The following is a 72,089-nucleotide window of genomic DNA, read 5'->3' as shown; positions in this document are numbered from 1 at the left end:
AACCGGAAAAACAAAAAGAAAAAAGAACCCAAAAATATGAAGATAGTGTAAGGAGCCTCTGGGACAACTTCAAGTGTACCAACACCCGAATTATGGGGGTACCAGAAGAAGAGAGAGAGCAAGATATTGAAAACCTATTTGAAGAATAATGACAGAAAACTTCCCCTACCTGGGGAAAGAAATAGACTTACAAGTCCAGGAAGACCAGAGAACCCCAAACAAAAGGAATCCAAAGAGGACCACACCAAGACACATCATAATTAAAATGCCAAAAGCAAAAGACAAAGAGAGACTCTTAAAAGCAGCAAGAGAAAAAAAGTCAGTTACCTACAAAGGAGTACCCATGTGACTGTCAGCTGATTTCTCAACAGAAACCATGCAGGCCAGAAGAGAGTGGCAAGAAATATTCAAAGTGATGAATAGCAAGAACCTACAACCTAGATTACTTTCCCCAGCAAAGCTATCATTCAGAATTGAAGGTCAGATAAAGAGCTTCACAGATAAGAAAAAGCTAAAGGAGTTCATCACCACCAAACAAGTATTATATGAAACTAGAGGCCCAGTGCACAAAAATTTGTGCACTCAGAGGGGAGGGGGCGTCCCTCAGCCCAGCCTGTGCCCTCTCGCAGTCTGGGACCCCTCGGGAGATAACGACCTGCTGGCTTAGGCCTGCTCCCAGGTGGCAGAGGGCAGGCCCAATCCCTAGGTGCAGCCCCTGGTCGGGCTCAGAGCAGGGCCAATTGGGGAGTTGGGGGGCCGCCCCCTGTCATACACAGAGCAGGGCAGATTGGAAGGTTGTGATGCCACCCTCAGTCACGCTCAGGGTAGGGCCGATCAGGGGGTTGGGGCACTGCCCCCTGTCACACTCAAGGCAGGGTCGATGGGGAGGTTGCGGCACCACCCCCTGTCACGCACAGAGCAGGGCCCATTAGGGGGTTGGGGAGCTCCCCCCTGTCACTCACAGAGTAGGGCCAATAGGGGAGTTGGGGCACCGGCCCCTGTCACACACAGAGCAGGGCGGATCAGGGGGTTGGGGCACCGCCACTGTCACACTCAGGGCAGGGCAGATGGGGAGGTTATGGCTTTACCCCATCACACACAGAGCAGGGCCCGTGGGGTAGGGGGTGGGGCGCCGCCCTCTATCACCCACAGAACAGGGCCGATCAGGGGGTTGGGGCGCCGCCACTCTCACACTCAGGGCAGGGCCGATGGAGAGGTTATGGCTCTACCCTGTCACACACAGAGCCGCAGGGCGATCAGGGGGTTGGGGAGCTCCACCCTATCAGGCACAGAGCAGGGCTGATCAGGGGGTTGGGGCGCCTTCCCCAGTCACGAACAGAGCAGGGCCAATAGGGAGGTTGTGGCCCCGCCCCCTGTCACACACAGAGCCACAGGGCGATCAGGGGGTTTGGGCGTTGCCCCCTGTCACACTGATCCTGGTGCTGGGAGGCCTCGCAGTTCCGCTGATCCTGGTGCTGGGAGGCATATTATCCTTTTACTATATAGGATAGAGGCCTGGTGCATGGGTGGGTGCCAGCTGGTTTGCCCTGAAGGGTGTCCTGGATTAGGGTGGGGGTCCCCACTGGGGTGCCTGGCCAGCCTGGGGGGGTGGGGATGATGGCTGTTTGCAGCTGGTCACACACCCTTCAGGGTGGGGGTCCCAATGGGGTGCCTGGCCAGTCTGGGTGAGGGGCTGAGGGCTGTTTTCAGGCTGGGGGGTGACTGAAGCTCCCAACCGCTCCTTTTTTTCTTTTTTTCTTTTTTATTCTGGGCCAGCTTTAGCTTTGAGGCTTGGCTCCAGCTCTTAGGCCTCTGCTGCTGAAAGCAGGTTTCTGGCCTTTGTTTACCTTCTGTATTTGAAACAATGTTGCGATCCTGCTGGCTGAAGCCCGGTGGACTAAAACAGGTTTCTGGGATTTTGTTTAGCTTCTATATTTGTAACATAGTTGCTTAGAGTTGCAGCTCAGAGGCCGGCAGCAGCAGGCGGGGAATGTTGGAGTCCTCCATCACTGAATCAAGCAAGCCTCATGTTAGTTTCAAGCTGCCTGGCTGCCGGCCGCCATCTTGGCTGGCAGTTAATTTGCATATTGCCCTGATTAGCCAATGGGAAGGGTAGCGGTCATACGCTAATTACCATGTTTCTCTTTTATTAGATAGGATGCTGAAAGGTATCCTTTAAGAAGAGGAAGAAGAAGAAAAAGGTAAAGATACAAATTATGAACAACAAATACACATCTATCAACAAGTGAATCTAAAAATCAAGTGAATAAATAATCTGATGAACAGAATAAACTGGTGAATATAATAGAATCAGGGGCATAGAAAGGGAGTGGACTGACTGTTCTCGGGGGGGAAAGGGGTGTCGGGGGTGCAGGAAGAGACTGGACAAAAATTGTACAGCTATGGATGAGGACAGTGGGGGGGGGGGGGCAGGTAAAGGTATAGGGTGGAGTGTGAACCGGGTGGAGGGGAGCTAAGGTGGGGGGGGGGGGAGAGGAACAACTGTAATAATCTGAACAATAAAGATTTACTTAAAAAAAAATAAAAATAAATCAATGAAAATATCCTTAGGTGAGGATTTTAAAAAAAAGAAAGAAAGAAAAGAAAGGGAACCTAAAACAAATGTAAACAATAATTGTTTACAAAAATACAACATTTTTTGTTTATATGAATGGTTTACATCTCACTGCATTTCTGTTCATATTATGTTTTGTACCTTTAAAAAGGTACAATTTTGGGAGTAACTATCAAAATGATACAGGCAGAAAAAATAATGTGAAATAAGAAAACTCAAGGTACAATAAGATTAAATATTATATCTGTAACAATGTATCTGAACTCAGGCCATCTGCCTTGCAGTTTCTTATCTTATTTACTATAGATTTGTGATGACATCAGCACTACATTGTTGTGCCTAGTTTATGTACCTTCCTGATTAAAGTAAAATCATTAATTTTGAACGCTTTGCCTTAGAAAAATGATACCATATGGATCATGCAAAAATGATTAATGTTTAGTTTTAAAGCCAGAAATTAAGTAATCATTAACTGTGATAATTCTAATTCAAGATGTAATATTTATTCCAATTCAAATCTCTTAAGGGATTTCTCTTAGAGTTAAATGGGCAAGTCACATCATATCTTCAGACTGTGTTATTGAAATCAAGATTGAGAAGTAAAATTATACATTTTCTACCTCTATAAAGAAGGCTTTATCTGATGTTAAACAGTGTACTTTATTGGGAAACTTCTCATTTTATTACCCATCTGATAATCTAAATTAGTCATCATTGAGCTGTAAACAGAACTACATATTTTATAACTTTGTTCATTTCTTTCATGTGTTTAAAGTATTTCTAATTATAGTAGTAGTCTAGAATTAAAAATGAGCAAATGTATGCATATAACTAATTGCATAATAAACTTTTATGGTCATCTATTTAATTATTTCCTTTTCCTATTTGAAACTTATTATCTGTAGTTACATGTTCCAAACGTTGATTAGGGAAACTGTTTTTCAGTGCAATGGATTTTTATTTCCTCAAAGGAAGGCAACAAAATACAAAAGACATTTATTGTTTTCTGAAGGTAACATTTTGAATGGAAGGGGTGTTACTGAGTGATATATAAATTGCCTCTTACCATTCTGCTTCATAAATGTATTTTCTCCAATGATACCAGACCAATCAGAATGTGTATTACAAACATTTCTATCAATATGAAATGCCAGGTCAAGTTGTGCAGAGGTAAAATATAACTATAATTGATTTGTCCCAGGATCTACTATATTATTTAAAATTAGAAGAGTGTAAGGCTAATATCTGACAGACAGAACTCTTAACATAAAAGTCATCTCTAAGAAGATCAGAATCTCTGTCCTTAAACAACATATGTATAAAATTAACAATATGGATGTGTCCTGAAATAAAGGAAGGATCACTGGTATTGGCAATGATTTTTCTAATGGTTCCAAGTTGATTGCATCTTGTTTTTCTCATTAGTCCACATGTTCCAGAATTATAGATACCATTTGTTTTTACTTTGTAGAGAGCCATTCTTGAGCCAAAGTAGAGGTCATACACACTTGGGTCAATACATATTGTGCTTATCTCTAGCTTGTTACTCTATTAGTCTAAAAAGAACAAAAAAGGCAGCCTCCAAGTTGGAGAAATGTGGGAATAATTATAAAATGGCCTTTTGAAGAGGTGTTTCAAAGAAGGAAGTGGCAAGTCTATTCCATCACCTCAGCAATGATAGAGGTTGTCAAGATCATCAATCCTTATTGCCACAACAGATAAGTTTGAGGAACTTAACACATAAAGTCCAGTGCAAATCCAATGGCCCTTCCTGTCCCTGTGCCAAATGCATCCTCCCAAGTCACATGGCAAGCAAAGAAAGAGCTGGAGAATCTTAAGGAATTTATTGATGGGTCAGGCTTAGAAATGACTTAAACTACTTCTGTCCACATCCCAATGGCCAGAATCAAATCCAACTACAAGTGAGGCTGAGAAATGTGGAGGAGCAGAGGGCTATCCCTAAGCCAGACGAGCAAAGGTCAATCGTTAATTACACAGTTCTCATGCCTAAGAATGAAATGTGGTTATAGCTAGTGTGAGCTCTCACTCTTTCTATCTCTATCGCTATATCTACCTGTATCATCTCTCTCAGACAATCAGGTACCAGATAATGATAACGCTGTTTCTCTTTAGATGTACCCTTGGGAACTTTCATACTCACTACGACTAAGCCTTTCTCTCACTCAGGAGAGGTAGGTGAGTGGGACTCCTCAATTAACTCACAAACTATAATCAGCCGCTATCTGCAATTAACAGATGTGCTGTGTTCATCTGCACACCTGCACCACTGCTGTCCTTATGCCGTCTAGCCTAGCAGTAAAGCCACTGGCTCCAAGTATTTCTGGCACAGCCTACCCAACTTCATTTCTCCAGAGCTGCTGAAAGGCTGTCATTTCTTCATGACGTCTCTGTGCCAGGCAATGAAACTGAGCGTCAAGGAACTATCAAAAAAGAAAGAGAAAGATCATATATCAATAATTAATTTTTTTGTAAAAATCTGTTTAGAATAATTATATAAGTCTTTCTGTTTCTTTTTTAATTTTTATCTAAGAAGAAACTACTTTTGAATTTTTATTTGTTGATTTCAGACCTAAAGACATTGAGATATAAAACAGAGGTATTGGGCTTAATCACCTCTGAAAAGGAGTAAGAAATCACTCAGTCTTCCTTACTAGTGATAGAGAACAGAGTAGGAACTCAGTAAATTGCTTTTACTTGAATTGAGCTGTTGGGATTACTAGATCATTAATGATACTGAAAAACTTCCATTTTCTTTTCTTTCCCTCTTGCCCATATTTTATACAGAGAAGAATTAAAAAAGGTTGTTCATTCCATCCAGAAACATATACAGTATATATCACACATATTTTAAAATAATGGAAGAGGGGGAGTCAGTTCCTTTTTCATCATTCAGAGATTTTAAAAAGTATAATGTTTCATATGATAATAACAGAATTGATCCCAAGTGGAATTAAAATGGTTTAGATTTCAAGGAGACTAAATCGTTCTCAAATTATTTTTCTTCTGGTCCTGTCAATCAACTGAAATCAATGTATCCTTCCATAGTTAATTTTTTAAAATCAGGATGATAAGCAAGTGTAGATCTGGAAGTTATTTTAAACTTCTCCCTCTTTCTAACCCTGTTACCTAATAGTCCCCAGATCCTGTAAATCCCACTCCTTAATATCTTTTAAGCCTTTTCCCATTGCCACTGCCTTACCTCAGAATCTTATCTCAGTTCACTTCTAACTCTTCTTTCTGAATCCAGTTTCATTTCTGCTATTTTCAGCCTCAAATCTATAATAATTTTTCTAGAATAAGAATCAACCACAGCACTCTTCTGCATAAAATTTCTCAGTGAATCCAAGGAACCTGTGAGGTAACTCCCCTGGTAAGACGAGTCAGAGGAGATTCTGTTAGCTCTGCACAGTGGTGTCAGCTGAGGCTCTGTGGGCAGGAAAAGGACAAACAAAATTGTTACGGTGCATGGAACACTAAGGCAAAAAAACCTTGCAATGCTCCCAAACAGTAAATTAGTTAAATAAGTGGGTACATGCCAAAGATGGAATATTAAGCTGCTATTAAAAATTACTTGGGAGATAAATATTTAATATCTATGGAAATATTCTTCAGATCATTTTATGAGAAAAAAATCAGGTTGTTACTTCAAATTATTTCTAAATTGAATTTATGAGATTGATAGTAAACAAGTTGGAAATAGGTTATAGGTTTTAGGAAAAGGAGGAAACTTTCTGAATTGAGCAGCTAGGTCATTAGGAGTGTCATTTTGTTGAGAAAGAAAAGAGAGAGGAGTAAGTTTCTAAGGAAAATGTTAATTTCCATTGCAGAAACACTGACATTTTTTAAAACATTTTGAAGTAGATCACAGAGAGACCACAACCACAATAGTTCCCTTTAAAGCAATTATGTCATTCAAAGGGCTAAAGCCACTAGCATCTTTTAGTTACAGAAGCTGGGTAGAGTTCAGGTTGCCTGACCCTGGCTGTCTGGATCCCGGCTACCTGCCTTAGTTCAAGTCCAAGTTCTGCAGCTTCTTAGCTTCCTGACCTTGGGCTACTTCCACTTCACGAACCAGCCTGCACCTATTGTCCTCATCTATACCAGGCAGATGGTAATAGAGCCTACTCGGAGAATTGCTGCTGCGAACTGAACATTTCTCAGTGGGTGAGTATGCCCCCTTGGGGTCATCTGGCAATGTCTGGATACAATTTGCTTGTCACAAATGGGTGAAGTATGCTACTGGAATTTAGTGGGTAGAGGCCAGGGCTGCTGTTCAACATCTGGCAAAGCACGGGACAGTCTCCCCGACTCCATCCAATATCAGTAGAGCCAAGGCTGAGAAATCCTGGCTTAGGCAGAAGCTGCCATATAATAAGATCAAACAATAAGAGTTCTTATTAGTCTGCTCTCAGCCCATGTACTTCAGGATTGTTTTTTTCCCTCTGCTGACATTATTAAAACAGAATTCTTATAATGTGAGTGCTCTCTCTGAAATTGTCTCCTTCCTGCACGTAAAGTATACTCACTCACTGCCACCTCCCGGGAAGAAAACACAAAATCCCGTCCTGTCACTATGTCCAGGATCTATGGGTAACATGCTGTCTGACCCATCCTTCCTACCCAGATGTGGCACTGACTGGTATGCCCCCGCCTGCCACATGCCCCAAACCTGAAGTCTAACTCGTGCTCCTAAAACTATCTGTGAGGAGGGACGAGTTTAGCACGCTTGCTTATTAGTTTTTTCCCCTAATACATCATGCACTGAAAATTCAAAAATTTAATTTAAATACAGGACTGAAGAAAAATAAAAAAGGAAAAGACATACAAAATACAAGTCCTGATCTTTTATATTAGATTCAAAAATCACAGTATTAAATTTCAGTAGATAAAATAACAACAAACAGCACAAAGAAACCAAAAAGTTTACAAAGTTATAGTCATTGCTCATTGAAAGTATATGCATAGGAGATTAATATTGATAATTATACGGGGCATAAATAAAACAGTGATTCCTACATTAAATATCTTTATGTAAACTTTTAATGAACACTAAACATATCAACATGTAAAGTTTTAAATGTAAAAAGTTATCTGGTTTCTAGTTTAATTCATACAATCTAGGTTGGATTGACAGCAACACCTCTCAGTGCATAATGTGCATCTAAACTGTTAATACGATTTGCTTTTAGAATCCTCATAACAGGGGAATTGCTTCCACAGTATATTTGGTGGAAACTAAAATCCTTTTTTTATTTTTCGTGGCTTAAACAACAGAAATTTATTGTCTCAGAGTCTGGAAGTAGAATTCAAGGTGTTAGAAGTTTTGTTTCCTTCTGGGGGCTGTGAGAATCTGTCCCATGACTCTCCTAGTTCCTGGCAGCCACTGATGTTCCTTGGCCTATAGATGTCATTCTCCGTGTGTCTTCCCATCATATTCCCTCTGTATGCATTTGTCTCTAGGTCCAAACTTCCCCTTTTTATAAGGACACCACTCATATTGGACTAGGGCCCACCCTACTGACCTCATTTTAACTTGATTACCTCGGTAAAGACTATTTCCAAATAAGGTCTCATTCTGAAGTACAGGGGGACTTCAACACAATTTTGGGTGAGGAAACAGAATTTAACCCATAACAATGTCTATCCTCAATTCCCCATATTCCAGCCATGCTTCCCTCTTACCTTTCTGAACACCACACAACAGATCCCTGGAGGTCGGCTGCCTCTCAGGCATCTCGGCTTCCAACAACCACTTCTCCTCACTGCTCTCCAGAAGGACCCCAGGGCTCCCACATGCCCCTGCCCCTGGGACTCAGCCTTCTCTGCAGCCTCTGGGAGTCCCTTCCTCAGTCATTCCCAGCACTGTCCTCCACCTTCTTTTTTTTTAAAATATATTTTATTGATTTTTTACAGAGAGGAAGGGAGAGGGATAGAGAGTTAGAAACATCAATGAGAGAGAAACATCCATCAGCTGCCTCTTGCACACCTACTGGGGATGTGCCTGCAACCAAGGCACATGCCCTTGACTGAATTGAACCTGGGACCCTGCAGTCCAGAGACCGACGCTCTATCCATTGGGCCAAACTGGCCAGGGCACTTGTCCTCCGACTTCTTTAAGCTGTCTAGAGAAGAGGCTCTACCCCTTGGTCACCCACCATCCCATCCACCCCAGATGGCTCCTAGAATCCCAAATCTGGAAATATTTCTTCAAGGCACCCCATACACTCAAGGCCAATGCCTATTTCTCTGTTGCCTTTGGCTACACACCAAACTCTGCCCCACTCTCCCAACAGAACTAGGCCTATCTACTCCCATTCTTCCTGTGGATGCGTGGGCTGGTTTCTCAGGATACCTAGGTTTCCTTTCTTTGCCCCCTCCCTTTAACACTTGGGGTTACAGCATCTGGTATCAATCTTTCTCTTCAGAGTCACCAGAAGCAGAAGAGATCTTAAAGCATCTTCAACAAACTCAAAGTATTCATTTTTCACTTTTATCCTAGATGAAATAAGTGATGCATTTTCAACAGTCATTTTCAATTCTTCATCAGTAGCCAGTTGCAATAATTTATCCATTAAAATTATAGTAAATTTTAAGTTATTATTTGATAAAATATATGGACTTTCTATGTATATATTTTATTTTCATAGGAAACAAGATTCAAGATGTTCCATCACTCAGGCTCTTCTCAACACGTGGCCTCCAAATTCACTGAGGATAGAGGAAAAGACAAAAATTGTGCATGGGAGAATTATGGACCAGAACTGCAAAGCTGTATACCAACTGCAAAGCTGTATACACTCTGCTGGTGAGAATGAACCCCACGGCCATCTAGATAAACACAGTTAGAAACTCTGTTATTCACACGCACTGTCATAAGTAACCTGATCAGAGGGAGATCCAGGTGCTCTGGAGTCGCCTATAGGGAGACCAGTAACCCAAATCAAAACGAGATGCCAGCAAAGGCTTGAGGAGGTCACATCTGCAAGAATTAGTTGCTGGTTGTTATGACCTGAATGTTTGAGTCCTCCACCCCACCTCCCCGCCCCCCGATTTATATGTTGAAGCCAAAACCACAAATGTGAGGGTATCATTAAGAGGTAGAGCTGTTGAGAGGTGATTAGGGTTAGGTGAGGTCATGAGAGTAGTCCTGTGATGGGATTAGTGCCCTTCTAAGAAGAGGAGAAGAGGCCAGAGGCCTTTCTCTCTCTGCCATGTAAGGACACAGTTAGAAGGCACCATCCACAGCTAGGTAGAAAGTCCTCACTGGAAATAGAATCAATGCCACATTAACTTTGGACTTCCAGCCTCCAGATCTACATGGCCCTGAGCTTTGTGATTCCATTTTAACAGTCACAAATGTCTTCTAAGAATCAAATGAAAAAATGTATTTAAGAGTTCTCAAGATGTAGAAGGTATGAAAATTTCAGGATTATTTTTTTAAATGGTGTGAACCATATCATTCCATGTGCAGTCAACATTCTCATTCTTGTTGCTCCACAAGGCAGCTGTGAAACTGGACAACCAATTGCTTTATCCTCAAATTAAGTACATTTCCATTGCAGAATATTCACACATTCGGGTCAAGAGTCATAAAGTCAGTGTCCTAATTGGGGAGCCTAAACCTGCAGAACGGATTGAGGCGCTTGTCTTTTATCTGAGATGTTATGTAACTTTGCAGGTTACAAATCTGTAAGCTGCCTCTGGTAAGCAGCCCGTGATTTATTGGGTTACTTGGCAGCTTTTCCTCAAAGAGGTAAGAGCTCAACATTAACCATTCAAGATAAATGTGTGCCTGTCAACCCTTTTGAAACTTGGTGAATGGTGTTAATAAGCCTAAACTCCATTTGACATTTGTTTCTTTTTCATTTCACCGAAGTTTCTGTTAGCTTTCTCTTCTAGCACTATTTTCAATTCTACAAACCATTTTCTTTTAAGTGAATTTGTAAAAAGAAGGAGAAAATCTTGCAAGATACATTTCAACTAGACATAGGGAACTCTTTAATTGCTTTTTTCTATTAGAAATAAAACATATTTTACTCAAAATCTAAAGTTTTTTGGAATTGCTAATATTTTGGCTGCCACATTGAAATTAAAGTGAATAAAGGGTTGATGTGTTTCTCAATAACTGACTTCTCAGTAATGCATAGACTCAATCTTAAGAATTTTCATTTTCACGTTCATTTTCTTTGGATCACATTAAAACAGCAAGATGTGTTTAACCACATAGAAATAATGAAATCTTTTTACAGTTTAAGATTTGGGCTTAGATCATGATTTCCCGGTAATTCACTTTAAGATTGACTTCCAAAAGGCTGTATTAGAATGGGTTGAGATATTAAATGTTTAGCAAACTCTATTTATGTTTTAAATTGTGTCCATGAACTGATGTGAAATATAGCATCCCCAGAGAGAACCCTGCAAAAGATAGTGCTCATATTCTTATGTTTTCTACTGTAAACACATGAATTTTAATTCTAATATACAGAATCTATCAAGGTCAGGGATATTTATATTAGTGATACCATAAAGGTTGCCTAAACCTAGAACTTCATGCACAATGGGATCCACTGAAAACTCACATTCTGTGAAAACCATAATCAGTTTATTCAAGTGTTGTGAACTTTTCAGATATTGACCAATGTACTGTTGACTGCTGATCTTTCCTCTACCCCTAAGCCCCTCTTACGTCAAACAGGTAGACCTTCTGCACACTGGCCTCCTAGAAAGAGAGTTGGAGCGGGAAGCGGGGGAATCAGAGCAGCCATTCCAGGTTTCAGAAGCTCCACGCTCAGGGAAAAGGCACAACCAGTAGATTTGAGAGAGTGCCTGTTGAAGAAAAGCACACCTTCTGCTCTGTGTTCTCCCTCCTCCCTTACTATAAACTAAGAAGAAAAAAAAATCTTTCTAATCCTTGGGGACAGAAAAGACCCAGAGGGACAGCTCTGAGATTAGGTCTCCAGTGAGGAGTATGGGCCCTGTCATTTGCCCCACTCCCCGGTTATCAGAAGAAGAAAGCCTCACATGACCATTTCCAGAGAGATCTGAGGAGCTGGCAAGACCCCAAGGTAATAATGGCTATAAGGTCATCTAAGCAGATGGGATCCTAGAAAGCACAGGGTACCCTTGGCCCATAATGGAGCATGAACAGCTGAAAAATCCCCAAGGGGTTCCTGGGGTAACCTCAGATGATGCCCAGCGCTGTAGCATGCCCAGAAATGGCTCTGCAACAGCAGAGAGAAAGACAGAGCTAAGGGCCTTGAGGGATGAGTCAGTAGTGTTGTTGGATGGACCTCAATGGACCAGATGGTGCAGTAGAGCAAGGCAATGCTGGGACAGCCAGATGAGTGGCAAACCAGTTCCTTCCCCCTCATCTAGTGTAGAGCACAACACAGTTTCCTCATTATGTAAACACACATTTGGAGGAAAAGAGGTAGAAATGGTGAGATAAACTTGAATTGCCTGAGATTAAATGTCCACTACCTGATGGAATGGGAGCTCCAAGTTGAATTAAATTCAATTTTTAAAGAATGGAGGTATGTCATAGAACACTTCAATTTGTGATCTGAAATTCATCCCTAGAATATATTTTAGGTCTTCTGAAATCAGTCTATAATTTATCTTTATGGTGGAGCATAGCATAACTTTAATTAGGCCTAGAAAAATCATGTTGGTTGAGGCTGGATCCTATTCAACGTGCCCTAGGTGTTCTTGGCACACATGAGATGGCCATATCTAGCTTTGAGCCTGTGTTACTATATCCTTATATCTAATATGCTCAAAGTACATCATTGGGGCTGAAGTTTTGCCAATGGATTCAGTGGAAGGCTTTGCTTTCATCCAAAATCCTATGCAAGATTCTAGTTCTGGCGGTGTTTCCTCACTGCATTTCTCTCTGATCTCAGGCTCCTGTGTCTGCCAGCAGCTTCACTCGGTCTCTTTGTGGGAACCAGTGCACTCTCCCTCTCTGGCAGCTGTGTTCTCTCTGTAGGATCATCAGTCTTCCGCAGGCTGTGGTGATAGGATGGATTTTTAAACTCTTTTGGCAGAAAGAATCACTTCCTGCCCAGAGAGAAAGATGAAAGTGAACCCCACACTGTGCAGAAACGTGGACACCATGACACTTCCTGCACAGCACAGTTCAGCTCCCATCACCCTGCCATGTGCACTCAGAACTTAACGGCCTCCGCTCTCCTTGACCTGGACCATATGAGCTACATCCACTTCTCAGCTGATGTCACATCTATTCAAGTAAAAGCTGTACTTGGCTATTCAGCTCTACAGCTTTAAAAGTTTAGATTGGTTACTGTAGTTCCTACTATTATCTGCATACATTTTAATATACTAGTAAGACACCTTCAGTAATTGAAACCTGTGTACCATACGTTAAAAAATAACCACCATGAAATCTCTGAAATCATTCAGTGTGGCTGTATGGTAGAAAAAAAGTTTTAAGTTATAATCACCAATTATTGGAATGCAAAGGAAAATGCCTGTATTTCTGATTCCTTTCTGTGACATGACTTTAAGTCAATACAAGTTAAGGAACCAGTGCAGAATCTCTCTTGTGTGTCTCCATAAGCAGGTAAGGTCTTTGGTGTGGTTTGAATAATCTAGGAAACTGAACTTGTGGGTGTGAAAAGAGTTCTAGGGAACAATAAGGATATCTAAGCCTCGTGCCAGAGCTGCCCAGGTAGACATTTCCTTCTACTGCTGTTTTTACATGTCCACAGCCCATGAGGATTTGGGAGTTATCACTAGTTAGTGTCACTTATTTGGAAAATATGTCCCATTCCACTCTCTTACTCATCTGCCCACTGTTCTAAATTGCCACAATTGCCTGGTACATTGGAAGAGCTCAAAAGCAGTTTATAAATATGATTGAATTGGGACTTTTGGTAGAGATTGCACCTCCCTCTGAGGTCTCAGCCAGGAGCTTGTGGGGAGCATGAAGACCCTTCTCCTAGACCACTAGCTCTCTTTATTCAGAGAGCATGCAGTCTGGCAGGGGGGAGAACCCCAGATCTGAGGGATTTGACCTTTGACCAATGGATATAATGTGTCTCTCAGATGATAAGAGCACCCCCCTCTGCTGGATGGCAGATGTGCCCCACCTCATTCCTGAGTGAGATCCCTTGATGATCTCGGAGGACCAGGAAGACAGCCTCATGACCCTAAGGAGAAAATGAGAGAGGAGCACAAACAGCTGGTTTCCACTGGCAGTAGTCCCTCCAGTTATATTCAGTTTGTTTCTGACACTCCCCGTTGGAAGCAGATGACAATAAAATGGGCTATACATTTTTCACTAAAGCTCAATCCAGAGGCAGCCAGGCAGGCGGTTGCTGGAGTCATACACCCAAAAGAGATGTAGTGAGACGGAGAAAATAATACCTACCAAATGGGTCTCAGAGAACATGAGATTCCATGTCGGGGAACAATATTTGTCTCTGCTGCAGGTCCAGTTCACTTTGGAGATTTCGTCCAACCGAGGGAGCAGGGCTGAACTGGTCTGAACCACAGAAGGGAAATTGGATGCAGCTACAGTTTTTCTCCCTTATCCCTTGGATGCTTTTGCCTCTGATCCAAATAGATAATAAGCTGTTGTGTATAAAAGGCAACAGTTTATTAACCTACTGGGTTCAGCCTACCCAGCATGGCCATCCCTGCCATGACCTCACAGATGTTGTCTTAAAATGTTAACCTTTTGTTTATTATGAATTATCTCTTTCTTGGCTTGCATTTTTTTTGTTTTAAAACATTACAGAGCTTAACCTAAGTTAACAGGTATAGAGAACCAAGATGGCGGCATAGGTTCACGCGGGAGTTTGCTGCCTTGAACAACTACTTCAAAAGTGAAACTAAAAGACAGAATGGACATCACCCAGAACCACAGGAACGCTGGCTGAGTGGAAGTCCTACAACTAGGAGGAAAGAGAAACGCATAGGGACACTCAGAGGGGGCCCAGTGCTGAAGTCAAGTTCTGAGGTGCAGAGTGCGTGGAGCGGGCTGGCGGCAGAGGGCGCGGTTGGCGTTTTCAATTGGGAGGGAGTCGCAGACTCTGAGCTCCAGATCCGGGCGAGTCTTTAGCGACCCAGACTCAAACGGGAGAAGCGGGACTGTCGGGCTTCGGTCAGAGCGAGTGCAGCTTTCTCTCCGAGGTGTGCAGCGGGTGCTGGGACTCAGAGAGGCAGAGCCCCTGGGGACAGGACTGAGAGCTGCCATAACTGCTCTCTCCGGCCCACCCTGTTGATCCTGTGCGACCCGCCCTGCCCAAGCCCTGCACACAGGCATTTGCCAGATAGCCTCAGGCAAAGGCTAGATTAGCACCTCCCTAGAGGACAGAAGTGTTCTCACTGCAGACACAGCTGATTCTCATAGCCACTTGGCCTGGAGGTCAAACCCTCCCTGGTATTAGCTACAACAATCAAAGTTTAATTATAAGACTGCGCACAAAGACCACTAGGGGGTGCACCAAGGAAGCATAACAAAATGCGGAGACAAAGAAACAGGACAAAATTGTCAATGGAAGATATAGAGTTCAGAACCACACTTTTAAGGTCTCTCAAGAACTGTTTAGAAGCCGCCGATAAACTTAATGAGATCTACAAGAAAACTAATGAGACCCTCGATGTTATATTGGGGAACAAACTAGAAATTAAGCATACATGGACTGAAATAATGAATATTATACAGACTCCCGACAGCAGACCAGAGGACCGCAAGAATCAAGTCAATGATTTGAAATGTGAGGAAGCAAAAAACATCCAACCGGGAAAGCAAAATGAAAAAAGAATCCAAAAATGCGAGGATAGTGTAAGGAGCCTCTGGGACAGCTTCAAGCGTACCAACATCAGAATTATAGGGGTGCCAGAAGATGAGAGAGAGCAAGATATTGAAAACCTATTTGAAGAAATAATGACAGAAAACTTCCCCCACCTGGTGAAAGAAATGGACTTACAGGTCCAAGAAGCGCGGAGAACCCCAAACAAAAGGAATCCAAAGAGGACCACACCAAGACACATCATAATTAAAATGCCAAGAGCAAAAGACAAAGAGAGAATCTTAAAAACAGCAAGAGAAAGAAACTCAGTTACCTACAAGGGAATACCCATACGACTGTCAGCTGATTTCTCAACAGAAACTTTGCAGGCCAGAAGGGAGTGGCAAGAAATATTCAAAGTGATGAATACCAAGAACCTACAACCAAGATTACTTTATCCAGCAAAGCTATCATTCAGAATTGAAGGTCAGATAAAGAGCTTCACAGATAAGGAAAAGCTAAAGGAGTTCATCACCACCAAACCAGGATTATATGAAATGCTGAAAGGTATCCTTTAAGAAGAGGAAGAGGAAGAAAAAGGTAAAGATACAAATTATGAACAACAAATATGCATCTATCAACAAGTGAATCTAAGAATCAAGTGAATAAATAATCTGATGAACAGAATGAACTGGTGATTATAATAGAATCAGGGACATAGAAAGGGAATGGACTGACTATTCTTGGGGGGGAAAGGGGTGTGGGAGATGCGGGAAGAGACTGGACAAAAATCGTGCACCTATGGATGAGGACAGTGGGTGGGGAGTGAGGGCAGAGGGTGGTGCAGGAACTGGGAGGAGGGGAGTTATGGGGGGAAAAAAGAGGAACAAATGTAATAATCTGAACAATAAAGATTTAATTAAAAAAAATAAAATAAAAAAATAATAAAGCATTACAACCAAATATTGTTTATTTTGATTACTGAATTTTCTGACACCTTCAATTTTATGCTTGTATATATTATCACAAACTGGGAAGCTGAAAACAATAGGAACTTATTCTCTCAAAGTTCTGGAGGCCAGACATCCAAAATCATGATGTCAATGGAACTACACTCCCTCTAAAAACCTAGAAGAGAATCTTTCCTTACTTCCTCCAGTCTCTGGTGGCTTCAGAGGTTCCTTGGCTTGTGGCAGCATCACTCCAATCTCTGCCTCTGTCTTCCCAGGGCCTTCTCTGTGTCTCTGAGCGCCACATTGCCCTCTGCCTTTCTCTGATAAGACCCACCCTAAATCCAAGGTGATTTCATCTGGAGATTCTTAATTACTTTTGCAAAGAACCTTATCCAAATAAGATCTCATGAACAGGTTCCAAGGGTTAGGACTGGGATATATATTTGGGGAGGGGACCCACTATCAACTTAAGGCAAGTGCTGCATTTGCCTCACCCTGGTCTCAGCCCTGCCACAAAGATGTGTGCCCCTCATGCCTTCTCATCATCAGAAAGTCACAGCTGGTCCTCTTAGGCAGTGTGGAATGAGTGAATGGGACAATGAAAAGAGGGAACAGCACACACGAAAACAGGGGAGATGTACTGTAGCCCATCCCATCCTTACAGAGAGAGTATGGCAAGGAAAAGAGAAATGTCATTTCTCTGCACTGAAGTTTTACATCAAAGTCTTGAAAGTAAGTTGTAGAGAAGTCACTAAATTTCTGTCATTACAATAACCTACCTTTTGCTTTTTGTTCACATAATTTTGTCCCTTGACTTATTTTCTTTCAATATTTACTTTATACATATATACACAAAAAACTATTGATTTTTTTTTTTAAAGCACAGCTGCTTGGCTGTTGTAAATTGAAATTCTTAGAGCATGATCTTCTTCCTATAATCATGGGAAAGAGCAAGCTACTTTCAAAACTCACATCCCACCACACTTCTTGGCGCCATATGGAGATTTTATTCATGCAAATAGATGCTTGGTTTTCTCCCAGTTTCCCACAAGGCACTCATTAGCACTGAGATCTTTGCCCCTAAGTAGAACCTGTTAGGCTGATCTCCTCTGATAAAGTCTCCCCCATCACTTGCCTTGACTTCTAAACATGTACATCCCTCATGACCACCACATTGGCATCAGGGAGCTGTAAAATGTGAAAAAAGGTCCACAATCAATTCTGCTGAACAACTTACATTTTTTACCCAAAATATAAATTCAGATGAATCTGTATGTGAGTTTCTACAATATTAGACAAATCATGAGTATTATTTCAAAAAATATGTACAAATTCAGGGTATTTGGGTAAACTTTTCATATTTAATACATTTAAAACCTGGCATTATATGAGCAAATTATTTGCAGATTGCTAGACAGGATGAATAATCTGACACCATATGGAGACTAGTTATAAACCACAGCAATTTCCACACAGTGGATCATATGCAAGATAAACAATGTAACTGAAGTGAATTATTACTTTTCCATTATTTACTTGGTATACTATATTTAATGTTTAAATTGAGAGAAGCAGCTTTGAGAGATTCTCTTATACATATATTACTATTCACTAGTTAGGGGTAATTATTTGGTTTTTTATTTTGTGACTTCAGTACAAATCATGTTTTCCTCATCCTATGTGCCAACTGGTATTTAGAGAAAAGAGTTAAATAACAGAATGTTAAGTAGACAGAAACTTTGGCTCATGTCATGTGAGTCTTAGAGATGGTATCCTGAGGAAAAATGATGTGAAACAGAGAGTATGTGAGAAATGGTGCATGGTGGACAGTAGTTGTGAACAAACAAACAAAAGGATTCTCTGGAAAGAAACTTCACAGGTAATCTGACCATAAATTTCTAATTGGGCAGGTCACGATGGATAGTCAGATGGATAGTCACGCCCCAGGCTTATCATTGCCTTAAGCAAGCCCTGACCACTGTTTCTGGGGCTCTGCGTTAACACTCCTTTGAAATGAGCCATAACCTCCCTCAAAGAGCACACAATCTTGTTAATCCAATCCCATCCTCGCTTTTTCCCACCGCCATGCAATTCCAAATGCATAAAAGAATCTGCAAAACTTACGCTCCAGAGCATTTGAGATTTTGCTCCCCAGCATATGCCGTCAGTCTGCCTCTCATAAACTTACAAAAATCTCTACAGGTTTGCACATTTCTTACACCAACAGTTATAGAAAAATGAGAATTCCGATCGCATGTGTCATCTTTCACTCGAATGGCCCTCTCAACCTACCCCCTCATGCAACCATGGATGGGAGGAGAGGGTATCAGTGAACATTGCAAGAGCCTTGAAGGGACATCATAACAAGCACTAACTATTGAACTACCAAGTTTTCTTCCGAACCTGTCCTCCTTTGCCAGCGTCCATGCTATATTCTAGCCTGCACACGGTCATTTTACTACCACCTTAACTACTCTCCACTGCATTAACCCCTCTCACCCAGTCCTCTCACACAGCCAGACACATTTTCCAGAAATGCAAAGCTGACATGTCATGCCACTGATCAAAAATTTCAATAGCCTGTACAAAATAAATTTCTAATTTTATATCAGGACTCACAAGACCATTGGTAACCGGACAAAATGGGTTTGTGCTGCGGGTCACTATTGGAGCCAGTTAAGCAGAGACAGGGTTGAATCACATGAGCATTTATTCCAGTACAGCCGGCAGCAGGTCATCCACAAAAATCTGCTCTGCACCCCACCATAAGCCAGCTGCAAATATTGGGTAGAAGGACAAAGATTACATGGGGAAGTAAGCAAAAGGGTATGCCAAATGGGCAGTTTACAGGAGATTTGCAAAGGCCTGGGGGTAGCAAAGGCTGGGGGTCTTCAAAGGACAAGTGACATGAAAAGGGCTGGCGGCTCTGGTTTCTGCAACAAGGTTGTTAATCGTTCCATGATGATAAGCAGCTCCTTGATAGGGAGAATGGACTACATTTCCAGGCTGAGTTCCCAGGTCCCATGTGCAACTCCCAACCAGGTTAGAATGTGCCTTCTTTAATCAGAACAAAACAATCGTGGGTAACAAAGCCTGATTAATATTTCTTACCATTATAGCTGGTCCCCAATATTCTATTTCTGCCCCTAACACATTCATGATCTGACTCAACCTGTCTTTCCCATCTATCTCTTACTCCACTGGACATATTGAATAGTCAGCCACTCAGGAATTGAGGGGAAACATAATGGTCTGGAAGTAGTGATGAGAAATGAGAAGAAGAAGAAGAAAAAACCCTTTAAACCCTGAGCAGGAGAATAGCGGCATGCACATAAGTGCTTCAGATGAGTTGAGGGACGTTGGCATCCAGTAGGGGCAGGTGTCTGTTAAGTCTGAAATTTTCCATCGCAAATATTTAACCCTTTCAGAGACTTATCCCATACTTTAATGTCACACAGATGTTTTACTGCTTTTCTTAACTATATATTTAAAAAAGATTGCAGGTGTCAAAATGCCCTGCACTAGGGAACAAAAACTCAATATTGACTGATTGAGCTTCTGTAAATTGAAGGTACTGATATAGGAACTGAGATGAAGCGAAATGTAGCCCCCACACTTACGGAGTTCACAGTCCGGGCCTTTATACGCTTTGGATTTTTCATGAGAAATTCACTTATTGCAGGAAATTGTGGCTCACTGTCTCTTGTCATTCTCATATAACCAAAATCCTGGTCAAGACAACAGATAGAGAGATTGAATATGATGAAAAGAAAGATGTTCTGTAGAGAAAGTTTAATGAATGAGGCCTGGGAAGCGGAGGACAGGCAAGGCCGGAAGCTTCGGGTGCACGGATGAAAGTCGAGGGCCTGGAGCAGGCAATCGGTGTTGGTCTCAGCAGGAAGGTCCTGGCAGGCAGTATGCACTGTCATTTTTACCTCTTGGAAGAAGAATCTTTTCTCTACTCTTCAAGATTCTTTCAGCTGGTCTAACAATTAAATCTGCATGAGACAGATTAACAAAAAAAAAATAGCCCAATTTAATTACATATGTACATAGGGGAACCCCACATACATGGGGCTCCACATATACAAAAGGTATAGGGGCAGAAAGTTAAAAAGAAGTATATGTGTCATTCTGAGCTAAGGGTGAGTTAGGGCAGCTTGGGGCTACTCTTAGGAGATGAGGGACAAGTTAAAAGCTTTCACTGGAGCCTTCCAGCTCTCCAGGCATGTTCTTAATTTTTTTTTTTCTTACGTAGTGCAGTAAGACATCAGATACTGTTGTCAGTTGTCAACTAATACTATGTAATAAGCTCCCCCCAATGTCAGTGGCTTCTTACACAGCATTTACTTTTCTTGATCCCAGACCTGAGGGTTGGCTGAAGTGGCTTTGGGCAGAAGTTCATCTGGGATGGCCTCAGGTCATGTTCATATCTGTTCCATTTGCCTCATTCTGAGAACCAGGTTGAAGAATCAGTAGGTAGTGCGGACAAGCTCTTCTAACAGTGATCTTGGGGACACAGAAGTGAGAAAAGCTGCACAACTCATTTAATATCACATTTGCTCACATTCCATCAACAAAAGCAAGACAACGTCAGGGGGTAGAAAACCCACCCAGTGGGAGGGTGTAGAGTCAGTGCCTGACATTAAGATTTTTTATTGTACTGTGTCTGATGTTAAGCTTTTGCTTGTTGAGCATTGATTTCACAGACTTATTACCAGCTGTACAACACAGCTATCAGTGAAACAACTAGATAAGAGACCAGGCTGCCCCACCTATAAAGTTCCCCTTTAGAAAGGCCTGGGTAACCGAGATAACTGACCACTTGAATGACCCCACCTTTCCCTTGCTGTATCTTAATTCTTGCTCTTGTGTTTTCAATTTGCTAATAAGAGGGAACTCGTGAAACCCTAGGCATCACAACCTCAACTTCAATAAACACAGAGCCCCAGGTCCTTGCTCCCGCTCTCTCTACCCATTAACTTACTGTGTGGCCCTTGGATGTGTTGTGTACTTTCCAGATTTTGTAAGTAATAAATCTTTTCTGTTTTTACAAAGTTCCCTGATGGTTGCAGCTGAGGTGCATCTTGCAATCATAATAAGAACCACAAGGCCTGTGCTAACTACATTGGTTCCCATCTGGGAAATGTCTGTGGGGGCTTGCCACAAGTAGCAAGCACCCAGGTGAGTGCCTCAGACATTCCTAGCCGATAGCATCACAGCTGATAGACTGAGATGACATAACACAGAGGGGGAGGCTAGTGAAGAGGTACAGAACAATACTCCATTCTATCATTTCAGGTGAGGCTACAAGCTTCGTAATCACAAGGGTTGGCATAGTGGCTAAATGCCGCAGCTACTACATCTCCAATGTCCCGCCCTACACATGCACTTCATCCCATGTTATCACTAGTGATGACATGATTTACCATGATGCTACCGCATGCCATAAATTACCAGTGTCCTATTTCCCCCAGCAACATGGTTATTTAAGACCTCACCCAATATTAAGAATCACCCAATCCCAGAAACACATTTTCAGGCTCTGTTTCCTGAAGCCACTCCTGGTACCAATTATGTTGTCTGACACAGAAAATAATGTTATACCTGGTTTATATTCATAATACTTTATGAGAGATCAAACTGAATATCCAGATTTTATATATCCCATTGATAGGAAAGAACATATATATATATCTCCTATCTTTTAATAAATCTTACTATTCAAAAAATACATAAAAATTCTTGGCATTATTCCCTCCTCAGGTTCTTTGTAACAGATATTAAAAATCCTCAATATTGCTAAGAGTTTTAAAGACAAAAGAGTTATATAATGCAAAATTTATAAATGTAGTACTACTCAAACAATTGTGTTCATGAGGAACTGTAAAGTAGAATACATATAAAAGTATAGTAAGCCAGGCCAGCATTGCTCAGTGGTTGAGCATTGACCTATGAACCAGGAGGTCACGGTTTGATTCCCCGTCAGGGCACATGCTCAGGTTGTGGGCTTGATCCCCAGTAGGGGGCGTACAGGAGGCAGCCTACCAATGATCCTTTCTCATCATTGATGTTTCTATCTCTGTCTCCCTCTCCCTTCCTCTCTGAAATCAATTATATATATTTAAAAGCATAGTAAAAATTGGGAAAAAAACCCACAGGTCTTTTAATGTCAGTTGTAATTGAAGGGGTTCAGAACAGGTCTCCCAGGATGTGCCATTTGGCATGTGAATTATTTTGAGCTGAAGACAATCGAGACCCTGAAGACTCACAAGAAATTTCCACCTCTCCCTTAAATAATTTAAATTAGGGGCCTTGCCCATAATAAGAGTTATTAACAGAGATAACTTTTTATGACCTTTTATAGGCCAGGGCAAACATCCAATTACTGAACATCTGCTCTTATTGTCCTACAATGACCCTCCTCCCCTTTGAAGCCCAGGCATCTGACCTCATCCTTAGTTCAGGATGTCTCCTTTTCCCTTTCTGTCTCTGAACCTCACATGTATGTGGAATCTCTCCTCTCTCATGTATGTGAGGTTCCCATATGTATTGTGTGTAACTAAATTGAGTTATTTTTCACTTTTTAATCAGTCTCATGTGATTTGATTATTAGACCAGCCAGAAGAACCTAGAAGGGTAAAGGAAAGTTCCTTCCTCTCCCCCATAGTAGAGACTCACAAGTATCCCAGGAAATTTTATCAATATATCATCTTTATGAAAAGAAACAATAGAACATAAGGAGATTTTGCTGGTGAAAATTGGAATTTAGACGAGATCTGCAGAAACTCAGATGGAGATCCTCATCACTCTTTGCTTTAGATTTTTAAAAGAGTGAGAATAAAATCTAGACTAAAAAATATCCTTTAGATTGTCAAGCAGTTAGTTTTTTTATATCATATCTTAGATTTTTTTAAGTACAAAACATAGGTGTTTCTTATTTATTGTTAAAGAGAAAACCATAGGCCCAAAATGGCAACACTGTGCAAAAGCCCATGGTACCAAACCTAGATTCAATACCTGACCTAGTTGTTAACCTCTCCCAAAAATATAATCTTAATCAACTAGTCTGGAGTTTTCTGATCAACACCAATGAGGTATTTGTCACTTGGGCCCTCTCTATCTCCCATAGAAAGAAAAAACAATCTGCATGATAAAATTCTTGCCATTCTCTTCCCCTAAAAAGAAGGTGCAATGCTCTAAAACTAGTATTTTCTTTTCTTTTGTTCATGCTCCCTTGTCTCATCCTTCTTTCTATAAAAACCTTCCATCTGTACAACCCCTCAGAGCGCCTTTCCCATTGATAGATTGGATGTTTGCCAATTTATGAATTATTCAATAAAGTCAATTAAATGATCAAATTTACTCAGTTGAATTTTGTTTTTTAACATTATACACATAAAACATAAAAATCCATGAATATTATGCTTTCTCACATCAAGCAACTGCAAATCACAAGTATTTTTTTCCCTACCCAAAGAGGTGCACAGGGAGTGACAATGGAGATTACTTGCTGATGAAAATGTGATTACTACATTCGATGATGAGGAGACACCTGCATTCACTTTTAATTCATCATCTGTTTGTTCTCACAAACCGGACACCTCAAAGTCTTCAAAACATACACATGCAAACAAAAGGCATTATGTTATCATCTGCATGCTGAAAATTTCATTATTTGCACCTGGCCCTGAAATGTCACTTCTTAAGGAAAAGGATTTAGGGAGCTTTGGAGCATGAATCTGTTGCTAACCAATACTGACAGGCAGGAAGAGTGGAGCTTTCTGCCTCACACAACTATGCTCCCATCCTGTCTGGAAAGGCCTCGGGACGCCCAAATGGCCCTGTCCAGTCGTAACTCTACCTTCAGGTAAAGTGAGAAAGATATATTTCCCAGGAGACTGCAAGGACTGGGTGAGAAAGGAGTTCGAATGCTCTCCACGCTCAGGCATGATGGATGTGGAGATTCCATCTGGCAAGAGAACAGAAGCGCTGACCATGGCTGGGATGGCCACATGCGATTATTAGAAAATTCGAAACTTTCCTTGATGGCTTTTCTCTTCCTCCCAGCAAATACTTCTTCTTGGGCATCAGCTACGAAAGGTAAATGACTTCAATAGCCAGTCTACTTGCAGTTCAGACACTTTATTTTCAGATCTCAACTTTCTTTCCACTTTGAACCTCCCTTCAGAAGGATGGCAGGAAACAAATCCACCTTCCTTTGGGTTAGGGCTGGGAGACCGTGTGTTCTGCTTTGCCTGGGACAGTCCTAACTTACGCTGTTTATCCCGGCATAATTGTAAGTACTCTTAAATGTGTGCCGGTATTGACATGTGCTCACCCTGGTAAATCACCTCCCCAGTCCCCAAGTCATCTCAAAGTTCCCAGAGGCTTACATGCTTTGGTGTAGGAGGAGGGGACAAGGGTCTGATCATTAAATTGCACAGATTTCCTCAGAAATTCCCTTCTTTTGGCATGTGTAGACAACCAGTCTGTAGCTGGGACTTTCTGCCGCCTCTCTGCCATGCATGGGAAGGGCCATCTTTCTGAGTCTGTCCATGTCATGATGCAGAGAAGCTGACATCTCCTTCTAGAGTCTGGCTGCTTCCCTGATACAATGCCATTGCCCATGTGGGAGGCAGACTGCTATGGAATCCTGATATTCATGCTCCCTCAACTGTGGGATGGACCTAGTGACATGCTTCTAATGGAATACAGCAAGAGTGGTGGGATGTCACTTCCAACATTAGGTTACAAAAGACACTGGCTTCCATCTTGTGTGCCACCTCTTGCTCTCTTGCTTCATTGCTGATGGAAGCCAATAGCCATATTGCAAACTTCCCTAAAGAAAGGTCCATAGGAACAACCAGCAAAGACCTGAGGCTCTCAGTCCAACAGCCCACATGAGTGGAGTGAGCTGGAAAGCACATCATCTCCCCATCAAGACATGAGGGGACTGAAGCATGTGAGAGACTCTGAGGAGATGACCAAGTTTAGGGTGAATTTAGGTCCTGACTCACAGAAACTGAGATGGTAAATCTTTGTTAGTTTAAAGTGCTACATTTGGGGTAATTTCTGACATGGAAATATGAAACTAAGAGAGCTTTTTCTGTTCCTGGGCCCTACATACCTGTCTCATTGATGCCAGGAATTAGGAAACAAATCCCTCCATCATAACAGCGATGTCTTTTATTTTCTGTATTCTGATACTTTGACATCTAGGGCCTTGCTGACTCTATAGAGACTTCCTCTCCCAGGATGAGCCAGTAGAGATGGTAAACAACTCCCCTGCAAGTACAAATAAACCAGCCCAGAGCCCACACCTCAACCACCTTCTCTCTGACTCTCATACTATAGGCCACTATCCACCTGCCCTAATCACCCCCAGGGTCAAGTACCAGACAGCTAGGAACATGCTCTGGGCTCCATGAGAAAATCATTCAGACCAGACAATCCTAAGCCTGCTTACCTGCCTTCCCCGTTCTTACCTGCAGGAACCACAATAAAAATTCTTACCTGTTTCCCCCGATCCCATCTGGCTCCCAACTGACCCTGGTGCTTCCCCAAGTGGCCCCTCATGGTTTGGTGTGCCCCTTCCCCTTGAGAATTGTAACAGACCAAATTTTCAATGCCAGTGGTGTCCTGATCTATTGGCCTTACTATACTACAAATCCCCTCTTAATTCACTGATCTGTTAAAACACTCCTCCTTTCATCTTCCCTCTAATCAGAAGTACCTTTTGTAGTTTTGTAGGTTTAAAGGAAACTCCATTTCCTTCCTGCTTCTGTCTAAATACCATACCTGTCTTATATACTCAACCCAATCACTAAATGTCATGGACCATAGGTCTTTCTTGTTCTCAGTCTATGTTCCTAATCTTTTTATAAATGTAAAGGGTGAAAAACACAGAAGTTAATACAATAAAATATGCTGCTGTAGCTGTGCATGACTTTCAAAAATGTGAAACTTTTCCAAAGATAGTCTTGAAACGAGAGGGCCCCAGGAAAGACCTGGACAGGAAATGGACAGAAGATGAATCTTCAAGGTCCATTAGACAGAAAATGAAGGCCTACAGGAAGCAGACTGTGCTGAAGATGATCTTAAGGATTTATATGCCAAAGAAGATCATCAGAAGTTCATTAAGTGGATCAAAATTCACAATCAATGGGATTTCTACATGTAGACTATTTTTAAAAGAACTACTTTCTCCTATGTTCCAGCACTAGGAAGAAGTCTGTGATTAAAAGCAAATTCTGCCACAAATGTTGACTTCTGAACACCAAAAAGTTTTTTTTTAAAAGCCTTGGGTATAAAATTAGAAGAAATACAAAAGGGGCTATTCTAAGTATGTGTATGCTTTTCCATCCACACACGCACCCCCAGGGTAAATTTATATTGAGTAGTTCATTTAATAGAAGCCTTCTTGAAAACCACAGCCCATGTGGCAAGGTTTGTTTTACATGGGTCACTAATGTAGAAAACTTTGATACCTTATGTTGAAAGTGGAGCAGTCAATTAATTCCATGAGTGTGAACTTGGCATCATATTCAATTTACCCTTAGGTGAAAGCTGCCAGCTTTCCAAATACTGGTTTCTAAATAAAATAAAATATTTAGTTCTCTGACTTTAAGTAAAAAAAAAAAAAATGCTGCTTTAATTCAAGAAGCATGAGCTGAAAATTCTGTGTATTTTGTCTTCTTATTTCCCCTAAAGGAGTCCCGGGAAAAATTTGTCTTTAAAAGAAACAGGAATTCTGCTTTCTAACCCTCTGCAGAGAGATGCATAGCCATCTGGCTCAGACCCTGTATTAGTCAGGATAGAATGGGTTATGCCACAGTAACAAACAATTCAAACTCGTAGAGGCCCAAAGGGGAAAAAAGATTTATTTCTCCCTCATAAAAACTATCCATCAGAGATTGGCATTAGTGTTCTGTTCTGCATAATCTCTGAGTGATTCACAATAATGGCACAGCCATAGTTCAAATGCTGTTCATTTCTATTCTAGAGAGAAAGAACATACTGGAGGATGTTGAACCTGCCAGTATTGACGAAGCCCTCACCTCACTGGGCAGTGGTACTCTCGTGGGCTCACTAAAGCATGACAGGTCCAGAAATTCAATCTTTATGGGTCCAGAAGGAGAGGACAACTGGATATGGGGGAGTTGTCCCAATGACAACCACAAGTCCCCTTATGAAAACCAACTTGAACAAATGGAAATGCACACCAGGCCCTGCTCTCCTGCCTGTGCAGTGGATTCAATAGCATGTTTTTGATCAGATTCCAGAGTGCTAAACAATGTTTGGTTTTGGTCATTTTGTCAAGCTTTAGAGTTGCTTTGGGGGAGGGGACTTGCATTGCCAGAGTTAGAATGACTTTCAGAGCACATCATTTTTTTTTTAAGAGAGAGAGAAAGGGAGAGGGAGAGAAGAAAGAGAAACACCAATGAGAGTGATACTTCTATTGGGTACCTCCTGCATGCCCCCTCGAGCCGGTAACCTGGGCATGTGCCCTGACTGGGAATTGAACCAGGAAGCTCTCAGTGCATGGGATGATGCTAAACCAACTGAGCCACACTGGCCAGGGCTGCCATAGTAGATCTTAACCCCCATTAATTCTTCAGAACAGCTTACACACACACACACACACACACACACACACACACACACACACACACGCTGCACTCCCTTGTCTATCACTATATAGTACTACAGATCTCCAGTGAAGCATGTGTCTGGAATTAATGTTTTCCCTGGTAGAGGCATTGGGAGACACAGAAACCCTCACACTCTTCCTGCATCCCCAGAACCCAGCAGGGTGGCTGGCCAGGGCATGAAGCATTGTCTCTCCTGACATCTAATTTTTAGTACAAATTTCAAAGGCACCTTGCTCCACCACCTTATTGTAATGAGCAGTACATTCTAAATGCTGAAGCTAAAAAGTGCCTCCAGCTCACAGGTGAGGTTAAGGGCGCTAAAGTCGTACCTGTTCAAGTGTAACAGAACCCACTGCAGCACGGCTAGCGCTGCCAGGGCGCTTCAGAAACATTCTCCCTCCAGAAAATTTCCCCAGCTCACACTGACAACATTCTGAAAAGGCTTCCACCACAACAAAAGAGATAAAGAATTGTTTAGATAGAAAACACTCCAATCTTTTCCATGTATTGTCTCTAAGCCGATCTGATTATCTCATGAGAATAACTCCAAACCCTTGTCAGAGCATAACAGGTTTCTCCATAGGTCTAGTTGGAAAGGGAAAGAAAGACTACGTACAGCTGTTCCAAGGCTGGGAAATGCTGTGCAGACCTGACAGCTGTTTCCATGCCAGAGAGTTCCAGCAATTTCTAATTAATTCCAGCTCAGGAGAAATTTTATGATCTGAGTCACATGATTCTGCGTGTATCTGGGATGCTTTCTCTGCCTGTTTTGAAAGCCCCTCCAGCAAAGTCTGTCTATTTTCTTCATATTAAAGGGCTAATTCATTAAGAAGCAAAAATATCATTTTATTTTTGAGGTTAGCGTACCCACAGGAGTCAACCACCAAAGCCTTAAGGAATTAGAAAAGGTAAAACAAAAAATGGAAGAAAAATGTAGCAGTATGACTGATGGTGCTCCTTTGGTAAAGATTAAACAGAGCTTAACAAAGCTGACGCAGGAAACTGTTCAGGTGGACATTGGAATCGGTGTTGTGGAACACACATTACTCCAACCCTCTGATGCCAAGAAGTGAGCAATTGGGATGATTGTATCTACTAGCAAATGGCATGCGTGTTTGTGCTTTTCAATATTGTTTGGTGACACACTAAGAACCCTAAGTTAACTGTAATAATCCATTGGTATAAAACATTTTATAAAGCACTTTCGTGCACAGACTGGGAAGATATTTATTATCTCTATCTTACAAATTAAAACACTGAAGTTCTCAGAGACTGAATGATTCCTGATCAATGTTAAGGTCATGGCCAGTCATTGTCAGAAAACACTCGTCAGCAGATTTTCCAGCCCCGTGAACATCACTTCTTCCACTTGGCCCACTTCCTTATCACCTCATTCACTGGGCATACACGTCAAGCTTTTCCTATGTTCAAAAGTGCCATCTTCCCTAAGAGCGTCTATTTATTCTGCAGGGAAAGTATCCATATTTTCGATAACCTGTGTGTGGTTCCAAATTTCATTTTTCCATCTGTCAACAGAAATGTGCTGTAGAGAATAACTCTCCTTGAGGCTGACTGAAATGAGAGCATGAGGCAGATCTGAGTAAGCATTACTGAATATGGAATATACTTAAAATTAATAAGCATTTTTTATCTAGTCAGCCATAAGAAAGGCTGAAATAGCGCCATTTACAACAACATGGATGGACCTTGAGAACATTATGCTAAGTGAAATGTCAGTCAGAAAAAGCTAAGAACCATATGATTTAACTCATATATGCGATATAAAATTGAAACTCATGAACACAACAAAAAAGTATTCTTGCCTGAACTGTACAGGACTCTTTTCTCTGGGACAAAATTCCCAGAAATCAACCTATAATACACATTTTCAAAATCCCTGATACCAAACACTAGAAGAGAATTTATTTCTTGCTAAAATAGAAGTCGGGCAGTGAATACAATTTCCATCAAGGTAAACAAAATAACAACCCATGATCCTTTCACACATTCATTCAGACTATGTCACTCCACATGTTAGTCTATTGATAAGTGTTTGAGGGGCCGAGGAGCACTTTCCTGTCCTTGTTAATGTGATCAACCAACATAAAAATATTTAAGGGGACCAAATTGGATAGAGGTACATTTTTTAAAATATGATTTATTTTTAGAGAAAGAAGAAGGGAGAGGGATAGAGAGATAGAAACGTGGATTAGAAACGTCATCAATCGGCTGCCTCCTGTCTATGTCCCCTACTGGGGATTGAGCCTGCAACCCAGGCATGTGCCCTGACCAGGAATCAAACTGGGTCTTCTTGGTTCATGGGTCGATGTTCAACCACTGGCTGGGCTGATGGAGGTACTTGACTGTCACCATGTTTGATTATTTTCTGAGTTTATGAGTCAGGATAATTAACACTCATTGTTGCAACAACCCCCCAAATCAGAGCATAATACAAAAAGTCTATTTGTCACTCACACAAAGTGTGGTGAAGTTGTGGGGGATCTGAATTGCTCTCATGGGGTGTTTTCAAACACCAGACCTGGGAGTAGCACACACCACTTCCACGCACAGTACAGCAACCTGTTTCATAGCCCAACCCCACAGCCAGAGATGTTGAGGAAGGCAGTCTTCCTGTTTAGCCATGGAAGGCAATGGCGAGGGAGGCACACAGCCTCGTTTCTGCCCACACTGAAGGAGAAATGTCTGTGCAGCTCGTCTCCTTCTGCAACCACATCATTCCAAAAGCACCAAATGCTCTGTTTTGGAGAAATAACCAACAAGAAGTGACTAGCATTAGAGGGGTTTCTCTGCTGAAGAGTTACTCTCAAAGCCTCAAAAGCTCCAACTTTAAGGACTAGAAGGAGGGAGGAGATGTGCAGGGAGGAGGTTGTACTGAGAAGAAGGGATGACTAACCTATCCACAACTGTCACTCCAGTTTCATAATCCAATACAGATTTTCTATCAAAATATATGCATTCATATATGTATATAATTATATAAATAGAGGCCTGGTGCATGAAATTGGTGCACTGGGGGGGGGGGGGACACGCCTCCCTCAGCCTGGATTGTGAGAGGGCACAGGCCAGGCTGAGGGACCCCACTGGTGCATAATTGGGGCCAGGGAGGAATGTGGGAGGTTGGCCAGCCAGGGAGGGGCCACCGGAGGGCTCCAGGGCATGTCCAGCCTGTCTTGCTCAGTCCCCATCAGCCAGACCCTAACAGCAAGCTAACCTATCAGTTGGAGCATCTGTCCCCTGGTGGTCAGTGCATGTCATAGCGAGCAGTTGAGTCACCTTAGCATACCATTAGCATATTACATTTTAATTGGTTGAATGGCCGACCGGACAACTGGAAACTTAGCATATTAGGCTTTTATTATATTGGATATACATATATGTACACATATAGAGAAATACATAGATATAGACATTATAGACCTAGAGACATAGACATAGATAAAGGGATAATTAAGTATTTCTGCTCAGCTGACCAGAGCAAGCTTTGTCATATAATTTGGATTGGCCACCTTGGAACCATAAATGTTTAGGGAACTCTGGATTCCCACAAAGGACTATGTTCATCAGCATCCAAATGCATCAAATGCTATAAGAAACTCTTCTTATAGTGTTGTCTACGCTTTTCTGTAAAGCAGTGCCAGTGGGTACACTCATGATCTATGTCATGTGTTTTCCTCAGGATTGAACAAGAAAAGGTTTCTGTGATAATGCTTTACTTTACTGTCCCTTGGTCCCTTACATGCTGTTCCTTGGTGCCCATGCAGCCATCACTCTATAGGTGTTAGAATCCATGATTTTATGTATTCACCTTTTTCATAGCTTAAGAAGTTAAGCTGCACAGATTAGCTCCTTATACGGTCCAATTATTTTGTGTTTGTTTTTTCTTAAACCTTGAAGAAGACACAGCTAGGCTTAGTCTTCCATATCCTGACCTGTGTAAAACCTATTTCCATTAAAAAAAATGAGACTAAAATAATTTTGCTAACCTTCCAGAACACACCTAAGGGAGAAGAATGGACAAAACCCATGACACTGAATTCCCAGCCATGCATGCTATTGCAATTCAGCTGCCCCACTTTTAAAATGTGGGTACATCAGACTCTGTAGAAATACAGTATGCATATAGATTTTGAAATAAATTAAATAGGGCTGGTCAGTTCTAAACAGCTCCATTCATATGTTTACTACACATATTTCTTTCCCAAAGAGCGGAGCAATGTATGTGAGCCTAATAGAAACAGAAATTCAGTTTCTTAAATCGTGCAGTCCATTGCACATTGACACAGATAGTATCACTTGTTCTCTCATCTCAAGAACGTTCCAGATTCTGTGGCATGTATAAGATATCAAGAGACAATTTTCTGCCCATACCAGAGTGGTGTACATTTCATGTTCAAAGTGGAATCAGGCTTGTGTGACAACAATGCTGTGCCATTGGGAATTTTGAATTTATTGTGGAAAAAATAAAAATGGTCACTAAAGTAGGTGGCTGTAACTATTTCCCCACTTTCCGAAGAGTATAATTTTTGCCTTAGAAAAATATTAGAAACCAAAGAACTTTGTTAGGTAATTTAACCACTCATATATTTTCATATACTTCTGAGGTTATTATATATTTTAAAGAAATAAAGGGAACTCTTACAAGCAGCAGAAAAGAAATAATGTTCAAATTTCTTTTTTATTATTGTTCTATTTGATTAAGAATACATTAAGAACCAGCACAGCTGATATAAATATAGGGCAGGACAGCATTTTCTAAGCCATGTGTATGGAACACTTCATACCATTAGAAATAGCACTCATGGCCAAAAAAACTGGGAGTGCTTGAATAAATTAAATTGGACCAGTTCTTTTATTGAAGGACTTTTCAGAGCCCTTAATAAATTAATATACATCGAGACTCTCCCAGATGTATGGTCTCCAAATGCTGTATTTTCTAAACTTACTTGGCCACCATAAAGTCTTCGTGGCAGACCTCAGTTAGCATCTTGAGTCACATTAGTGTCTACAGAACAGAGTTTGGGAAAGTTGCAGTTGGGACTAAAACCCGCTCTTGGAATTCCTAGAAAATTTGTCCTTGCTATGTATACACAATGGCAAAGGAATTCAGCAGGTAACTAGGGGGAAAATCAAAACCAATTAGTTCTATGTGAAAGCGTTTTGTCAACACAGCAATAATGCATTGAGTCACTGCAATGAGATACCTGTGCCATCTAAAAGTAAGCACCCAGACCTCGCCGGTTTGGCTCAGTGGATAAGAGTATCAGCCTGTAGACTGAAGGGCCTCTGGTTTGATCCTGGTCAAGGGCACATACTCTGTTGCAGGCTCCTCCCCAGCTCAAGCCCTGGTCAGGGCATGTGCAGGAGGCAACCAATTGATGTATTTCTCCCATGTCGATATTTCTGTCTTTCCCTCTTTCTTCCAGTCTCTGTAAAAAAAATCAATGGAAAAATATCCTCCAGTGAAAATTTAAAAAATAAAAATAAGAAAAAAGTAAGCACCTAATTAGGAAAATAACCTAATTGAGGCATAACCAAACTTCAAGAAGTGATAAAACAGTCACATGGAAACTAGTTATATCTTCAGACACACCTCCCATTTATTTATTTTACAAATAATGTGAGGCATCTTCTGTATAAGCCAGGCATTGGGCCGGTGGCCAAGTGCACAGTAGTGAGCAGACCCCCAAAGGCTCACTTGCACAAATGTTTCGGAGTCCCTGGTAGAACCATCCAGGAATTATTTTTATATCTCTTCTCCTGGTGATATACAGGGTGGGGCAAACATGGGTTTATAGTTGTTCCTATGGAAAATACTACAGTAATTAATAAATAATAATACAAGAATAAACTCTCACAAGAGTAAACCTACTTTTGCCCCACGCTGAATATCAGGCTTACGTAAGGTTTGCCACGCTAGAGAGGGATTATACTTACCATTACAATAAGAGAATACCAGAAATGTGTTCAAATGAAACATTCCTACTAAAGAGTTACAGATATAAGTCAGTATGCAGATGATTAAGTATTTTATTTTAAATCTTTTTAAATACACATATGGTACTCTCTAAGCAATTAGAGAAGTTAGAGCCAAAAAATGACATTTTTATCTCAAGTTTCTATTGAGTTTACAAAACATTTTTTTTTTTTTACAGGTTTCCTCTAGACACTTTCCATCCCAAGAAACCATGAAGCTATTATGTTTAGGAAATGTCACAACATTCCCCCCACACCATAAAGGAACCGTACTACTACACCATTTCCAGGCAGAGTCATACATTTTCCAAACAAAACATGAGCTAATCTAGAAGTCTTTTTTCAATATGTAAACTTTCCATGTTGTCCGTGCTTGCCAGGTTAGAGATGGGGCCAGAGAGATTACAACATTAATGGAATGTAACTTGCTTATGTAATATAGGAAACTGCCTTCCTTTCATCAGGTCTAAGGGCCGGGTAAATTGGGGGAAGGAGGTAAAATTGGATTGAACCCCTTTTTTCCTTTCTAGCTTGAAGCACTCCCCTTTGTCCATCCCACACTGCAGGCCTTGGTAGCAAGGAAGAGACGCAAGAAGAGCAGTAGCAGTAATGGAGGAGGACGCCCAGAAGGGTCTGGAGTGGGCGGTGTGTGAGCATGTACAGGAGTGCCTGGGTGAGGGGGAAAATGAAAGGAGAAGCACTTTTAAAAGATGGAGAATGACATTGGCTTTTTTCTTGCCTCCACTGATGTCTTCATTTACAGCAAATGTAAAAATCCACCTTTAAAGTGGGGAGATAAGTGATTATATTTTTATTTTATTTTTCCATCACCATTTAGCCCCTCTATGCCCTCTTTCACCTCATCCCCACCACCCCTGCAATCACCACACTTGTCCATGTCCATGAGTTCTCTCTCTTTTTTGTTCAACCCCCTCCACCCCCAAACCACCCCCCCCCCACAAGCTGTCTGCCTGCTCTCAATCTATAAGTCTGACTCTATTTTTCTTGGTAGGAGAATTAGTTAGTTTTCAACTGTTTTAAAGTCCTTGTATTATGTGACAAGAGAATAAAGATTAACTTTAGCCTGTGTTAAATCAATTATTCTATTGATTTTTTAAAGAGTAACCACTAAAATTATATGAATACTATGCATAACCTCCAGGAAAATAAAAAAATGAATTTTAAAAAATCACTCAATTGTGTATTTTTAATACACACACACACACAAAAGGAGAAAAACAAAATCCAGGTATATGCGTTATAATGGACAACCTTAACACATTAAGACATAGACTGATTGACTGTTGAATTTCCAGGTGAAAAGAGACACCAGGAAAAACCACCCAAAAGAAAGCAGATATGGGTATGTTAGTAACACACAAAACAGACTTTATGCCACAAGGCATTCTTAGTGATACAGATTTATTGCAAAGATATGATATAAATGTTCATATACTATTACTAGAGGCCCGGTGCACAAAACTCATGCACGGGATTGGGGGGGGGGGGTCACTCAGCCTGGCCTGCACCCTCGCAATCCGGGACCCCTCAGGGGAGGTCCAACTGCCAATTTAGGCCCAGTCCCGCAAGGATTCCTGTGGGATCAGGCCTAAACTGGCAGTTGGATATCCCTCTCGCAATTTGGGACCGCTGGCTCCTAACCGCTTGCCTGCCTGCCTGCCTGATCACCCCTATCCACTCTGCCTGCCTGCCTGATTGCCCCTAACCACTTGCCTGCCTGCCCTATCACCCCTAACCAATCATCTTGCCCGCCTGATTGCCCCTAACTGCCTCTGCCTGCCTGCCTGATCACTCCTAACTGCCTCTGCCTGCCTGCCTGCCTGCCTGCCTGATTGCCCCTAACCGCTTGCTTGCCTGCCTGATCATCCCTACCTGCCTCTGCCTTAGCTCCCGTCTTTGCAGCTTCATCTGGACAGACGTCCGGAAGGACATCTGGAAGGTCGTTTGGCTATCTGGTCTAATTAGCATATTATGCTTTTATTATTATAGCTATCACACAGGTCTTGAGGCAATTAAAGGTTTTTGGCTTTTATCTACAGTGAGGTTCCATGTAAACTCTTTTTTTATCAATCTTCCTTTGTACCCACATGCAGCTTATGTCTGCCTTCATTTAGGGGAAAGTTTCCTTTATTACACCTCTGTGTGCTTTTCTCTGTTCCACTGGTCCAGCTCTCTAATGAAAGGAAACCACTGATTACTATTTTGCCAAAATTTCACAGGATTCTGTTGATTATCATTATTTTCTTGGTAATGTTTATGACTGGTGGTCTGGCTGTTGCTTAAATTGATGCAGAACCACTTGTAGCTCTGTCCTTGGTTACCAGTTTTAGAAATTTTTAACATAAAATTATATATTTTCTTAGTTTAATTGCTACTAGTAAATTTTAGCTTTTCTTTTAACTTTAAAAATTTTATTTTGATAAATTTTGGAAAAATGTTTATGATCCTGAATTATTCTTCTGTCTTTCTTCTTTGGTAATTTTTACAGAAAACATTTAGCCCAGAAGAGATAATAATACCCTACATAATAACTGTCATGCATATCACCAGATAATCCAGTGATTACTGGAGATGGTGTCTTCACAATTACTTTTATTACCAGAATAGAATAATTTGAATGATAAGAAATGATTATTCAAATCATTAATACCTCCAAATGCCTTGAATCCAAGGGGGGGGTGGGAATTATGTTCCCCCAAAGTCTGTATCTTTGTGTCAGAAGAAGCTGTTGTGTTCATGCCTTGGAATGTGCATATTCTGGGCTCCTAGAATTCACAAGAGTTAAGCAGCTATTTAGCAAATAGGCTCCACCTCCATTTTATCCTCTTTCCCTTCTTAATTAGTGTTTTGACACCCTGAGAACATTTGTCATGACAATAACCTTCATTTCCAAGAAGTGTAAAATTACCATAGTCACTGCCTATCTATCTGAGGTAGCTGATGGCTTCCAAGATCGATGTCTAGTGTATTGGCCTGATCAATTTCTCAAAGATTTCTCTGAACAGTTCGTGAGAAGAGACAAGGAAATAAGAATGAGTCAGGAAGCTGCATTAAGGAAGGCCGGGGAGGGTTGGGCGGGGGGCGGGGGGGGGGGGTAAGAGATCAACCGAAGGACTTGTATGCATGCATATAAGCATAACCAATGGACACAAGACACTGAGGGGTATGGGAGGCTAGGGGAAGGTCAAGGGGAGAAAAAAAAAAGGAGACATATATAATATTCTTTGTAATACTTTAAGCAACAAAACAATTAAAAAAAGGAAAAAGAAATATTTATTAAACTCAACGTATTGAATACTTTTTCTCAGTGTCATTCTGCAACACTGGGCTTCCCATGGGGATTTGGACTTCTCCTCCATGCGTCAGCCCTCCTGGTTAGTAAGTGGTCCCTAGGTGTCATGTTTGGGGCACATTCATTTTGAGTACCAGTCGATTAAACTTACAATATTTGGTGAATGTCTATTTAGTATTTTAGCATTATTAGGCATCTTTCCAGGACAAGAGTTGCAAAATAAGCAATTTTTAAATCAGAAACATACTATAATAACTCTAGTTTTAAGTGCTCAACACCATTTCAAGTCATTTGCTAAGCGACAGGGTAACACCTCTCCATTGCACGTCTGATCCAGAGCTGGAGGGAGACCAAAAGCTTGGAGCACAGTGGGTTCTTGAAAGATCCAGACTGTGCCATTCAAGGTGGGAGGATTTGCTTCCCTGGTAAGCAGAGGAAAGATCCTCCATGGATTAAGACCTTCAGTTTCTCTTAAAGGATGAATGGAGATTATAAGTCCCAAGGATTCAATAAAACCTTTATAACTTTAGCACAGCAGAGCATCCATCAGCCAATTCTGTGATTTTACTGTGTTTGTCTTTTGCAGAAATTCATGTGAAACCTCAAATGTTCCTTTTACGAGTTCTTTTGTTATACACACATGTTTTTGGTTAAATTAGTGGTGGTTCAATCTGGAAAAGATATCTGTAATTAGAGTCTGATTTTTGAAGTTAAAAAAGGGGGAGTTAGCACATTTTCTATCAACTATTCCTTACAAACAACTTGCTTTACTTTCAAGGACAGTGGCCTAAAATAACAGCCCCCGGGACCCTTGAGAAACAATATTTTTTCTTACTGTCATATTTTTAGAAAAAGAGGAAAATTCTAGAAGCTTTAAAGAGCTTTGTTTTTGTCTCCTCAAAACTCAAGGGGGCCGAAACCGGTTTGGCTCAGTGGATAGAGCGTCAGCCTGCGGACTGAAAGGTCCCAGGTTCGATTCCGGTCAAGGGCATGTACCTGGGTTGCGGGCACACCCCTGGTGAGAGATGTGCAGGAGGCAGCTGATCGATGTTTCTCTCTCATCGATGTTTCTAGCTCTCTATCTCTTTCCCTTCCTCTCTGTAAAAAATCAATGAAATATATTTAAAAAAAAAAAAAAACTCAAGTGGATACTCATTATATAATAATTCATGTCACTTTTACAGTGTTTTAGCTTTCAAAGCCATGTACATAATCAAATCTGATTCTTAAACCAGTAATTTCACTTATATAGGATAAATATTATTATTATTATCCTCATTCAATAAAAATTATGCCTTTTGTCAAACTAAGAGAGATTAGGTGAAAACTTACCTTTCCACGTAGAAAACTAATTCCCATTCCTTTTCCCCTGTGTGATCTCGCTGTCAAAATATACAACCAGAGCCCTAACTGGTTTGCCTCAGTGGATAGAATGTTGGCCCATAGACTAAAGGTCCTGGGTTCGATTCCAGTCAAGGGCACATACCTCAGTTGCAGGCTCAATTCCCAGCCCCAGTTGGGGCATGTGCCAGGAGGCAACGAATCAATGTGTCTGGTATGTCTCTCTCACATGGATGTTTCTCTCTCTCTGTCTCTCCCCCTTCCCTTCCACTCTCTCTAAAAAGCAATAGGAAAATATCCTAGGGTGAGAATTAATAACAACAACAGAAAAGATACATCAGGAAAGTGTCTTAGCAGAGAGATGGCAGAAATGTCACAACTCTGGCATTCCCTAAATTACGTTGCCATCAATCCTAATTGAGGACCAAGCTGCTTTCCAGGCACACCACATCCTTAACCACCGAGAAGGAAGAGGATGGAGAAGAAAGGGAACAGAGAGTAAGTCCTTTTTCTAGTTTAAAAGACTCTTGTTCCCACACTAACCATCCTGCCACTTCCTTCCCTAAGATTACCACAGCTTGCTTAAGATTGCTGAGGTAGTAAATGGATATTTTGGGTCATAAGCAAAAATAAAAAGTATTATTCCCTATTTCTTTATCCTTAGCATGCCCTTTCCATTTAATTTCTCCATTGCAAAATAATATTTGAATAATAAAAAATTAAATATGCTCATGGGCACATTTTATTCTATGATCATATTTCGAAATTTTAAACACAGGCTATTGAAAACATTGAGAGTACTTTTTAAAAATACATGCAAAGTTGGGATCTGTTTTACATTTTTAAACCAGATTTTTAAAGCAACTGAAGTATTACTCTATTGAATTTATGCTGTAAGTTGAGATGAGCAATGAGGATAATAAAAATTCACACTGGCATGGAAAAAAAACCGTAGAATAATTCTCAGAATGAAATTTTCAGTAATCCTCCAAGATAACAAGAGTTGTTTTTCTAATGAAATATTGGACCTAATTAAGTGGTATTTATTTCATGTTTCTGGTTATTAGTGGTATAAGTCTATATTAGCCCAAAAAGGTATTCTTTTAGATCATCTTTTTTTATTTAAAGCAGCATTTCTCAACCTCATCACTAATGGCATTTTGACTGGATAACTCTTTGTTGTAGGATATTGGGCAGCATCCCTGGTTTCTACCCACTAAATGCCATAGCATTCCCCCCAACCCACAGTTGCAACAATGAAAAAAATGTTTTTAGATATTACCAAATGTCCCCAGAGGTAAAAAAAAAAATCACTCCCCAGTTCAGAACCACTGGCCTAAAGTACACAAAAATGCAGTATTTCTAATATTCACTAATTCTAATAATTTAAAATAGAATTATGTATTCAATTCACCAAATATTAAATGAGCCTCTGATATATTTTAGGCAGTATACGGATTACAGTAATGAGTATAACATAGTCTCCAGACTTAGGAACATACACTTCAATAAGCAGGAAGAGTCAAGTATACAAACAACAGTAACAAAATCAAAATATGGTCAATAACATAAACATAATTTTTACTACTCACCACCCACAACACACACACACACCCCAAAAATTGTTCGTGCCTAGAGAGAGAATAATACAGATAAAGAGAAATTGCTCATGGATAGTGAACAATAGTGTACTTACCAATTATTATGATCTACAAAGTTCTTTCACATATTTTTTTTCTTATTTAATCCTCAAAAATTTATTAGGTGGTTTATTATTAAACCACTGTTAAAAATAAGTTATGTGTCTTAATCATGGTCAACAATAGGTAAGTGGTCAAGCCAGAAATCTAAGCTAGATTGACTGGTTGTAAATCCTGGCTTTTTTCAGTTAAGGGCGATGTCCTCAGCATCTTCTATGGCAGCAGTTCTCAACCTGTGGGTCGCGACCCCTTTGGCGGTCGAACCACCCTTTCATTGGGGTCGCCTAAGACCATCCTGCATATCAGATATTTACATTACGATTCATAACAGTAGCAACGAAAATAATTTCATGGTTGGGTCACAACATGAGGAACTGTATTTAAAGGGCCAGAAGATTGAGAACCACTGTTCTATGGTGTTATGACAGAGGTATGATGGTATCACAGAGGTGTAACATCTTTGGAATGAAAGATTGAGAGAAGGCATTATCCAGGCACATATTTCATCTCGGTCTTGTTGGACAGATAGGGAAAATTTAATTGGATTGAGAAAAGTGAGGTTCTTCCAGGAGGAGGTACTGGCCAGGAGTCACAAAGGATTCTGGCTGCTTGACCTGGTACAGAAGAAGAACTTGCAGAAGATAAAGTTGGCCAAGCAAACTGGAGCCAGAGCTTGAATGTTCTTATATGATAAACTAAAAGTTTTTACTTTACCTTAGTTTTTTGGGGCGGTGATCAAAAACCATTCTAAGATTTCAGGTGTGGTAGTAATATCATTTTTCTTGTTTGGATGAGATTTGATGAAGAAAGGAGCTAGGGAAAGGGGCATAGGCAAGAGATTAATTCAATGGCCTGATGGCAGGTGGGTCATGAGGATCAAAGAAGACAGATCAAGCAGCTATCTAGAAAGCGGACCAGACAAGAGATTTGGGGATGACTGGATATGGAAGATGAGATTGTGAAAGAAGACAGTGAAGCAACAAGATTCCATTTTTTAGGGCGATTTATGCAGGAGGCTCCTGCTTTCCAAGGGAAGGTGGAACACAGTAAAAGATTAGTTAGAACCATGTGAGTATATCTTATTTATTTATTGTTTTTAATCCTCACCCAAGGATATTTTCCCATTGATTTTTAGAGTGGAAGACAGAAGGAAGGACAGAGAGAAATATCAATGTGAGAGAAACACACTGATTGGTTGCTTCCTGCACACACCCTGACCAGAGCCCTGACCAGGGAGAAGCCTGCAACCAAGGTACATGCCCTTGACCAGAATAGAACCTGGGACCCTTCAGTCCACAGGCCAATGCTCTAGCCACTGAGCAAAACTGGCTAGGGCCACAGAGATCTATCTTAAAGTGAAATAAAATACAGGGCAAAATTTAAAGCCTCTTGCTATTGTTTATTGGCTTGTTTCCTTTGAAGTGTTGGTGGAAGAGCAGAAGCAGAAGTCAACTGGTAACAGGTTGAGAGGTAGCAGACAGTCTTGAAGAATTTTGCAAGTGAAAGAAAGAAGCAGTAATATAAGTCAATAGCTATAAAGCATGGCAGGCTAGATGAGGAGCATGCTCCCTACGGCACAGAGAACAATGGAAACGGTTACGCCAACAAACAGCCCTCTTAGAAACAAAAGCATCGCTAAGGGGCTTCCAAGTACAGAGTTCAGAAATTCCCACTGTAAGGACATGTTGACATCTCTGACCCAGTTTCTATTTAACTTCACTAAATTTGGTGATCTTCTTAGACAATTTTCTTCTACCGCACAATTTTTCTCACAGCAAAAAGACTGACCATCTTCTGTTTTCTACACTTAGCATTAACAAAAGAAAATAGTCTATTTAAGAGATTTTGTGTGTGTGTGCAGAGAAGTAAACTTAAGCTTGGGATTGATATGTGTACTCTGCAGAAATATAATAAATAAAATCCCTAAGGCCACTCTGAGTACTCTAAAAAGAGTTGTTGCTTTTCCCCAGATGAGTCAATTAAATGGCTTTTTAAAACAGGTTTTAATGACCTTCTCCAGAGAACCAGGGATGATCTATTTGTCAAGTTGCCATGTGGAGGAAATAAGACCCTTTATCTTATAAAATTTTTCATGCTTTTTTTTGAGGAATAATAAAGAGAAATTTAGACCCAAGACTAGAGGAAATCGACAAATCCACTGAGAATGGTAGAAGTTGTTCGAGTCTGCTTACTTATTCATAGATTCCCTAGCTTGCGTACTTGTTTGGGTTTTTTTAAATTTGAGAGCTACCAATAACTATTCACAAAGCACATTACTGCTGTTTGAGAGAGAGAGAGAGAGAGAGAGAGAGAGAGAGAGAGAGAGAGAGAGAGGAGAAGAGAGATTGATTGATTTTTCCCTTCTGTTGTATCATCACCTTGGCTCCAAGTCTTGAAACTTAAAACCTCATTTGCCCATTGTTACTATGTTTTTCTACTCATATAATATAGAAGATTAAAGACTGAACCTGTGGGAAATGTGAAAATTAATCTTACTTAAAAAACAGTGAATTAAAAAAGCACTCTGCTGAGCATTTCTAATGTGTTAAAACCTGTCCAGAACAATGAAACAATAATAGAAAGAATTGAACTCTTGAGAGATGTGAGTAATGTAATGAAAATAGCTGAAAATAGATGGAAGATGGAAACAGAAGACTCATATAGTGCTAAACCTTCCATGGAAACATTCTGAATTCAATATATCCCAACAACAAGCCTATGGGACAGAAGTTTACGGTCTGTTGCCTTTCAACATTTTATTGTGTGGAATTCATTCAACAAGCATCAGTTGAACACCCACCAAGCATACTCCAGTTGCTTTGGGGAATTCAAAATAAGAATATGGATTTTTTTTTCTTTTGCCTTCAATAATCTTTCAAGTCAGTTACACACACTTCAAGATATGTCTGCATTTTTGTTCTCCTCCTTGATTTGCTGTGCTAATTCTTCTGGCATTAAGTATATATTTCAAACCCTTTCATTGTTGTTCATATATGCATAACAGTAAATCATTCATCAGCTAACTTACTAGACAGTCCGCTGGTCAACAGCAAGAATAGAATGGCATTTGTTATATCCAAGGGCATGCTTTATGAATACAAGAAAAAGAATGAACGAGCGAATGAATAAATGAATGAGCATGATATTAAAAGTATTAAGGTGAATTCAAAGACAATTCAAAAATTAGAAATTCTAAGACTAAACCTAAACAATTAAGCATTGTTTATTGGCAGTGAAAGAAACTTATATTGACTTGGTAAGTACAATTTTGCTGCCAATAAGCGTTTCTGAAGGTAAATATATGGTTAACAAATAGCTTTGCATGCATTCTTCTTTCCATATTATGCTATGTAACCATCCTAGTTCCCCCTTGTTACCATTGTAATTAGCTAGTTATTAATAATAGGAAGAAAGAAAAGTAAAGGCCAGACATTATAGACATGGCCATCTGGGAAGCTTTATCTGGAAGCTGCAACTTTACACTCCTCAGGGAACCACTATTTCCAGCAAATCATTGGGGGCAGGGGTCCAAAAACGGGGAAGAAGAACACATGCAGTTAAGTCAGGGTGGCCTAGGGAAGCTACTTGCCTGTCAGTCTAGCCTAGGAAACCATGGATTGGCTAGAGAGGGTGTAACCAATGCAAGCACATGAAACCTTAGTCGTTAAAACCCCCAGATAAAGGAATTCTCTCTTGTTGCTCCTGCTCCCTTGCACTCTCTGTGTTTCCTCCATAGTCTTGTGGACCTAGAACCTGCATGGCCCATGCCCATGCAGACCCCACATGCAACAGACTATAGCTGGGAACCCATAGTAAGCTAGTCTGATGCTGGACTGGACTGTGCAAATAAGGAATGGAAACTCTGGACAATGGCTTTAACCCCGCTGAAGACACAGCTGGACTTCCTCCATGGCAGGATGGAGGGAAAGGGGACCTTGGAAACTCAGGGGTTAATTCCATGCAAATAAATACCACTCATTCTCCCGTGTGAGTCTCAGAAAATTCCCTTTCTCATAACATCGCAAGAAGCCCACTTCCACCGGCAACCAGTGGGGACACGAAGAGCTCCCCACTAATAATACCCTTAGCACACATTTTCTTGTCTGGATGAATTTCCAGAACTGCAAATTCAACAGCGCCATGAATGAGTTCAAAAGATAGCTAACCAAGGCTGTGGTTTCTAGAAATCACCACAGTGGTATATGACATTATTTTGAATATTCTGGGAATACTATTAACTTACACAAATGAAACCAAAGAGAAACAACCTCCTCTCTGTTTCCAAGATATCATTCATCTTAATATGAGGTGACCATCTTACCTTCTATGCCCTGGTTTCCATAACTCTTCCTGGGCACTGGAAGTAATTTAAAAATTTCCCGTTTCCTCTTGGGCAGGATTTCTGTCTCCGGTTGGCCCCTATTAACTGACTCAGGTTGTAACACTGAGAAAGCTCACCCCCAAGTAAGCCACATATAAATAAGAACTGAAAGTATTACTTGACTTACTGTAAAAAGAATTATTTCATAGCATTATTTTGTGTGTGTTCATGTAACTCCAGTTATTACATTTCAGTGATATATTCTTGAGACAAGTGGAGTCTCACAAATGGATAGATAAATAGGTAGATACACAAATGGACCCGTAGCTACTCAACAATCTTTTCAAAGTCTTGCTTGTCTAGTTTAAATACATTAAATTGTTTATTACTATTTAAGTACATTTAATATGACGAACTTTAACATTCTCTTTCATTGAGCTCATCTTGGTCCAGATTTCCTTCAGAAAACAGCTCCAAACTAGTGGCACTGAAGGCTCCCTGGGTTATAGAGACAAGTTTCAGAAAGCTGGGTCTGAAACCTCTACACTTTTCAGGGTTCATTCCTATACCTCGATCTCACATCTCAAGCAGAACTCCTCGATCTGCCAGTCTGCCTTGTGCTCCTCCACCCTCCCCACCACCAAACACACTACCTCTAGAGGCCAGGAAACAACAGATATCAAAATAGTGCTCTGGCTGAGAACATAGGTGGATCAGCAGGAGCTGGGAGCAGCTCTTCTCCTGAGGAGCAGTAAGGAGAGAGATCAAAGACCATGCAACATCCAAGTAAAGGTTCCCACTAGGGAGTTTACTGCACATAACCTTCCTATTTTAAAATAACTCACCTGGGACCTATAAAATAGCATTGCTTTTCTGATTCTGCTTCTCCGAATATAAGAAACAAAACACTGATCTTCAAAGAAAGAAACAGACAAAATTCTTAGGATAGGTCAATGTTGGTAGAAAACTATGAAGGTTTTTAATGAAGGATAAATTTCCTTTAACAGAGACACTTTAGGCTGTTAACGGGGCTTGGGGATCTTGTTGTGAAGATTTCTTTTGGGAGAAGCAAATATGTGTTTGGATTACTATTATTGTAAGTCATCTTCCTCTCTCAACCCTGGAAACCTGCCTGAGGATGGGAGGAGGGAAAGACTGAGTGTACCAGTACCCCAATGCTTGTGTCCCCAAGCTACCACAGTCAGTCCACTTTTGATATCCTCACGTTCTAAGACTGCATTGAAACACAGTTCCATTTTCTCATGTGTTGCTTTTTCAAACCTAAACATTTAGAACATAAGATTAAAAGAAAGATGTGGTTAAAATCACAAGTAAAACACGCTTTACTAAAGGTCACTGATTTTCCTTTACAAAATAGAATAGACAGTCTTACTGATTTATGCAAGACAATTAATGTTTAGTTTTTCTCTCTGACATGTTCCCTTCATGTTTAGCTGTTTCTGTGATGACTGCACTCAGCAGTGAAAAGGGCTTGCTCTTTGGGATATCAAAGTAATAATTTTTCAAGTGGTGGGTGGGGTTAATTGGGTACACCCTGAAACTAACATCCCCAATATTTTCTATCTGCCAACATCTGCATGTGTTCAGCGTTCTTTTCAGACCAGACAATTCCTAATTAGAATCCTAGGTTGTTATTGCCATGACTGATGCAGAAGGGTATTTATTTTTATCCAGAGAGTAGTGTTTTTAAAATTTAAAGAAAACTCTGTGACTCACAATGTGCTTCACTATGACAAATATGTAGTACCTAGAAATTCTATTTTAAAAGCTCATCTTATATAATAAAAGCCTAATATGCAAATCGACCAAATGGCAGAATGACCGGTTGCTATGACGCACACTGACCACCAGGGGGCAGACGCTCAATGCAGGAGCTTCCCCCTGGTGGTCAGTGCGCTCTCACAGGGGGAGCTCTGCTCAACCAGAAGCCAGGCTCACGACTGGTGAGCACAGTGGCAGTGGCGGGAGCTTCTCCCGCCTCCACAGTAGTGCTAAGGAGCAGCAAGCCCAGTGGTAAGGAGCAGCGAGCAGGCAGGCGGTAAGGAGCGAGAGGTCCAGGACTGCGAGAGGGCACAGGCCCGGCTGAGGGACCCCCTTGCCTCCAGTGAATAAATTTCGTGCACCAGGCCTCTAGTTAAAAATAAAATTATTCATTATACTTCTTTTATCCTTCATTCCATCCACTCCTTTATCTAAGAAAATAAATGTTAGTGAGAAGAAAAATAACCCCATTTCAATCAGAGAAAAATAATCCCATTTCAATCAGAAGGGTGTCAAAGAAAGATTGCCCCAATATAGATGGTATTTATCCATAGAATCTCCTTCAGAAAGAGGGTGTGTTTAATGAGCATATTTAAGTATCAATTGTTTGATTTAGCAGGCTATTCTCTTTGTTCCAAGTAAAAGTGTTCCTTTACTTTCTCTGGGTCACACAGAGAGTCAGTATAAGAACATGGCTAGAATTTAAATAATCCCATACTGTTTAGCCTGTTTCAAATGTAATAAACCTTCTTTTCTTCCTTAAACATGAATAGTCATTAGATAATGGTCCCACAACATGGGTGGTAACTATAAAATATTGTGCATGATTTCCTTAAATCATGCAAGAAAATAGTTCCACAGATTTATCATGATGACACATTCTTACCAAGTTCCCTAAAATAGTAGAAAATGGAAAGATAAAAACAGAAACAAATTTTTAAATTAATATTATCAATTTTGAAATGGGCTACTTTATGGGTATTAGTTTTACAGAATCCATAGATGAAAGCAGAAGAAACATAGGCATATAACAACTGTAATCAAGGATTATTATTTCTAATGAGCCTGTGTCCCCAGTCATTTTATAAATCCTAGTAGAATAAATTAATCTGTAATAAGGGAACTTCAAGGTCAAGAGCTTAACTGCATCAATGTTCCATTAGTTAACAACACACAATGCTGTCTCCCTTCCTAAGTCTGACATTCTTTAGCAGACTTGGGGCATTCTCAGTTCCCTGTCACAAAAGCAAATTTAATTAGTGTCTATCCTTCCTCAGAGGTGGATAAGAGCATGGGAGGTGGGTAAAATAAGATTCATGAACCTACCCACCTCTAGTGAATTGACATGAAAGGAAATTGGTCATTAAAAGCCAATTTCTCAGGGCAGAAGTTCTCTGCTGAAACAGCTTTCCTTTCTGGGTCACCTCAATTAAAAGTTAATTCCTCTGTGGTACACCTAGTAGGCGATAATCCACTCTGGTTTGTAAACTGACATAAATCTGAACCAATGGTCCTACTTCCTGTGCTCAGAAAAAGGTCGGGGGGACAAGTACAATGGCAGCCAACTTTGCCTGATCTTTCCCTCTATGGCAGGAAGTCTGAGATAAATGTTAATTGGGAAAATATAATGCCTGATGTAGTCTTCCAGGGAGACCACATGTAGTCTAAAGGAAGTCTTCTTGAAACTGGTTGCCTCTGCCCTTCCATTTCTCAGCGTCTCCTATGAGAATGCAGGTTAACAGGTCAATTGCAGGTGCCCCACAAATGAGCTGGGTATCCATTCCTGTCTTTAGCCCCGCTGAGAGCTCACTCTAGCAAGAGCACACATCAGTTCTCCGATATCACATGTTTCGGTCCAAGTTACCATTAATATAAAATACCCAACTCTGACCCTCTAATGCAGGTAGGAATGCTCCTAACCTTACCCTGCAACTGGGCAGGTGACCCCTGCCCACTCACTCACAAAATTCCACCCCAGGCTCCAGAGGTTGGTTCAGGGTCGGGCATTCGACCTAAGCCAGGCCAATCAGAGTGAGTCCTGGGTTGCATGTTGGGGGTGCTCTTTACTCCTCTGAGGTCACTCGGCTGATAGGCTCAGCCTGCAACTGCTGGATGCATCTTGTCACCATGGAGAAAAGGGCTGGCTGAGAACAAAGCCGAGACAGAAAAAGTAGGGCCAGGAGATGGGGAGACACAGGTTTCAGATGTCATCGTGTGAGCACCTGGTTTTGACCTTGCCTGGTATTATCCACCTTAGAACTGGTATTGTGTGAGCCAAGCAATCCCTTCCCGTGATGAAGGTACTTAGAGTCAAATTTCTGTCACTTCCACTAAGAAAATCCTGACACAAGCAGGAGCCTGAGTCTTTTCCTCCTTCGTAAATGTTTGCTTGTGATTTGAAACTCTCTAAATAAGGGGCAACGTGTTATTTAAATATTTGTAGCAATTACATGTTTTAAATTCCTTAAAATTTATTGTAAATTTTTATTTTAAAAATCCCTCATAAAATATCAAGCGTTTCGCCTAAATACACAGGATACACTAGCCTATTTATGGAAACACGCCACATTCCAAAGCTGAGGTGCTCGATTTCCCAGAAATCCTCTGGCCACACATGAGAGCTCATCAGCCCTCAGGACCCCCTTTGTTACAGCTGTTTCCGCTGAGAGGTGGGCGAAGGGTGCGGCCACTTGGTTTTCTAAAAGGAAATGTCAAAGATGATCTAAGACTGAAAGAAAGCCATGACCATTTCTCTCTCACTAGTGTCTTAACCAGCCAGATGTTGCTTCTTAGTAAAGTGATGATGCTCCTTTTCCTATTTTAAGAAAGATATTTCATTTTGGGCTGCCTTAAAACCAAGAAAGGACACCTTTCGTAAAATGCTTCGGAATGGCAATTAGATTTGTTCCTCCTGCTCCTTCCCATGGTGGGATAACCACATTTTCTTGAATGAGATGGGGGACACCTCTTACCCTCAAGTCCACAGCATTGTGTGAGGGTATCTGAGGTCTCCTCTGAGGACAAAGCAAGCATTCCTTTGGTACAAAATACTGTAAGTGATTCCCCGGTTCTTCCTAAAGGGCCTCTGGCAGAGGAGTGCTTCACCAAGAAGGCAGCCCATGGGAGCAGAGACTTGCTCAAACAAGGAGGAGTTTGTGTTATTAAAATGTTTATTTGTGTCAAAATAGGTCAGTTTTAAATATGTAAGGGATGTTGATATGACCAGGAAATTGAAGGTTACCAATTGAAGGTTGAATCCATAGGACCTAGGTCTATACTGCTATAAGTTCTATGACAAAACCAAATTCCAAACCCAATCGAGCCTTAAGTCATGCTGTTAGGCAAAAAGACTGGGCTCCGTCTCAAACATAAAATGCCAAAAATTGAACTGATTCTCTCTGAAAACACACATTTGTCCTTCTTCTTTCTTTCTACTTTTTTTCCTTATTTTCTTTCCTACTTTTCTTCATCACATTCTTTTTCTTTACAATTAAACAGTAGATATGTAGTATAGAAAATATAAACAAGTGTTTCAGGCATGGACTTGTGGGCTTATATGCTTTTAAAAATATTTTTTATTGATTTTTAGAGACAGAGGGAGAGGGAGAGAGAAACATCAATGTTGACTGTCTCCTGCATAACCCCTGCCTCCTACAACTCCCCTACCACTGTCCCAGCCCACAGTCTGGGCATGTGCTCTTACCAGGACCCTTTGATGCATGGGACAAGGCCCAACCAACTGAGCCACACTGGCCAGGGCTGGGCTTCTATGCCTTTAAATTTCATCATACTATTGTTCCATTGCATTCCAATCTGACGTGCCAGCTTAAGGCCTTATCAGTGTACTTGAGAGGGGCAATTTTTCTGTACTTACAACAGCACCAGGCACTCATTTGTTCTACCTTTATTATCTCAATGAGCAAAAATTAAAGTAACATTGCGGAAACTCCATACTGTTCTCCACAGTGGCTGCACCAGTCTGCATTCCCACCAGCAATTGCTTTTAGACTTTTAGTTCTTTGATTATTAGAGGGGCACAATCTTCCTTTCTAAGGGGGACATTACACTACCTGCTCTCTCCTCTTGGAATTTTGTCGTATGGTTTACAGGACGTTAGAACTGAGAGCAGGTAAATCATCTCATTTTACAGCTGAGAAGATTGAGGCCAGCAAAGGCAACGTGTCATTCTCCTAATTTGGCAAAAAAAAAAAAAAAAAATGGAACCAGCATGAGGAGTGACTGAACTCCAGGATCAGGTCTCTGTCCATGACACTGATTTCAAAAGGGACCATTATTTTAAAGCTGTTATAACGGGAAAGGAGTTTAGAAAACTCAGCAGTGCCAATCAGGGTGCTTACACAAAGCAACTCTTTGAGAAGCTGGACAAAGGTGGGTGGGTCCTGTGAGTAGCAGCACTGAGAACTCACGGATGAAGTTTCACGATGATGCTCAGAGTTCAGAGGTGTGGCCTTTTCGGACACACATGAAAATACAAGATTTTCCTCTCCTGTAAACATACAAAAGTAAGTTTGCCCAGCTCTGCCACTTGGCCGTGCACCTCAGGACTGTGTGATCAGCAGACATAAGCAATCACCCCAGCCATCTTACTGATGTTTTCAAGACCAGCCCCTGAGCCCTTGTAATTTCCCCTCCATTACCATTTCTTTCACTCTCCCAGACGGAGGGAGGAATGCTCCACCCAGAGATATCTTCCTGGCTGACTTGGCCTGTGCTTTTTAAAGCGTTCTCTCACCGATTCTTGCTGGTCTTAAGCAAAGAATGATTTACCACGGTGGCCTCTACAACAGACAAAGCAGACACAGCCTCTGTCTGCAAGAGATTAAGATCGAAACACATTTGACAGAAGAGGCCCATGTTTTCTCAGGGAGAGGATGTCTAAGAGGGTGATATCACACAGAGGATTCTGCAGTGAGATTGTGCCAGGTGCCATGGAGGGGGGACCTGGACCTACGGCTTCGTGTATGGAGAGCTGGAGAGACAGAAGCAGTACAGATCCCCTAAACAGTGGTCGGCAAACTCATTAGTCAACAGAGCCAAATATCAACAGTACAACGAATGAAATTTCTTTTGAGAGCCAAATTTTTTAAACTTAAACTATATAGGTAGGTACATTGTTATTAACTTCATTAGGGTACTCCTAAGCTGGCCTTTGCTAAAAACATCCGCAATCTGATTGAGGTACGTTTGCTGAGGTCAACCCCTTCCAACTCTCCCATCCACACCCGTCTTGTATACTTGTTTTAGATAGACAAGTGTGGAGGGGAGAGTTGGAAGGGGTCGACCTCAGCGAACGTACCTCAAAACAATGTATTTCCCCCGCCCTCCGTATCCCGCGGCCCACCTGCGCCATGTCTCCAGTCGCCCGACCGACCTACACCCCCCACTTCCTCTAATGCCACTTCTTTAATATAGACTCACCCAGGCCAAAAACCGACTTCTGCACATGGCCACGAAGTTTCAATCGTGCTGTACATGCGCGCCCACACATGGTATTTTGTGGAAGAGCCACACTCAAGGGGCCAAAGAGCTGCATGTGGCTCTCGAGCCGCGGTTTGCCAACCACTGACCTAAGATCTAGGGATCTCATCATCTCTCACCTTCCCCAGGGCTTCGGTTCTACCCCATCCGTTTTCGCCTTGCTCCTGATAATGCTCATCAGTGTACAATCGAGCTCTAGTAAATGCCATCTGAACAAGAGATTCCTTCACTGTCCTTTCAGGCTTTTCCATTTCTACCTGCCATTTACCTCCCCTCTTTCAAACAAAACTGTGTAAGAGATTTGTCTGTGGTCGCTGTTTCTGATTCCTCAGCTGCCGTTCTCTCCTCAGTCACTGCAGTGCAGCTACTATTCCATTGCTTCAGTGCCATGGCGCTTGTCAATAATCACACGGCTCCAAATCCAGTGGTTGCTTATCCAAACTCGCGTTACTTCCCAGCTCAGCAACATTCATCACAGGGTGACCCGCCCCATTGGTCAGGACATCGCACTGCCTTAAGTTCCTGGTCTTTCTTCCTGTTCAGTTTTCTTTGATGAGTTTGCCTCTGAGAGATCTAGAGATGCTGGAATGGCCCAGGGCTGGTTCTAAAAACGTTTTTGGTGTCAGTCCACCTTGTCCATATACATAATATAACATCCTTCAATGGCTTAAAATGCCATCTTTATGCTAAGAAGTCCAAAATGGAGTGGTATATACATTTAAAATCGTCTATACAGAATTGGAAATTAATGCAGAAGTAACAAATACATATAAACATAAAGCAATCACTTGGGAATATGTTTTACTTCTAAAGAACACCAAATGGAATGACAAGAGTAATCAGCAACCTAGTGCACATATTCTCTATCAATTCAGGGATGATAAGCAAGGACATTCTGATACTCTATATGATCATGTGTATAAATTACATGTATGTGTGTGTGCTTATTTAATCATAAATTGTACATAGCTTTTATCACATTCTCTTTGGAAACTGGGGTAAACTTGGTTTTCTGAGACAACTAATTTAAGAACTATTTTATTGATTAGAGCTTATGCCACTGTACATCTATTTTTTGTCCACCCTTAACACCAACTAAAAATTTCCTGAGTCAAACTTATCTGATATAATTTTATTAATAAGGTTTAGTGCCTATATTTCATTTTTATGTGCCTACATTTACTAATTATTATTAAATATATAAATTGGACAAAAGACAAATAGTTTTGTGTGTTTCCAGCACAGGAAGGATACTTTGGCAGACAGGATACTATCACTGGCCAACCAGGGAGCAGTTCCTCTAAATTAGCTGAGTTATCCTTAAAAAAAAAAAAAAGGCGGTGAGGGGAGGTAATGCTGGGCAATTCAACTATAAGTACTCACGTCAAAAAAGCCAGGAGAGTGCTGGCTGGTGTGCCTCAGTTGGATGAGTGTCATCACATGCACCAAAGGGTCATCAGTTCAGTCTGGTCAGGGTGCATGCCTGGGTTGGCAGCTAATCCCAGTAGGGGGTGTGTAGGAGGCAGCCAATCTCTCTCTCTCTTTCTCTCTCTCTCTCCCCCTCTCCTTACTCCTCTCTCTAAAATCAATGAAAAAACATATTTAAAATTAAAATGAAAAGCTAGGAAAAGTGCTGCAGTCATACGGCACATCCTCCATGCCACCTATAGCAGGAGTCCCATAAGATGCTTTGAAACTTTGTATTTGAAGGTTTCTCCTTTGCTGCTTCTTCTAGAGCAGTGGTTCTCAACCTTCCTAATGCCGCAACCCTTTAATACAGTTCCTCATGTTGTGGTGACCCCCAACCATAAAATTATTTTCGTTGCTACTTCATATGTTATTTCGTTGCTACTTCATATGTTATGAATCATAATGTAAATATCTGATATGCAGGATGTATTTTCATTGTTACAAATTGAACAGAATTAAAGCATAGTGATTAATCACAAAAACAATATGTAATTATATATGTGTTTTCCGATGGTCTTAGGCGACCCCTGTGAAAGGGTCGTTCGACCCACAAAGGGGTCGCGACCTACAGGTTGAGAACCGCTGTTCTGGAGTCATGCCAGAGAACTTTTAAAAGTAAATTAAGTATTTTTGCTACATATGGGTCTTTTTATTGAAAACATAATATTTACATAGAGCATAGAATGTAAAAACAGTGCAGCAGGGTTGGCCCTCATGGTCCGGGTGGCAGAATTTGGCACTTGGTAGTGGCTGTTATGGCTCTAATTGCATCTTTTCTTTCAGTGCTGGCATTTGTTGGTACCGGAAAATGTTTAGAACTTTGTACAATCACCACTAATTTCTGCTGTAATATGCCCTTCATATCATGAAAAGTGAATCTGGTCTCTTTTGCTCAGTTGTACCAGACCCATGCAGATTTCATTTTAAGGCACCAAGAGGCTGGAAGGGTTTTCAAAGCCACAGTGACTGGGACCCACTCTCCTCAGTACTGGGTTCTCTTTTTGCTTTCAAAATTAAATAAGCTTTATTGGTCTGATCAGAAATAAGGTTTTTGGACAACAAATTTCACTGTAGCATACACATTCCAGGAATGCAGCTTTGTTACTATAAAGCCATTTGAAGAGTTATTCTCTCTTTCAGGGCATTTCTTGATCCTCTGGAAATTAATTCAGAATTGTGTATTGTAACTTGTATTTACCTAAAATTTAAATAACAGTTAAATCCAATTATAAGTGATTGGATTTTGTGCATGGTGCCATATAATGATTATTATTGCAAAATAAGGGCCTTTGTGAATGACAGGATCCCTGAGAACTATCAGAAATGGACTAAATCATGTTATTTTTGTTCAGTGTTTGCTTTGTCAATATGTAATCCTCAAATAACCAAAATGATTAGTTTACCAGAGATCCTAATTTTAATATCCTAGATAACTGAAAGTTTTCTATACTTTTATTTAAATATAATACCAATGTTTGTGTCATGAGTACTACAAAGAAATGTTATTACATAACAAATAAATGTCTTATCAAGGGCAAAAACATTTACACAGAGTTTGGTATGTAATGCCTACACAACATGTCTTATATTGGCCAAACTTGAGTAAGAAGCACATTTGATCCTATTGATCAGCAAAGGAAGATTTCACAGGTCTGGGAACACCAGTTTAGTGAGAAGCAAGGTAGGATTGTATGTCTTATGTCATCATTAATTCAATTTCATGCACTTGCGATGTCTTGAGACTCTACTCTGTTCACTTAATTCCTTTATTTTGTGTGCTATTGCATTATCCACTCTCCTTATTTTAACTTTCTCATGCCAATTTTTCTCCAAGTAGCACCCATTTTTCTTAGCCAAGGGATTGTGTAAGTGTGGACTCATCCCTGCTCCCAGTTGCCTAATCAGGAGCTTATATCTGAAACCAAGGAAAAGATTTAAGGAAGCATCTAGAACTGCTCAGATAAGGACCCCTCAGTGCTCATTGTGAGGTACTTATTTATAACCCTGTAGGATCACCACTAAAACATATCCTTGGCAAAATAAATCAGGCAAAATTGTTGCAATTATTCATTTGACATTCACTTTGGAGGTTTGGCCATGGTGATTATGACTCCTGTCCCAACCTAACAGCCAACTGTCCTTTTTTAAATTTTGGACACCTGTTTCATTTCCTGGCCAGGGTCAGTAGTCCCCACTGGGCTCACTTCTCCAGCACCCTCCCCTGGAAACATGACTCCACCTCAGGCTGTACCAAAGACTGTCTCTTCCAGTGTCCTGCATTTCCCCAGAGCACTTTCCCTGCAAATGTGCCTATTTGTTCCCACATAGAATCCAAGTAGTGACACAATCCTAATTATTCTCAGATGATCTTTAATGATGTCATTTTATTTGAGTATGAAGCAAAGAATAAAAGTGAACACACACACACACACACACACACACACACACACACACATCCATGCTTGAAATAGGCACCTAATACAAATGAACTTCCAAATCCCTTTAACAACAAATTATATGTTGTATTTATTCTGTGTTTGATAATACAAACTTCCCAGTGTGGTCTTCGTCCAAAAGAGACATTTTAAAAAGCAGTATAGCTGCATTTGAGTGAGCCAAAAAGTCCCTGGAAATGAGCCAGTTAGCATATGTCATTAGATATTTCAGGTACCAAGATCTTTCTGTCTTTTATGTTAATAATAATCACTTAGGTAATATAATAAAAACAAACTCATTTATATTAGCAATGGTTAATATATAATGTATAGAAAATTAATTTTATGAGAAATGTTCAAGCTTGATATAAAGAAAAAAAAACAAGTAAATTTCACCAACAGTCATAAAAGAAACATTTAAAAGATAGAAAAATGTCTCATGTTTCAAACTGGATAATCTTAACAATATAAAACTGCCAACTCATCTAAAATTTATTCTGTAGGTTTAATACAATATCAATCAAAGTTCCAAATGGTTTGTTCTGTTGGCAAATTGACCTTAAAGTTCATCAGAGATATTTAATGCTCAGATGCAATGCTAACTATAAGTAAAATGGTCTGGGACATGATGGCAAGGTTATTAGATTTTAACTGTTCCATGTAGCTATTTATAAGATAACTAGAGGCCCGGTGCACAACAGGGAGCGGGGGGAGGGGGGAGTCCCTCAGCCCGTCCTGCACCCTCTGGCAGTCTGAGACCCCTCGCTCCTTACCACCTGCCTGCAGCAGAGGAGCGAGAGGCTCCTGCCACCGCTGCTGTGCTCTCCAGCCATGAGCCTGGCTTCTGGCTGAGTGGTGCTCCCTTTGTAGGAGCACACTGACCACCAGGGGACAGCTCCTGCACTGAGCATCTGCCCCCTGGTGGTCAGTGCACATCATAGCGACCTGTTGTTCTGACATTTGGTTGATTTGCATATTAGGGTTTTATTATATAGGATTATGTAAGAAAAAACTAAAATATTTTACTGAGACATTCAGAAATATAGAGAAAACAGATATTGAAATTTAACATTATCTTTGACTTTTTCTACTTCCCACTCTCTATTCCTCTAAGTCAGAGGTTCTCAACCTGTGGGTCGCGAACCCTTTGGGAGTCAAACGACCCTTTCACAGGGGGGTTGCCTAAGACCATCGGAAAACACATATATAATTACATATTGTTTTTGTGATTAATCACTATGCTTTAATTCTGTTCAATTTGTAACAATGAAAATACATCCTGCATATCAGATATTTACATTATGATTCATAACAGTAGCAAAATTACAGTTATGAAGTAGCAATGAAAATAATTTTATGATTGGGGGTCACCACAACATGAGGAACTGTATTAAAGGGTTGCTGCATCAGGAAGGTTGAGAACCACTGTTCTAAGTAATCAATGATTTTTCCTCAGTGATGTCTACTAGTTTTGATACTTGTGCTGAGCCAGCCTCTTCAAAAGTCCCCACGTCTTCATTCTCTCAGTGCTCCAAAACATTCAAAAGACTGCTTTTTTACCTCACACAATAGCTTCAGAATTTGCAAAGACCTGCAGATGACTATGAAGTCAAATTAAAATGACAATATACATGGTTTCTAGGTGCTATAATTGTGGAATTAACAGACTTCCCACTAACAATGTAATCATAGGTATATTTCTAAAATCTTGCAAAGCTTCAATGTCCTCCTCCTCAGTGGTCATTATAATATTACTTCATAGGGTTGTGTGACAATTGAATGTGCCAGGATGCCCTAGCTGGTTTGACGCAGTGGATAAAATGTCAGTCTACAGACTGAAGGGTCCCTGGTTCAAATCTGGTCAAAGGCACATACGCAGGTTGCAGGCTCAATTCCCAGTAAGGGGTGTGCAAGAGGCAGCTGATCAATGATTCTCTCTTATCATTGACTGGAGACCCGGTGCATGAATTCGTGCATAGGCAGGGTCCCTCGGCCTGGCCCATTATCAGGGCCAGTCAGCTGGGGGGAGGGACTGTGGGAGGTTGGCCGGCTGTGGAAGGATGGCTGTGGGTGCGCACTGACCAACAGGGAGCAGCTCCTGTGTTGAGCATTTGACCCTGGTGGTCAGTGCGCATCATAGCTACCAGCTGGTCATCTGGTCATAATGGTCGTTTAGGTTTTTATATATATACTAGAGACCCGGTGCACAAAAATTTGTGCACTTGGTGTGGGGGGGGAAGGTCCCTCAGCCCGGCCTGTGCCCTCTCGCAGTCTGGGGCCCCTCGGGGGATGACCATCGGCTGGCTGAGGCCTGCTCCCCAGGGGATTGGGCCTAAGCTGGCAATCAGACATCCCTCTGGCAGCCCAGCAGCCCTCCGGGGATGTCCACTTGCCAGCGGGGAGCAGACCTAAGCTGAAGTCAGACATCCTTAGCACTGCTGAGGAGGCAGGAGAGGCTCCCAACACCACTGCTGTTCTGGCAGCCATCAGCCTGGCTTGTGGCTGAGCAGAGCTCCTCCATGTGGGAGCTCACTGACCACCAGAGAGCAGCTCCTGCATTGAGCGTCTGCCCCCTGGTGGTCATAGTGACCAGTCATTCCCAGTCTTTCTGCTGTTAGTGTCAGTTTGCATATTACCCTTTTACTATATAGGTAGAGGCCTGGTGCACGGGTGGGGGCTGGCTGGTTTGCCCTGAATGGTGTCCCAGATCAGGGTGGGAGTCCCGCTTGGGTGCCTGGCCAGCCTGGGTGAGGGGCTGATGGCTGTTTTCAGGCTACCCATACCCCCTTTAAGGTGGGTGTCCCAACTGGGGTGCCTGGCCAGCCTGGATGAGGGCTGATGGCTGTTTGCAGCTGGTCACACCCACTTCAGGGTGGGGGTCCCCACCGGGGTGCCTGGCCAGTCTGGGTGAGGGGCTGAGGGCCGTTTTCAGAAAGTTGTTTAAATATAGCAATTGACCAAAATGTATTAATTGCATTAGCAATCAGAAGACCCAGTTCAATTCTGGTCAGGGCACATGCCCAGGTTGCAAGCTAAATCCCCAGTAGGAGGCATACAGGAGGGAACTGATCAATGATTCTCTCTCATCATTGATGTTTTTATCTCTCTCTTCCTCTCCCTTCCTCTCTGAGATCAATAAAAATATATTTTAAATTAAAAAGAAAAAACGTAAATGTTGCAAATTCATGAAGTTGCCAGATACACTACCCATAGCTTTGATAAGCTTGAGATCTTCAGCAAATAAAAGTTTGGAATTCTCCCCACATAAAATATTCATGGGTAGGTTGTTGTAATTTTCTATTATTACCTAGGGCCCTCCAGTGGCAGAACATTTGTGTGTCACATAATGTTGGGTTACAATTATTTTAACATATTATTGTAATATATCAAAGACCAAATTTACTCCTTTCATTAGTTCATTGATTTAAAAAATATTTATTGTGCACCTACTGTATAGAAGGCACAGACTTCAGGCTTCATCATTGGAAAAACAAAAACAAAGAGCCTTGCACTTTAGGAGCTCATAATTGACACTGATGATAAAAAATAAGCAAAATAAATAAGTGATATGGTACTTTGGAAGGTAGTAGGAACTATGAAAAATAGAAGAAATAGTACAGCATAAGGAGGTATCAGGAATGTGGAGGATGTGGAGAACATCAGGTTGCCATTTTACATGGAGTAACCAGTAAATAGTAACACTAAAGGAGATCAGACAACCATGCAGATATCTGAAGTGAGCATTCATGGAGTTTGTCAAAGAAAGATGTCACTTGAATCCTACTGCCAAGGATGTTATCAGAACTTACTGATTGCTTAACGCTGCTCTCAATGGCCAAGACCTTCCACAATGAACCCAACTTCTCTAATGGAAGTCGACATCGCCCGCAGTCATTATCAATTTCTCAGCTCCCAGATTCAGGAGCTGATCAACCACTGCGGTGCCAGTCCACAGGAACACCTTGTAGATCCAAACCATACAGCCTAGCTAATAAGTCTTAAATTTTACCTATAATTTATAGACAGCAAAAACAAACCCCTAGTTTAAGAGTTATCAATCAATGTCCTTAATTGATCCAAGGGGATTCTTGCCCACTCAGGGGATACAGAAAATAATCTCCAAAGGGTCTCCATCAGACCTGTGTCAGCAAGGAAACTTTAGAACTTTAACTGTTGGTTTCCATCTACTTTTTTTTCTTATTCATTTTCCATCTACTTTTGAATTTGCCTTAAATGGCATAGGTTGATCATTGTTATCTTAAAGTAATTTTAGCATTGGCTGCCTTTAAACGAGGTTAACAAACAGCAAATTTAGAGACAGAACCAATGCTTTAATATTCTATTCTCTGCAGAAACTGATTTAATCACTTTTCTCAATGGATAATCCATGCCTACTCTGGGCCTGTCACAGCACCCTTGCTAGTTATCTCATCAATTTTAGAAAGTCCTTCACTAAGGACAGGTAGGGAGCAATGAGCAAACACCCCAGTAGCTGCTTATCATTCCTCTTCTCCTAATCTCTCTGCTGTGGTTCTCCACATGAGGGTGAAAACTAATCATCATGGGCATATTCAAAATGGCCCCTGCTGAAAATTATGGGCCTGTATTTTTTCTGCCACTACATTTTGTCTGTTAGAGCACAAGAACCTAACAGCAATATAATACTTCATCCTTTATTTCAACATACAAAAGACATACAGGTTTCGGCAGGCTGACTTTCTTTAATACAATGTGGAAGGGTTATCATTTTGAATGAATTGAAATGTATAACAGTTACACATCAAGGAATAAAAATCTCCTCAAATGCTCTGCATATGGCAATAACTTACTTAAAACAAAACAAAACAAAACAAAAGGTATTTTCTCACATCCTCTCAGAAAAAAAAAAATGTTGAGGCATTGCATCCTTCAATTGGCAACTCTAGTCCCTAGATTATTATGCTATGCAAGCAATTATACTAGGATCTTAAAAGCTAATTGTATATTGGGCTATGCAAAAAAAAAGAGTAATATTTCCAATGTATAAGATTATTCTGTTTGGAGAAAAAAATATAGTTTTAAGAAAGAAAGGATGATAGGTGTGGTACCTATTGAGAAACCAACAGATATATAAATTACTTAAGCTATTGTGATAATACTAAGAACTAAGGTCTTCTTAGATTTTAGAGTAATATTAGTAAGTGACATTAAAGTTTCATTTTTTTAAAAATTGTAAGATATTTCTCATAAGATGCTAAACAACATCCTATATAATAAAAGCCCAGGGACTGAAACAGTGGAACGACTAGAGACCAGAACGACCATGGCCCCTCACCCCAGCTGGCCCTGCCCCCCAGGGAGCAGCTAGGGGTGATCAGGCAGGCTGGCAGAGGCAGTTAGGGGCAATCAGATAGGCAGGCAAGTGGTTAGGGTTGATCAGGCAGACAGGCAGAGTGGTTAGGGGTAATCAGGCAGGCAGGCAGAGGCAATTAGGGGCGATCAGGCAAACAGGTGAGTGTTTAGGGGCGATCAGGCAGGCAGCGAGCAGTTAGGAGCCAGTGATCTCAGACTGCGAGAGGGATGTTCAACTTCCGGTTTAGGCCTGATCCTGCAGGGATCAGGCCTAAACCGACAGTTGGACATCCCCCAAAAGGTCCCAGATTGTGAGAGGGTGCAGGCCGGACTGAGGGACCCCCCCCATGCACATTTTGCCCACCGGGCATCTAGTCTATATATAAAACCCTAATATGCAAATTGACTGAATGGCGGAACAATCAAACAACTGGTCGCTATGATGTGTACTGACCACCAGGGCGTGGAACATGGAAGGCATCAGCAGCAGGTGGAGAGCGCGGAACATGGCGGGCATCAGCTGTGGTGGGATGGTGAAGCAGGGGTGCCAGACCGAGGCGGGGTGCTGGTCGCTGTCATTGGGGTGAGCCTCTGGTCATTACTGAAAATTCTTTGCTCCCTTGTGCCGTGGTACCACTCAGCGCTTGCATCTGCTGCTGGTGCTGGAGCCACTGCTCACACCCGCTGCTGGCCCTGATCGCCCCTCAGGGCTTCTCCACCTCCCCCTGCTCCTGAGGGGTGATCAGGGCAGCAGCCGCTGCTGGCACCCACTGACAGCACCGGCCCCACTCACACTCGCTGCTGGCACTGGCCCCAATTGCTCCACGCCATCAGCGAGTAGGAGCAGCGGCCGCAGGAGTGGGGCTGCCGGCAGACAGGGGACTGAGGACCGTGGTGGGAGGGGCCAGGTGGGGGCACAGAATATGGGCCAAGACCCGCCCCTGTGCCCACCGCAGCCTCACAGCCCACAGTCCCTTTCAAGGTGCACGAATTCGTATACTGGGCCCCTAGTATATGTATATAAATTTGGGGAGGTAGATGTGAAAATCTGAAGTGAATCTTATACAGATTTAACTTTAAAATAATATGGTGCCAAAAGAGGCATCAAGAAGAATAACTATTAAAGAATATTAAACCTGTTTATTCTTTTTTTAAAAACAGACTCCTAAATCTTTTGTTAAGTATCGGTTTCCTTTCAGCCCTATATTCCTGATTCCATTCTTACTAAAAGAAATCCTGTCTATAGCCATAAATATACAGGCTTTCCTATTAAGTTATGTTTGTATAAGGAATTCTGAAAATATGGGTGGGTTGTTTAAGTAGGTACCAGAAAGAGATAGAATTTCAAAAGTAAGACCATTAAGAAGAAATTTGTTAGATACAGTTGAAGGCTAAGAATATTCACTAGAACTAAATTCTCTTCAGGGTTTAATAACCAAACAAGCATTCTTTTTGTTTGTCTATTAAAATCCCCCTTGAATCCCAATGGATTTTAAAGGCTCAGTGTTTGTCATGAAATGTGAAAATATCACATGTTAATTGTCATGGTACATATATTGAAATTGGTATATTTAAATCCAAAAAGTTTTGATTGGCAGAAGAGCCCAGATTCATTCCATCTCTTTTCCACTTGGCCAAAGGAAAAATTAAAATCAATGATTCCACAAGATAATGTGTAGAGAATTTGTATTGCCACTTCCAAAGCAGAAGACAAGAGAAGATTAAGCTAATATTCTAGATATACGACTCAGGTAATGCAATAGCTAGCCTGTTTTGTCTTTTCTTTAAAATGAACATCATCACATTACATTCCTGAAGGTAGGGGAGGGCTCAGAGCCTGCCCTAAGATCCTGTATATCCCTAGCACCTTTGACTCCATACTTTTAAAACTTCAAAATTCTCCCATTGACTTTAGAAAAGTCAAATACTGCTGATCCTGGCAACCAAGATTCTTCATAATCTGGTTCCCTCACTACCGTCCATTCTCTCAGTACATCAAATGTGAGACTGAACCAGCCACAGTGCTTCTTCTTGCCCAGAAACACACTACACTGATTCTTTTATGATCTAGAAAATGATTCCTGACTAGCTATCCCAATTCTACCCAGAGGTGGGAAACAGAATGATGCTCCAATTCCTAGAAGCTGTGATTATGTTGCCTGACACGGTTAAAGGGCTTTTGCTGGTATGGTTAACGACCTTGAGAAGGGGAAATTATACTGGATTATCTTGGTGGGTATGTGTAACCATGAGGGTCCTTATTAGTGAAAGAAGGGGACAGGAGAAGAGCATCAAAGAAAGACACATACAGACAGAAGCAGAGATTAGAGCAATGTGATTGCTGGCTTTGAAGATGGAAGGAGGAATTATATTATGCATCTTTAACTTCTGATAGATAATTAATATTGAATTAATATGTTATGACTTCCCCCATAATTTAAGAATCTCACAACAGTACAATTCCATTTAAACCCTCATTCATTTTTGCACTGTTATTGTTATACTAGAGGTCCAATGCACAAAAATTCATGCAAAAGTAGGCCTTCCTTCCCCCAGCTTTCCTTCAGCACCCAGGACCCCGGCTGGCTTCCCCCTAGCCCCGGCTTCATCAGGAAGGATGTCTGGAATGACATCCGAAGACCTCCAGTCTAATTAGCATATTACCCTTTTATTATTATAGATATTTCATTTCTACATATATCATAAACTCTTCAGTACGCTGTTAATATTTTTGCCGTAAAAAGACAATGGACTTTAAAAGAATTTGGGTTGTTTGGTATTTAAAGTAACTGTAGTGAATATATTAGAAGAAAGTCAATGTTCTTTGGATAAGTTGGAGTTTTAAGTAAAAAATATTTTTTTCTTTTTTAGTTAGTACAGTCTTAATCCAGAAGTAATAGAGATAAAGCAGGGAGATATCTTAAGAATAACCTGGGTGTAGATTTACATGTCATTTTTTTCAATTTAGTCCCTCGCATAAGGTGATCCTTAGGATATTACTTTTAGTGCAGAATGTCAAGTTTATACCGATTTTAGATCGATGTTCTGTTCCTAAATATGATTTTAATGCAGTGTGTGATACGTTCCTGCCTTGTTTCCTGTGAGCTTATTGGCCCCATTTCAATGCATCCTGTACACACAAGGGGGCAGAATTAAACTAGTGGTGAGAATACAGATTCTAAGCTTTCTGCTTTGCAAATAGATCAGATTTCATACTTGTTTTACAACAATAATTTCCTATGTAGAATGTTTTTTCTTTTCCATTGAAACATATTTGTCCATCAGAAGCAGTCTAGTTAAATAAGATAAAGTCTATGCTTTAGAAATAAATGGTCAGTTTATGTTTACAGGATCATTCTTATTCTTCAATGTTTCTCATTTAAGTATTACCTAAATCACACTCATTTTTAGTCTCTGAGAAGAATGAGCACATAAGTAAAACATAGTGACTATCTCAATACTGAGAATGCAGACCTCGGTTCATTTCTGTCAAAAGAAGGATAAAATGCAAAGGAGATAAGACTTCAGAGTAAGCTTGAGAGTTGCAATCAGAACTAAATATACTGATTTCTCAAATATTGCCCAAGACTTCTCAAATATGCCCCTGTTTCTCAAAAATGAAACTCTTCACATATATCCTCTCTGTAGCCCACAGGCATTTTAGGAAAGAAGTGTTCATTCCTGTCTTGGTCATCATGGTCCATCTTAAGCATGAAATATATGATGATAGGACTAAATGATCCTTCCTTTTCTGTTTTAAGCTATCCTTCCTTCACCTGTTAAGAATGTAAATGTTACCAGGGAGAAAGCATTTTCTTTGATATTTATTGCTAACACTTAAAATGCTAATATCCAGGGGAGAAATAATTCACTGGCTTCAATTTACATAGAGAAAAATGGATGAAATAAAATCCCTCTTGCATGTTTCCAAGAGCTGAGAGGGTGGGAAGACTGAAAGTTCTACCTGTTGAGGGGAAGTTGAGGAAGAAACTAAGAAAATGGGAAACAACCCAGAAGCAGAAAAGGGTTGATGTCATGACAACATATTTATATCACAAGTTAACCTTGGGAACAACCTGCTAAGCAGGCTACTTTATCTGTCATTTATGTTCAGCCTCCTTTGAGATGATATTTCATTGAAAATTGATACAGAAAGGGGATATGTCTGATGCTTGACATGATAGCAAAAACTAATATTTCCTCCTCTTAATTCTTATGAATTTTTTTGTTAGGTGTCAGTAACTTGATTTATAAAGCAATTAATTTTTTCAGCTGCGAAGATCACATACTGTATCCAGATATAATGAACATATCACTAAAAACTAAGACTACAAATATATAAAAGCATGTCATACTATATCTGTATTTTGTCATTTTAAACGTGTTTCTTTTGTTCAATTATAACAGCATTTTCACAAGGGTAATAATCTCAAAGCAGTTAATATTCTGTTATTTACTCAGGGGAGCTATTAGAAAGACAGCCTCATAATTTCATGTTGTGGTTTAAAAAAAAAAACTGAAAGTCAACAGTATCTTTAAAAAATGGAATAAATGAGGCATAAATGAAGAAAGTGCCTGGAGAATATTCAAATGGAACTAAAAAACAAGCATCGCGATTTCTGAATCCCAATTATCCCCTGGTTAACAAAGACCATCCCCTGTCCCATTTTTGTATGTTAAAATGTAACCATAAGGAAAAGTTCCACAACTACTAGATTCATTCTGAATGTTTAATTTTAACATTTTTAAAAATCCATCTAACTGCTTTTTAAAAAGCAAGCTGATTAAACTTGCCAGTGTGCCAGGAAAACTACACTAATGGGTACTTTTTGCTGGTTATTTTAGGAAGGTCTCATTTGATATAAAATAATTTATTAGGTCACATTTTTTAGACTTCTAATATGTATTCCTTAAGAGCATCTTTTCCCATTCCTTCCTTATGAAAACAAGTTGCTCTCTCTTAATTCTTTCAACTAATATAGTAATAACCATTCTAACGTTGAAATTAAAGAAGTATTCAGGTAAGGTACTTGAGGAAATAATACAGACAATAAGGACACAAGACAAAAAGAATTCATCAAAAGAAATTCTCAATCTCACTTATAATTATCATTTACTCCTCATGGGTGCCATCATCATGAGATCATCAGAAAGATTATTATAACCCCATTTTTAGTGAAGAAACTGAGGCACAGAGAAATTTAGTGACTTGTCTGAGTTTGCAGGGCTAGTAGAAGAGCTAGGGCATCAGCCTGGGTTCTCTAACTTTATTATAAAAATCTATATGTATAAAAGCCTAAGCAACCATTATGACCGGTCAACCAAAGGACCGGGTGGCTGGTGGCTATGACACGCAACTCCTCAGCCAACCTTCTAAGGCCGGCCAACCTCCCACAGTCCCTCCCCCAGCCAGCCGCTGGCCCCAATTGGTCCCGATCACCAGCCAGGCCGAGGGACCACACCTGTGCACGAATTCGTGCACTGGGCCTCTAGTACTAATATAACTAATATCAACCAAGCTCTCACTGTCTGACAAGCACTATTCTAAACACTTTACATGTGTTACTGCACCGAATGCTTAAACCAACCCCATTATTTTTATCCCCGTCTTAAGAAGAGGAAACGGGTGTGGGGCGTTGAAGTAACAGTGCAAGTGGTAAAGTAAGGATTTGGTTTTCATGCTTCAGCCATCCTCCTCATCGAAAACACTTTCACTGGTAAATACCGCAAAAATGTTTGCCTTCTTTCTTTCTTTGCTCTAAATCTAGATTCTCATGAAATATTTGAGGTTGTCCATCATGATGTATCTTCCTTTTCTTTTTCTCAGTTTCTTAATTGGGGACTCGGACCTTGGCATTGGGAAGCAGAAGCCTGGAGTTCCAGACCCAGCCTGCCACTGCCAACTGTTGCCTTGGGTGGGTCATCCAAACTCCTCTAGGCCTTCGTTTTCTCTGAAGAAAAGTTCTAGTTAGCTCTAAAGAGGCAAGGTTAGAATTGATGATTTATAAAGTCACTTTCTATTCTCACATTCACGGAGTTATGCTTTTGAAGTCCACTCCTATTTTTGAGAGAAAGGTTGTTTCTTTTTTAAAAATATATTTTTATTGATTTCAGAAAGAAAGGGAGAGGGGGAGAGAGATAGAAACATAAATGATGAGAGAGAATCATCGATCGGCTGCCTCCTGCATGCCCCACACTGGGGATGATGGAGCCCACAACCCGGGCATGTGCCCTGATTGGAATCGAACCATGACCTCCTGGTTCATAGGTCAATGCTCAACCACTGAGCCATGCTGGCTGGGCTGTTTCTTTTTTTGTTTGTTTGTTTGCTTTTTTTTGTTAATTCTCACTTGAGGATATTTTTTCCATTGATTTTAGGGAGAGTAAAAGAGAGAGGGAAAGGCAGAGAGAAACATCAATGTGAGAGAAACACATTGATTGGTTGCCTCCTGCATGAGCCCTGACCAGGACCGGAGCCAGGGAGAAGCCTGTAACTAAGGTATGTGCTTTTGACTGGAATCAAACCCAGGACCCCTTGGCCCATAGGCCAACACTCTACCCACTGAGCCAAACCTGCTAGGTATGAGCTGTTTCTTTTTCAATTGTGCTGTCATAATGCACAACTGTAAAAGCTACATGATTACTGTACCCAGCAGGACTATAAAATGGATTTGATTCCACAAAACTTCATTGAGCACCTAAACAAAAATATTTTCAAATAGCAGCTGCATAAGGCAATGTACAATAAGCCAAGCATAAGTTATGCATTCCCAAAATGAAAAAAAGAAGAACATCAATAAGATGTTATTAGATAAGACTTTCAAAATATAACTTGATTTTAATAAAGTCCAGAATTAGGCCTATAAATAATAAAATTTACTCAGATTACCTCAAGTGCAAACTTATTTCTGATGTTCAATGTATGACTGAGGTGACACTGTAGGCTATTATGAAAAGGCAGAGGAAAAAATCATGTTTATAAAACAATTGAAAATTAAATCTATTTTTGTTATTACATCTTTCAAATGGGTACAGTAAGAAAAAGAATAGTTTAAAACCAGTTTTTATTGATTAAACTCTTCTTGTTACAGAAAATTTTACAAAAGATACTGCATATATTAGAAACAATAAAGTTTGGAAATACAACAACTAATTTGAAATTCTGACTTTAAATTACTTCTCCTTGGGAAAGCCGCTTAATTTTTCTGAGTCTCAGTTTTCTTGTTTTTAGTATGGGATACCTGTCTTGTCTACCTCAGAAGGCCCAATTCTGGGCTGATTTTTGTTTTCTAAATTTATGTATCTGGCCCCTGAGATATTTTACTGAGTTTCATGCTTTTAAATGCAATCTATACATTCACAATTCAAAACTTTATTCTCCCACCTGGAGTTTTCTCTGCCCTCCAAACTCACACATCTGACTCTGTGTTTTGTTTAACATCTCCATTTGATGTCTACTGGATGTCTCAAACTTAAAAAACCAAGTTTCTGAATCAAGCCTTGTTCCATTTTCTGGAATATTCTTGACTTTAATAAATAGTAATTCCTGCCCCTCATCATTCTAATCTGTGCCACAAGCCAAGAGATACCTGAATCTACTAGAAGCTGGAAGAGGCAAAGAACAGAATCTCCCCTAAAGCTTTGGGAGGGAGGGGGGACCCTGTTGATTTTTGAATTCTAGCCTCCAGAATTGCAGCATGAATTTCTAGTGTCTCAAGCCACCAGTGTGTGGTAATTTGTTACAGCAGCCCTAGGAAACAAATATGTATGTGTCTCTTCAAGTAATTCTAATAGATTTCAAATTGGCAGTAGATACTAACCCAAACTGGTGTAACTGTACTCATTCATCCTTCTGTGATTTTATTTATAAAGTCAAAATCTTACTACCACCACTAATAATTATAATAATGTTGTATAATAAGCATTATTAATATTATTATATAATGAATTTACTAAGCATCAACTCTTCAAGGTACTCTACATCTTTAAAGTCATCTAATTCTCAAGTCAACGCTATGGATTAGGTGCTCTTATCAAGCCAGGCTTTTTCAGATAATTAGACAGAGCTCAGCTTAATTGCCCATGATGTCACAGTTAGTATATGATGGAAATGGTATTCAAATTCAGATTTTACTCCCATCTATTTCTACTATATCACAGTGCCTCCTTAGAAAATGATCGATAATTTAATTCCTTCAATTACCTTTCATTAATGATGGGTATGGGGCCTCTCTTGTATTCAGCCAGTCTCTCTTTTCTCTCTCTTCTCTCTCTCTCTCTCTCTCTCTCTCTCTCTCTCTCTCTCTCTCTCTCTCATCTTTTTTCTTCCCTCCTTCCTTCTCTCTTTCTTTGTCTCCCTCCTTTGAATTCCTGCCAGCTGAAGGAACCCATGTCTCCAGACACTCTGTCCAGTTGAACTATTCGGAGCTCCAATCACATGAAGCTGGGAGGTTTGATACAATCCCAAACTACTGAGTCCTCTAAGGGTTCGAGATTGGGCTTTGTGGAGGAGATTTCCTGGAAGAAATGTCACATCCATTATTTTCGGTTTTAGCTTCGGAAAGGTTGCCTGGAGAATGTCACTGAACACCAAATTTAACCTTTCAGTGATATTTGATATGAGAATAAATGAAACAGTCTATAAAGCTTGGACCTCCCTAAAATAAAGATGTTAAATAAATCCAGCAAATGTGCTGGAGCTATTTGGGCGTTTTCATGACTAACTTAATGGGTTGGAAACAAAGTGTTCAACTGTTCCAACTACACAATTCACTGCTATGATACAGTTGTTGAATTTGAATTTATGGATGGAATAAATCTGGCTAAAGAGTGGCTGGAAAGAGTTTTAGGTAACTCAAAAATGACCCTTGACCTTATGTGGGCTGGCATAGAATAGCCTAGGAAACTCATACTTTTTTGGGAAATCAGCTCAACAGGACTCCTCTTCCAGAAAGCCTTCCCACCTCTCCTCACGCCCTCCCAGGGATGAGCTATGGGCCTCTCCTTGGGATTACCTAATCAACCCATTGTATTCAAGTGTTTCCTTCTTTAGTGTCTCCCCCATAAAGGACTTTGAGTTTCTCACGGGGGGATGATTCCATGTCTCTGCATCCCAATGCCTAAACCAGTCCCACTGTGAATCCTTCATAATGGTGTGTTCTTTATGCACCTCCTAAACCTACACAATTGACAGGACCTGACTTACAGGTAAGAAAGGCAGTATGGTCCTTGGAACAAACACAGGACTTGGTGGTGCTTTTCATGTGCTTTCTCAGCCCTCCATTTGGAGAGGGAAAAGGGTGAAAGTGGAGGTTGGAGAGGAGGAAAATGAAAATAAACATCACAGTGAATAATCTGATGAGCACTGAGTTTTGAGTCCTCCGGAATTTCCATGTAATGCTAACCCTGACCAATGATCCCTTATTGACTTACAGGGTCCATAAGTTCTCTTCCTAAGACTAGAGTCCTTTGGAATATTCTACTGCTCACTTTTTGGGGGTCGAACGACCCTTTCACAGAGGTTGCCTAAGACCATCCTGCATATCGGATATTTACATTATGATTTATAACAGTAGCAACATTACAGTTATGAAGTAGCAACGAAAATAATTTTATGCTTGGGTCACAACATGAGGAACTGTATTTAAAGGGCCAGAAGATTGAGAACCACTGCTCTAGATGCTTGGAAATGTCTACATTTAACCCTCGTACATAAACTATATTTTAATGAAGTATAATATTCTAAGTCAAAACCTATTTTCCCTAAACATTCTGAAGATATTAGGTTTATTATCTTTCTTCATATATTTTTATTGTTGGGAAAATTGCTGCCAGTCTGTTGTTCATTTGCAGGTAATCTGTATTTCCTGTCAATAAGTCTTAAGATTTTAAGATAGCTTATTTTCCTTTGGTTGTTTTTAAGATTTTCTCCTAATATCTATTTTGATGTGTTGCAGTCTCTCTCTCATCCATGCCTATTCCATTAGTCAGTGTTCTCCAAAGAAACAAAACCAAGAGGAGAGATGATAGATAGATAGATAGATGATAGATAGATAGATGATAGATGATAGATAGATAGATAGATAGATAGATAGATAGATAGATAGATGATAGGTAAGGATTTATTTTAAGGAATTAGCTCACAGGATTATGGGGGCTGGCAGGTCTGGAATCTGGGCAGGCTGCTTAGCTGGAAACCCAGGTAATACTAGTAATTGATTGCAGTCTTAAATCAGACTTGCTTCTTCTGTTCTACTGGTATTTGAGGAGGTGTTTGTTTGCTTCTTTGTTTGGTTTTCCTCTACCATTCTGAGCTTACCCTTTCCCATTAAGCTGTTTTGCCTCCATCCAGCTATTCAAGGTATTGTCTCAAGGTGATAATAAGGACATTATTGTCTCTGTCCCTAAGCCAGTGGTGACTTGGCTCATGTCCAGCTGGTGTGACAGACTTTTCTCCCCTTCATTCTCTAAGAAGTGGACCATAGGCAACAATTGGTCACAACTTTTCACTGGCTTTACAGCATTAGACTGGTTATCATCACTCACCTCACACAGAGCACTTTATTTTGCATTAACATAGGAGCAGAACATCCAGGCACCTCTGCTAACTCATTTATTTGGAGTCAGCAGCTCTGTCCAATTTTAGTTCTATGAGTCCTGTGGTATCTGTTCAGTTTAGTTGAACTTCAGTTCTAGACAAGTAACATTGCCTTTAGATTGTGGCTCTGACGTTTTTTTCTCTTTTTTTTTTTTTAATATATTTTATTGATTTTTTACAGAGAGGAAGGGAGAGAGATAGAGAGTTAGAAACATCGATGAGAGAGAAACATCAATCAGCTGCCTCCTGCACACCCCCCACTGGGGATGTGCCCGCAACCCAGGCACATGCCCCTGACCGGAATCGAACCCGGGACCCTTCAGTCCGCAGGCCGACGCTCTATCC

Source organism: Myotis myotis, unplaced genomic scaffold, assembly GCF_014108235.1.
Source record: "Myotis myotis isolate mMyoMyo1 unplaced genomic scaffold, mMyoMyo1.p scaffold_m19_p_5, whole genome shotgun sequence".
Lineage (NCBI taxonomy): Eukaryota > Metazoa > Chordata > Mammalia > Chiroptera > Vespertilionidae > Myotis > Myotis myotis.
The sequence above is the reverse complement of the archived record's forward strand: the minus strand, read 5'-3'. Positions refer to the sequence as shown.